Below are 70,983 nucleotides of genomic sequence, written 5' to 3' on the forward strand. Positions count from 1 at the left end.
CAGAAACCCGACAGCTTAAAAACTCCTTGCCAGTTGCTGAATTTTTTTGATTAGAAGAAAATTCTGAAACATAAGTGACCAGGTCACATAGGAATGATCAAGAATGTTCTCTTCAATTTCTGAAGAGGAGCTCCTTAGGGGAGGTTCAGTGATTTTATTTCAGCTAGAATATTTATGCATTGCTGCATCCACGAGGGGTCCACACTGGGGTCCTGCAGCTCTGGGTCGTCCTGAGAGATAGACACTGGGCTGCTGGGAGGGATGGATTTGGGACCAAGGGGACCCAAACGGCCCCATCCTCAGATCCTTCCCTGGCAGCAGGCTCAGGCGTTCCATTCCATGGATGCCCGCCGCCCCCACCTCCTGCTTTCAGTTTTCCCCCCTTGAAACCTGGACTCTTATGGAAAGAAACCAGGTAACTCTACAATGATGTGTCTCTGGAGACGATTTGTAAGGGATGGAAGAAAGGGCAAGCTGTGCTTCCTTGGTGGTTCTGGCCCAGCGGCCTGCTGAATGGGAGGCTCTTTTCCTGATTCAAGATGGGATGAGCCCATGCGAGGCAGGCACAGAGGTCCCTGGGACTCGGGGGGCCCAGGGAAGTCGAGGCAGAGCAGAGGAAGGAGAACCAGCCCACAGCCAAGGTTTTGATTGGGAACGAGGCTGAGATGCACCCATATAGATCCACTAACCTTCAGTTTAAGGTGGCTCTGGTTTAGGACAAATGCAAAGATGACTTCCAGAGTGTTGATTGCTTACTGTGAAAGCATTCACCCCTCGCCGTGGGCCAGGGCACCAGAGAGCTCAGGAATGCAGCAGTCCAGAGCTCAGGGACCCAAACTTCAGCTCTGACCATGATATGACCTTCAGAAGTAGTAATTTTTTTTTTAAGGGCTTGAACTCATGACCCTGAGATCAAGACCTGAGCTGAGATCAAGAATCTGATGCTTAACCACCTAAGCCACCCAGGTGCCCCTAGTAAATGCAATAATTTATCCCTAGAAAGGAGCATTTATGGAATCTGATTAACCTGTAAGAGCCTACTGGTGTCCTGCATTTTCACAAAATTGAAATGAGGGTTTGCAAGGGTTAATGTAGTGGACGCATTTAGTCTTAGTATTTGCTGGGTAAATCCACAAATCAGTTCAGTCCAAATCCAAATCCATACAAATCAGTGCAGTTCAACAAATACTTGCTAGATGGCTAATAAGTGCCTTCATGGGGCCTACAGTTCAGTGTCTTTAACTTTCTCACTGGGACACGGTAAGAAATTTATTTTATGTTGTGATTCCACATATCCCTTTCAATACACAACTGCAACAAAAAAAAATTCTCGATATTGTTCCCGACAGTGATATGCCTTGGTTCTGTGGATGATTCATTATTGGCCCAAGAAAATGATGTGATCCATCTTTCCTTTGCCAGAAACTTGACTTTCTTGCCTCTGTTGCAATTGGAAAGAAGTGTCCTAGTTGGAAAGAAGTGACTAGTTTCGGGCGAAAATATATAGAGGAAGGGTGCTGAGGCACTTCTGGTGAGGATCTTATTTCTCTGATGAAAGAGAAAGATGTGGCTGGTGGCATCCATCCAACCTTGAATGAGGACTGATACTTGGAGACGTGGTCACAGTCCCGGCAAGCACATGATGGGCTGGTATGACGACAACGGCCGACTAAGTACAAGGATAACATGGACTGAGGTCCTTGATGGTCCTTGATTAGCCCCTGAACCAGAGCGAGTAATCCCTGTCCCGATGTTTGTGTTATGCAAACCAAACCAAAACCAAAAATAACTCTTGCTCCCTTCAGTCGGGAAGGGGTGGATATCATGGTACTTAGAGCTAAAAGCTTTCCTAATTTATGTGGCCTATTGATATGAGATACATCAATGGCCAGACCTTTCCAGTCCTATAAAAAAAGAACAAATGGAACACAGTTGTGTTTATTTTAATGAAAGGCTAATGAGGGAATTTTGTTTTACAAAAGTAACATGTTTATGCCTGAAATAAAGATATAGCGCCCAGAGGTCGATCCCAAAATACACACAGCTAAGCCTTTAAGAATCAATGAAACGTACACTGAAAAGAAAAACAAAAAACAAAAGAATCATGGAAAAAGGAATCGGTGTGTGCTGTGTTTGCCACTGGCCTGGCTCTACGCCACATGTCTTCACGTGTAATCCTCACAGATCTCACAAGAGGCATTATTTTTTTCTATGTCATGAATGATAGACCTGAGCTTTAAGGATGTTAAAATAACAGGCCCAAGGTCACACAGAAAATCTTAGAGCCAGGAATTAGGCATAGAGAATTATTTTAATGATCTCCAAATGAGTAAAATTTTATTCATTTTGCACTAAATTGAAGGGATCTGAACTAGGGGAAAAAGTTAAATTAAAAAATATGTAAAGGAAAAAAATATGTAAATAAATAAAAAATATGTAAAGGAGGGCCACCTAGGGGGCTCAGCAGTTGAGCACCTGCCTTCGGCCCAGGGTTGATCCTGGGGTCCTGGGGTCGAGTCCCACGTCGGGCTCCCTACGTGGAGCCTGCTTCTCCCTCTGCCTATCTCTCTCTCTCTCTCTCTCTCGGTCTCTCTCATGAATAAATAAATAAAATCTTCAAATGAACTTCTTAAAAGCAGAGGCTTCATCTTTCATCTCGGTGGCATACTTACACGTATGAATCACATTATGTCCAAGATACGCATTCAAAACCTATTCTTCAAAATCGCTTACTCAACCCAAACGTATGAAGTGATAATATTACAAAGAAACACAGGCTCAAGGCTGACGCAAGAAGACTCTGGGATTTTTGCAAACCTTCTCTGGTAGGGAGCTCCAAGGACAAATTAGCAACAATTGGGGTGGATTACTTGGTGGCAGTTTATCTGTCCTTGGCCATCACTCTCAAGCTGGTAATTTCATGCTGACCCTAAATTTGGGTTCTGAACCCACTGAGGCAGGGTAATAGAATGTGTGGTGGTGGAGACAACAACCAAGACAAGGGCGGGCAAGGACATTCTTCCTGTCTGTCATCACCAATTCAAGTGAGTGACATGTGTATAAATTCCTTCCTTAGTTTCTCTGTGGTTCAGGTCTGTATTTAGGGGACCTGATGCTCGGAAACCTTGCCGGCTGGTTCTAATCCAACTTTATTTGTGGATATTGCAATATGAGTTTCTTATAATTTTTATGAGTCGTAAAATACTCTTTTTTTTTTTTCACTACTTTCACTCTCTGTTTTTCACTATCATGTTCCCTACTCCCCGCCCCCACCTCTGGGAAGGCCAGTCTCTGTTTCTACAGAGTTCAGTGTTTTTCAGGTTCTGCCTAGAAGTGAGAACACACGGTGTTTGTCTTTCTCTGATTTTTTTTACTTAGCACGGCGGCCTTGAGGTCCAACCACATTGTTGCAAATGGCAATGTTTCCTTCTTCCCTCGGATAAATACCCAGATGTGACATTGTTGGATCATTCAGTAGTTCTATTTTTATTTTTCGGAGGAACCTCCCTACTTTCAGAAAGCCCTAAAGTCGAAACTTGGAAGCAGATAAAATTGACGATTCTTCATTTATATTTCCTTTAAACCCACCAATTCCCAACTAACGAATCTTAAAATCTTGGTTTGACAGATTTCCAATGTCTGCACAGCTGTCCAGAAGCCTATACACTGAGCAATGTGAATTTTTCCTCATTTACCCTCCAGCTACAACATCGCTGCTTTTCAAGCCAGGTCTCCTGAACCGTGGTCAACTGGTCGACAGCCACTGGCCAGACTGCAGTAGTAGAAGCACCTTGGGCTGGGCCCACTGTGTTCCGCATCTAGCATGTGGTGCTCATTCTGATTTTTACACATTTTAGGCCGAGGGCGGTGATGCCCGTGTGCAGGGGGGATGTCGGAGAAGCACATCACAAAGGGCTTTGCTAAGATCTTCCAAGAAAGATAAGACTTTTCCATTCAGTACTTTGAATTAGTGTTCTTGAAATATTTTACCAAAGTCGCTATAACTCTAAGCTGCTTTGTCAAATCGTGGCATGGAGACAAAATGTCTCGTACAACAGGTCCTTTGGAGGAAACAGCAAGAAGAGGGAACGGCTACTCCCTAGTTCCAAGCTCTGGCCATTAAATCAGTTCCAAGACGGGCTTCACAAATGCTCAGGGTCGGGTTGGTACTGGGGTGGTTTTGATAGACGGTCTCTTTCATGGCCTTGCATAAACCAAATGCCATGAGTAAAATTCTGCTGAGGGTCCCAGGCCGCCAACTCCTGCAGGACACCATCCTGGGAAGTATTCTTAGAACCTTGGCCGTGTCCAGGTCTGTCCTGCCCGCTATCATCCTCAGTAAAGAGAAGGTCTTGCTTATCATTAAGCGTCGCCCAATTTGAACTGGGTCCCCAGTGATATCCACCAGCAGATGTCATTGTGAAATGTGGTTGCCAGAGAAGTGGCTTGCAGATGTCCGCCCGGGGACTCTCTTCCATGCAGTGAAGGGAAAGCCTATTGTCCTAACACCTTAACCACCACTCCCCACGCCTCCCTACACGTAAATGAAATCAGTGCTAAATGGAAGGTCCATTTACTGAAGCTACTATCACATTTAATTAGTTGCTGGGAAATACAAAAAAAAAGTGCCTTTTTTGTTTTTTAGCAAACTGACTCCTTGTAATTCCTATTTTGCTTCTGGAGAGTCCAGTCGGAGTCCTGTGAATGCCTCAAACCAACGTTTGCTTCTGTTAAAGTGAAGGAAACACTAAAAATGTGCTGAAGGTTGTAAAGGTTCAGGCAAACGGGGACATCGCTGGCTAGGAGCTGAGTGGGGGGCCGAGTGTTTGTGCCCCCACCTCCCAGGCTGGGGCCTTGGGGTGAGGAGGTCCTGAGTGGAGCTCTCAGGGCTGTGAGGGGAGCGGGGGTGGCTCCCTGCCCTGGGCCGGTGAGACGGCGGGCCTGGGAGCCGGCCTCCCCTGGTCCCCTGACCCCGGGCTTGCAGCCTCTGGGCCACCCTGTCCTTGGCACAAGGGATGGGCACCCTCAGTGTGCAAGGCCCCAGCTGGGCGCCCCAGGTCTGGAGGCGCATCCCACAGGAGGGAAGCCGGGCCTGCTGTCCGTCGGCTCACAGCTCAGGGCTGAGGAGGTGCGTCCCCAGGGAGTGACGGGGCCACACACTGGAGGTGGCCGCAGTGGGGCAGAGGACCCAGAGGACCCCCAGCCGAGAGGATCCAGCTGCAGGATCAGAGGAGCAAGCTGGGGGATGTCAATCGGCGGGCATCGGGGGGCCAGGAGCCCCGGGATTCTCGAAGGTGCTGCCTTCGTCGCCCACCTGCACTGCCTGCCCTGACGGGACAGTCCCCTCAACCTGCCCACGGCTCCCCGGCCTCGCCCGAGCTCTGGCCTGGCTGTGCCAAGCAAACCGGGCACATGGGACACAAGAGCGCGTGGCCTGCCAGCTGCGACCTGAGGGCAGGGGTCACACGGTTCGTGTCCGTCCAGTGGCCTTCATGTCACCTGCCCTAGTGCTGGGTGACAGCCTGGCCCTGACGAGACCCTCCAGAGGCGTTCACAGAATGAACGAGAGCTTGTGCAGTGACACAGGCAAGGTGACCAAGGCAAGCGCGGTGACAAAGAAACACTGGAGCTCTGAATAGTCTCCAGAAAGAGATTCAGCAAGGGGCGAGTGGGAGACAAGGCTTTCCCCGGAATAAGCTCAGTATTTAAGACCGTGGCTCAGCGTGTGGAAGCACAAGGACGTGTGTGACTCGTCGTCGGAATACACATGACGTATAATCGGAGTCCAGGCCTTGCCCTGGAGCTGGACCAGGTGCATCACCCGGGACACAAAGCCCCGAAGTAGCAAACTGCTCGGGGCCGTCTGTAGCACTCCCAGTGCTCTCCTCCTACATCCGCTCCTGAAAGGAGATTTTTTTTTTTTTTTTTTAGGAGATTTTTCTTAAGAAAAACAAATAGTTCTCTTTTTCAAGATCTGAAAGCATTGTTAGATTTGGGATTGCGATGTTACTTAATTATATTAAATGTTACTTCTGCTCATCGAATAAAAAATCTTCCTTTTCATCCTTTTGTGTGGGGGGTGGGATGATGTATGTGCAGCCTAAATCAATATTCATTTGTGAGGAGTAAATTTTTTTTTATTTTTATTTATTTATTTATTTATTTATTGAGTAAATTCTTTTTTTTTAATTTTTTTTTAAATTTTTATTTATTTATGATAGTCACAGAGAGAGAGAGAGGCAGAGACATAGGCAGAGGGAGAAGCAGGCTCCATGCACCGGGAGCCCGATGTGGGATTCGATCCCAGGTCTCCAGGATCGTGCCCTGGGCCAAAGGCAGGCGCCAAAGCGCTGTGCCACCCAGGGATCCCGTAAATTCTTAACATAAGATTTGTGACAGTGAATTCAGCTTTACTGTTACTCTAATAGGTTTAAAATTTCAGGGACAAATAGAAAGCTGGAATTCCCTTTTCACTAGGGATCCAAAGCAAAAAGAAAAAGACACCTGATCTCATTATTCTCCACCGTCTTAGCACCATATGAGGAAGGAAGGACACGATGAGTAGCTTTCTAACAGGTCCCTGGGTTTCTAATGATGGGCAACTCTGGAGGCACTGAGTTTCACTCAACTAGACCTGAATCCATAAAAGAAGGTGAGATTCATGATACTCTTGTTCTGTGATATCAGTGGTCTAACAGACACAAATTTCCAACAAGAATTGAAAGGTGGAAGTGCCCTTAAAAGGCAAGGGCACAGAGAGGGCTCTGTGTCCCTGCTTCCCCACCAGCCTTGCTACTTCCCCTCCTCAGCCCTTTGCTATAAATAAATAAAACCAAAAAATAAAAATAAAATAAAAAGCAAATACAAAAAAAAAACCACCACCCCACAAACAAACAGAAAAACCCCAAACAAACAAAAAGCAAGAAACTGCAGTTTATTTTTCTAATATATTCTGTTGGGGGATGTGCACAGCAATTTAAATTTAAAAACACTTCTTAAAATAAAATATGATAAAAACAGAGAGGAGGCAAACCATAGAGACTCTTTTTTTTTTTTAATTTTTTATTAATTTATGATAGTCACAGAGAGAGAGCGAGCGAGAGAGAGAGAGGCAGAGAGAGAAGCAGGCTCCATGCACCGGGAGCCCGACGTGGGATTCGATCCCGGGTCTCCAGGATCGCGCCCTGGGCCAAAGGCAGGCGCCAAACCGCTGCGCCACCCAGGGATCCCGCCATAGAGACTCTTAAACATAGAAAACAAACAGGGCTGTTGGAGGGCTAAGGAGGGCACTTGTTGGGATGAGCACTGGGTGTTGCACGGAAATTATGAATCACTAAATTCTGCTCCTGGAACCAGTACTACACCATATGTTAACTAATTTGAATCTAAAAAAACAAAAAGTTAAAACCCCTCACATTTCTTAGATTTTTTTTTTGTGCTTAAAAATGCAAGAAAAAAAAGATAATTTTCTATTCTGATTATCCCTGCTGATTTTTTATTTATTTATTTTTATTTTAAAAAATATTTTATTTATTTATTCATGAGAGACACAGGGAGAGCGAGAGGCAGAGACACAGGCAGAGGGAGAAGCAGACTTCATGCAGGGAGCCCGACGCGGGACTCGATCTCGGGTCTCCAGGATCACGCCCTGGGCTGAAGGCGGCGTTAAACCGCTGAGCCACCCGGGGGGCCCACCCTGCTGATTTTTTAAACTGAAAGTAATAAGTACTTTTGGTAAGAAAATTCAAACAATGCAGAAAAGTATATATTTGAACCAACAGCTTTCTTTCTTGCCCAGTTATTCTCCTCCTAGAAGACTCCTGTTAATAATGTCTTGAATATCTTTCTCAAAAGAGAAAAATGTCAAAAGACATTCAAAAACTTGCTGATATAGCCAATTTTTTCTTAAAATATATTCACATACATTGATTTATTAATATTCTCCTCTGCATCTTGCTTTTTTCACTTCATAATTTACCTCAAATATCTTTTTGTATCAGCAAACGTAGGTCTACTCTATTCTTTTTATATTGCTCCCCAGTATTCCATTGTATAAAGGTCCCTTAATATATTTATTTAATCTGTCCCCTGCTGATGGACATTTGCAACAATTTTTTTTGCTATTACAAATCACGTTTCTATAAATATGTATTTACATATATATTGATGTCACCCTTCATATGTATTCATCAGGTACCTGGGGCGAACATATACAGTTGTATTGGTTGTACACTGCACGAAGCACTTCACCTATGTGGGCAACAGTCACCGTGTAGGTATCATAACTTTAAATACTTATTATGAAAAATCTCTGGCACCGTACAAAATGTCTTAAGGAAGGGGGTCCTTTTTCTCACTTGCGTGAAATCACCATGGTCCCCAAGCTAAATGACTACCAACAGAATTACTATGGCAGAGGGCGTAGGCACAAGGACTTTGGGTAGGTATCATCAACTTTCCCTCCACAATGGGTGTACTAATAGGCATCAGTTTGGGCAGAGACAGCAGTGAACTCTAAGGTCAAAAACTTGTGCTGTTTTAAGCCATGGTCAACGTCTGTTTGCCTGAAATTATAAGAAAGAGTAAGAACAGGAACACGTAAAAGTTACCAAAAAAAAAAAAAAAAATCCCAGTGGATAAGATTAGGTGATTTGGAGGCACCGGGTGGCTCAGCGGTTGAGCGTCTGTCTGCCTGTGGCCCAGGGTGTGATCCCGGTGTCCTGGGATCGAGTCCCACCGCAGGCTCTCCACAGGGCGCCTGCTTCTCCCTCTGCCTGTGTCTCTGCCTCTCTCTGTGTCTCTCATGAATAAGTAAATAAAATCTTAAAAAAATGATTAGATGATTTCCTTATTACCTACTTTCCTTTCTGGGGGACAATCGAATGTATAGTCTCTTAGAGGAGCGAGAGGAGGCTGCTCGGGACCTAAGGCTCACAGAGCTGATTCCTGAACATGCATGCGTTGGTCAAACTGTCTCCTCTTGTTCTTGTCCGGAGGAATTGAATGAGCAATATTGGGAAAGGCACAGTCAGCTGCAATCGACTTGTGGGGAGAGTCTGGGATTATAGGATCCAAGACGGGATCATTGAAATACACCTGTTGTGGGTTATGGAATAGACATCCTGATAGGATAGCCTCCTGCAATCCGTCTGGGAAGAGTCAGCTGCCCCAATAATAGGATTTTTAAGGACAGAGCACACATTTCAAAGCACTTTGGGACATGGGTGTATTGTTCTATTGGTAAAGTGGTGCCTGAGACTGTGTCATAAGGTGCCTACACGTTTGCCGCTCGGTGGGGTCCTACTGTAAATGGAATATTGAAGAAAGAGTAGATGCAATCCCCAGACTTTTTAGTGGAAGAAGGAATATGCTAAGCAACATCCACAGCACACAGCATAAGGCCACAGGGGAGGAGGAAGAGAGGGTGGAGAAGAAAGGGATGGGAGGGAGCACAGCCACGGAGGGGAAGAGAGGCCTGGAGAGGCGAGTGCCCGGGGCCTCAGAACAGCTAGCCGGAGACGACTCAGGGAGGACAGGGAGCCCGACATGGAGCCTCTGGTCCCACCGGGCGGCCTTGGGACATCGGTGACCCCCCTCCCCATGCCTGGCTCTCAGCTTCCCTCCTATCCAGGAGGCCTGAGGATGACCCCACCCAGGATGGGGAGGACGGCATGGCCAGTGGCTTAGCAGACTTGGGGGCAGAGGGCAGGGACCGGGATGACCCCGCCCGGGATGGGGAGGACGGTGTGGTCAGTGGCTTACAAGGCTTGGGGGCCAGAAGAGCAGGGGTCTGAGGATGACCCTGCCTGGGACGGGGAGGATGGTGCGGCCAGTGGCTTAGCAGGCTTGGGGGCAGAGGGCAGGGACCTGGGATGACCCCCGCCCAGGATGAGGAGGACGGCGTGGCCAGTGGCTTATAAGGCTTGGGGGCCAGAGAGCAGGGGTCTGAGGATGACCCTGCCTGGGACAGGGAGGATGGTGTGGCTGGTGGCTTGGCAGGCTTGGGGGCAGAGGGCAGGGACTGGGATGACCCCGCCCGGGACGGGGAGGACGGTGTGGCCGGTGGCTTGGCAGGCTCGGGGGCAGAGGGCAGGGCCGAGCGGCACCGTCCGGCAGGGGCTTCACTTGGCTGGTCCCCAGCGGGCCGACCCCAGCTGTGCGGAGCCTTTCCCTGGCCCTGGGGTCCTCAGGCCCGGCAACCGCGGCCCCCAGCGGGCCTGGGAGTGTCAGGGCCTCGTCACGTCTCTGCGTCTCGTGATAAAGGTGGAAGGCGCCCAGTGTTTCACATTCAAGGACACGCTCGCTCACAGGCGGCGGCTCCGGCGGCCACGGCCCCCAGGACGTCCAGGCCCAGGCCCCGCGGCGGGCACAGGTAGGAGGCGAGGCCCAGGCACCTGTGGGAGGCTGGGCGTGGGGCTGCGGGGCTGAGGCCTCGGGTGGGAATGTGGCTGAGCTTCAGCCCCCCCAAGCCTCGCTTGGCATCTGTTCGGCGTTGGCTTCCTCCGGGCCGTGCTCCTTGCTCGGGCTCCTGCAGGGCAACCGGCTGCGCTTTCCCAGGGGGTCCTCCAGTGCGGCCGGGGTGGGGTTGGGGGGCTGCGTCGGGGCTAATGCCGCCCTGAGTCCCTGGATCCCGAGCTGCGTCCCTGGGGCTTGTTCCCCTAGAGGAGCCCAGTGACCAATGGCTCGAAGTCTGAATTGTTTTTTAAAAAAAGATTTTAGTCGGAAAAAAAAAAAAAGATTTTAGTTGATTGAGAGAGAGAGAGAGAGAGAGAGAGAGGACGGCAGGGGGAGGGCAGGGCTGCAGGGAGCCAGTCCTGGGCTCAGTCCCAGGACCCTGAGGTCACGCTGAGGCGGGGGCCTGAGTCCCCAGGCGCCCCTCGATATCCAAATCCTTGGACCCAGCATTACTCTCCTCATTTCTAAGCTGCGCGGTGGAAACTCAGCGGCTTTTTGGGGCCGCAGCCCTGAGTCCAGTGGTGGGGGGGGTGGGGAGGGTGGGGGGTGGGGGGGTAGGGGGGCAGGGGGGCCACGCCAGCCTAAGGATGGAGCAAGCAGCCTTCTGCAAAGGGACACCTTTCCGACACCCGGTGGCTTTTCCCTGTGGATGCCTTGGATCCTCTGGGCTGTTTCTGGGCGTTCTCAAGGGAAACAGCTTTGAGCCTCCTGATCCACAGGCCTGGCCGGGTCCGGGTCACATGGGTAGAGACGCATTTTGGGAGATCCTGTCCCACCAGGTGAGCCAGGCTTGGAACTGGTTCTGGCATCAGGGACGTGGTGGCGGTGGGGGGGGGGGGCTTGGCGGGGCGGCCCAGGCCATGACCCTGGGGTCCCGGGATCGGGCCCACATCGGGCCTCCGTGGGGAGCCTGCTTCTCCCTCTGCCTGGGCCTGTCTCTCTCTCTCTCTCTCTCTCTCTCTCAGGAAGAAATAAGCAAACTCTTTACAAAAAAAGACTGTCAGGTAACAAAGCCAAGAAAACAAGGGGCAGGACAGCCTGAGGGCGGTTAGAGACAGGCACTTTCTGTCCCTCCGCTGCCCTCCCTGTGGCCCTGCTCCCCTGGGCCAGGCTGTACCGAGGCTGAGGCCCAGGAGCAGGACCCGCGCTTCCCCAACGCCGCCCACTTCCCTCAAAGATGTGAGAGCAAAAGAGCCCGGCTCCACGGCTCTACGTGAGAACAAAGCGGACAGAGCAGAGCGGGGAGAGGGCCCCCCCAGGCCCGCAGCTCCGGGTCACTGTCCCCGCAGGTGGCCTGGGAACACCCTGGCAGGTGGGCCCTCGCACTGCCACGCGCACCTGCGTCTCGGCCCCCTCCCTCGCTGGGGACTCCAGGGACTGGCCCTTGGGCCCACGCTCCTTGTCAAGTCCTGCTGGGGCGCTTGCGGATGCCTGGGGTCGCTCCCCACACCGAGTCCCCCCCGCATTGGTCGGCCGGAAGGCAGGAGCTCCGTGAGCCTGGAAGGAGGAACTGGGCAGGTGCCTGGTGCTCTCGGGGAGGACGGCTCCCTGCCGGAGGGAAGGTGGAGCAAGGTCCCCTCAAAGACAACGAGGTGGAGGAGGTGGGAAACCCGATGAGACCCCCCCGCGCTGTCACCGGAGGGGGGCTCTGAAGACGCTCCTGCGGACAAAAGCCATCTGATGGGGGAGCGTCCTCCTCCGCAAGGCCAGTGGGCAGGTGCACTGGGCCCGCCGCCCTTGCCATCGGCAGCGGCGACTGAGAGCTTGTCCTCCTCGCTGCTCAGTCCCTGGCCCCAGGCCTTCTCCTTGGCAGATGCGGAGGTGGTCGCGGGGAATGAAATGGAGCTGCTCAACCACAGGCCGAATGGACGGCGCGACGGGCCTCATGTCACCAGCATATCCATATGTCACCATCCAATTGTCAGAGACTTCCGCCTTAACTCCCAGAAGAACGCTGCTGTGTCCCCAGCCACGTGAGCACGTCCCGAGCCCGTGCTGGTCTGGAGCTCTCGGGGGCTCCCAGCGCACTGGGGGCCTTGCTGGGACGCGTCCAGGGGCTGGACTTGACGCCGACGTGTCCTGGGCACCAGTTCTGCTCTGCCCGTGGCCTTCTCTGTGGCTTTAAGCCAAAGGGGGCCGACTTGTCTGCCCTTTAACTTTCCCATTTGGCAAGTAAGGAAGACAATGTCTATCTGTCCACTGTTTTAAAACCTGAATACAAAAAAAACTCCTTTAAACCCAAAGGGTCGCGCATCAGCTGTGCTCGCGTCCACGCCGCGGGCACGTGGCAGGCCTGGGTCTGCGCTGAGGTCCTGCAGGGAACCTCACACTTGCAGCGTCTGCTTTCCTCCCCCAGCCTCCTCTGCTGCCTCACGTAATTTCGTCTGCTTTGCGGTCACTCTAAGTACGAAATGGATCAGTTCACAGGAAGAAAGTGTCCCCAGGTCTTGTTCCCACGCCTCTGCTTTTACCAAGGAGAGGAAGGCTGATTTGAAGACTTCAACTTGCACAGGGTTCCATCCGGGTATGGCCTTCTGGTCTCAGGCTGAAGGGGCCTCTCTCCCTCCTCCCCACAGCTCCCCCGGCTCCCCGGGGCCTGGACCCTCCTGGACCCGCCAGGACCGGCCTCTCCTCTCTTGTTTCTGTCTCTGCCTCTCCCTCTCGCGCTTCCCACTACGTGCACCACTCCACGCTCCCCAAGGCTCTCTTCTGTTCCACAAGCGCACAGGAAAACTGGGGCGCCTTTGCTCCACCTTGCTGTCTCTTCTCGCCATTTAGGGCCTCCTTTTTCGAGCAAGACGTCGCAGTTTCCTCCTCCTACACGGCCCCTCAGCTCTGCGGCCTGTCACTGTCGGAATTGGTGTGCGGTGGGCCCAGTCCAGAGAGGGTTCTGTGTTGGCCTCGGCCCCCTTGTTTTATCAGAGGCATCGCCGTCCTTTCCCTGTCCTTTTTCCTTGAACCTTCCGCTCTGACACACTTCTCTGGTTACAGTGTCCATCCACGTACGTCCTAATCATGTTTTCCAAAGTTGCCCACAACCCAGCATCGTGGCCAAGCCTGAGCCCTGACGCTAGCCCGCCTAGGGTTGAATTCTGAGTCCGCCACCAGCTAACTGCATGGTATTTGGCAAGCTCTGGATTTGGCAAGCGCATCGCCCCCTGCCTCAGTTTCCCCACCCTTACTATGGGGGTCATAATAAAAGCACTTATCCTTAGGTTTGTTGTAAGAATCCAATGAGATAGTTGTGTAATATTCACCTGGATGTTTGGCAGGTGGAAATATCCAACACACATTTACTAGCATAACAATAAACTGCTAGAGCTTAAAATGAAACTTCTTTTCTTTTAGGACATTTGCCCACCTTGCCAAACACAAGGCCAGGCAAGAAATAACTACTGATAGACTTCTGGGGAGTCTGGGGAGGGAGGAGTGAGAGGAGGGAGGGAGGCCACCAAATGTGCAAGTACAATTATTCCCGGTTTTTTGCTTTGTTGTGTTTCACCAAAACATCAACAGTTTTGTTCAGTTTAAACCGGTTCTTTCAGGACCCATGGTGTTTGTTTTTTGAGCAGAAAGGGGCCTTGGGGTTAAAGCTGCAGCTGCGGGCGCAAGGGTCACAGGGGGGCTGTCCCGGTGGGTGGGATGGGACAGGATGGGGAGGGATGGGGCGGGATGGGGGGAGGCCCTGCAGCTGCACCTGTGCTGGGGGGCGGGTGCCCCGGACCCATCTGTTGGGTGACGCTGCCCTCTAGGGGCGTCCCAGGGACCACGCGGGGCCTCAGAATCGCGGTGCTTTGTCTATGGAGTGCGGGTGACCCGTGACACTCAGAGTGAGGGAAGAATGGGGGGACTCAGCGGGGGGGGGGGGGGGGGGGAGGGGGGGAGGGGACCAGCATCATCAATTTCTATACTGATTAAATGTGACGGTTACGATAACAAGTACAGGTGTCCGAAACTGGTTCTTGGTCAGGACAGAAGGAGCAGGGCAGCAGGAGTTAGGAGGGCAGCGTCAGCCCCACGCAGGGCTTAGTGCAGTTCTCAGGGGGCCTGCAGCGCTGCTTGCTCTGGAAGTTGGCTCAGCGGAGGTCAGCGGACCAGCTTCCCCTCCTGCTTGGTGCACAAAGTGCTAAATGGGGTCCCTGGCATACACAGTGCCCGGTAATTGGTAGCTATTAGTAGTATTATCAAAGGTCAGGGTAGGGAGGAATTTTAGAAATAGAACAGTTCTGGGACACCTGGGTGACTCAGTCCATTAAGCATCCACGCTTGATTTCGGCTCAGGTCATGATTTCAGGATCCTGGGATCCAACCCTGTGTCAGGCTCAGCGCTAGGCATGCAGCCTGCTTTAGGTTCTTTCTCTCCCCGTCCCTTGCCCTTTCCCCCTAAAAAAAAAAAAAAAAAAAGAAAAAGAAAAAAAAAAAGAAATCTAACAGTTTCTTCCCCTTATTTTAAAGAAACGATGAAAGTGTTTTGTAATTTTGGCATTCATCATATACCTTTCAGCTTCACTAAAAGGATTGTTAACCATGGACCTAATATTTTGAGTCAGAGGGATTTAAATTTCCAGAGGCATCTGGGTGTCAGCCTAAAGCACAAAGCAGTTTTCTATGTCACCCTAAACCCACGTCTGTTCGGGAAGACTGAGTAGAATCACAACATGGTGATGAAGACAGGCTCCAGTCTCAGAAATGGTGAAAAGCAGGGGCCAGGGCATTAGCACACCCATTAGCACACCCAGACAGGACTTCCCAGGGGAAGAAGAACACGTCAAAGAATGCACCCAGGCGGGACTGAAGCCATAAGCAGAGCCATGCCTTTGGCTCCAAAGTGGCCGGGTGGTCCCCCAGACTCAGGCGCACCCGTCGGGGCACCTTTGATGACCGGAGCAACCCACCAGAAAAACCCTAATCCCCTATAGCAAAGTGTGGAGGCGCGTGGGCTTGCAGCTGGGGTTAGAACACCTAAAAATCTTTGGGTCCCTATACTGTGGTTATTTGTAATTTGTTTAAAATGTTCCTGAGATCCCGTACGGCAACAGGGGGAAATCATCCTTTTGTTTGGTTAGATTGGGTCTGCAGGACTCCAGTGTGGGCAAGGAGAAGGGAGGACCTGCAGGGGGAAGGGGTGCAGGTGGGTGGTGGGAGCCACAAGCTCATGGGCCACAAAGCTCCAGGTGAGGGGCTTTGGGACCCCAAAGCAACTTTTATGCTTGTTTTCTTTTTTAAGGAAACTTTAAAAAAAATTTTAAGGTTTTATTTATTTGATAGAGAGAGAGAGAGAGAGCGTACAAGCAGGGGGAGCAGCGGATGGAGAGGGAGAAGCAGACACCCCGCTGAGCAGGGAGCCAGATGTGGGGCTGGATCCCAGGACCCTGGGACCATGACCTGAGTCGAAGGCAGATGCTGAACCACCCTGGGGCCCCTTAATGGAACTTTTTATTTAAGACTAGTATCCAAGAAGAGTGTACAGATCATAGCCTGTTCAGTGTGATTTTTTATTGTGAAAGAAATTCAGGGGCACCTGGGTGGCTCAGTGGTTGAGTGTCTGCCTTTGGCTCAGGTCATGACCCCGGGGTCCCAGGATCGAGTCCCACATCAGACTTCCCGCAGGGAGCCCGCTTCTCCCTCTGCCTGTGTCTCTGCCTCTCTCTGTGTCTCTAATGCAGAGAAGCCTCTGGTGTGATTTTCATGTCGCAGAACAGAGATTCCAGATGTTTTGTAATGAGGCTTTGTGCCTCCCTAGTGAGCAGCCCTCAGCTTGAGGCATTTAGCTTCTTCGAGTGTCTCCTACCTGCAGCCAGGTGCTCGTCAACTCTGATCCAGAGCATTCAACCCAACGAGAGGCAGGTCCTACTGAAGATCCTACTGAAGGTTGTGTGCAGAAAACCCCAAAAGAAGCAACCAAGTGTGTTTTGCTTCAGTGTGAATTTGAAAATCCCTTCATTCCGGAGAAGACTGGCGTAGTAATGCTGTGGCTTCTTTCCCCTAATGCGGTGGTTCTCTAAGTGTCTCCCCAGACCAGCAGCACCCCAGTATTACCTGGGAGCTTGTTAGAAATATCGATTTGGGGCCCTGCTTCAGACGTACGGATTCAGAAACTCTGCGGACCAGGGCTGGGAATCTGTGTTTTAACAAGTCTCCCAGGTGATTCCAGTGTAGGCTCAGGGTGAGAACCGTTGGCTTAATGTAATGTAAAACTTATGGGAATGCCTTTACTCAAACAAAGAAAATATTGCTAATTGGTGGGGTGATTTTTTTTCCTGGGCTTTTATTTGAGGTAGTGAGGGGAGGTGTGCTGGCCAGAGATGAAGAAATGGAGACTAGGGGCTGGAGACGAGGAGGTGTTTTCATGGATCTATCCAGTGTCTTCTGACCAAGAGAGCATTACAGAAACCACGAGGGGTGGGGGCGCGAAGACAGTGGAGAAACCAGCTCCCAACACACCTCCAGGTCAGGGCCAAATGTTCTAAAGCTCAGCCGTGTAACAGGACGGGGTTTGCTCAGCCACCTGTGTTTAAATACGTTTGCAACTCAAGTACAGTAACTAGGGTGGCCAACATGCCCAGGCCTGCCTGGGGCCTTCCTGATCTTAGCACTCAAAATCCCAAGTCCCAGAAAGCCCCTGTGTGTTCTTCCCAAAGCGCCAATCAATTCTCCAGTTCTCGACAGATACTGAGTGGGCGTCCTACAATTCCACAGGTGAAAGGCTCAGTCCTACAAGGCAATGACCTCTCCCTTTATTTCAGATGCCAGTTGCAAGTCTGGGTTGTCATCTGTGCCTGTAACCAACCAGCTATGGATGGGATGTTCCCACATTCTCCTCCTTGGGTTTGATGAATTTGCCAGAACAACTCATAGAAATCAGAGAAACGTTTACCGAGTCACTAGTTTGTTATAAAAGGATATAACTCAGGAAAAGCCATATGGGGGACACATAGGGTGAGGTATGGGGACAGGGCATAGAGCTTCTATGCCCTGAGTGTGCTATGCCCCCCAGATCTCCCCATGTTCAACAACCCAGAAGCCCTCCGAGCCTCATCCTTTTGGGGTTTTGTTAAGGCTTCATTTGACCTAGGCACTCTGGATTCAATCATTGACCATTGGCTGTTGAGCTCAATCTCCAGCCCCTCTGGCCTAATAAGACTACAGGATGGGACTGGAGTTTCTGGCTCTCCAACCATGGGGTTTATTCCCCAGGCAACCAGCTTCATCCTTTGGTGAGAAAGGGCTTTCTGCAAGTCACCTCATTAACATGACAAAAGACGCCTTGGTCATTATCATCACTTGGGAAATTCTAAGGGGTTTAAGAGCTCTGTGCCAGGAAGAGGGACAGAGGCCAATGGTATATTTATTATAAATCACTGCATTGTGGGGCAAACCAAGGCGATTGGTCAGTACTCACCCTAGTCCAGTGACCGCTCATTGGAATTACTGGGTGAGCTTTACAATTACGGATGCCCGGGCTTCCCTCCAGAGATGGTGATGGACTTGGTCTCAGGCTCAGCCTGGGCACTAGGAGGTAGAAAGTTCCTCCGGTGACTTTATTGTGGCTAGCCACGGAGAACCCCTGCAGTCGGCTGCCTGAATAGCATTTCTCCTGGTAAAAAAAAAAAAAAAAAAAAAAAAAGAAAAAAGAAAAAAAAATTTAACCAAAACAAAAGTTAGTGGTTCTGATGAAGTTAGACTCCTACTATGTACCACATACAAAAATGGACTCAGATTGGATCAACAGTCTAAATATTACCAATTGCATTGTGGTCATCTGTAGCTGTATAGTTGTAATATATATGTATAACTTATTTATATTAAATAATTAGTTACAACTATTAAAGGACGTTATGTTGTTCATTACAAAGTGATAGTACGTATCCTATATGATGGTCTTGGAGCATATGATGTAGCAGTGTGTCTGTGGGATGCAAGAATTGCTGAGAGATATGCACATTTCAAAATTGTAAGAAATAATATTGAGGCCCCCTCTAAAATGCAGTATCAGTTTACATTATTGGGAAACTAAAAAAACATGAAGTTTCAGGCTACTTTCTTACTTTGACTCTTGAGAATCTGTGTGGGTGGGGCCCAGAAACTTTATTTTCTTTCTTTGGTGATTCTGGTACAAGAAGGCTCTAGGATGGGATGGGAACCACGCGACACACCGTCTGGGTGCCCCTGCTGCATTGCCTCCTGCTCTTTATCTTTAGACGAGACTGTCCCATCTCCTCACCAAGGTGACAGGTTCCAAAAGGTCAGGCCTCAGGGAGGTTGCTTCTTCATGTTGTTACCCTGGCACAGTGCCTTGTAGGACACTGCTTGTGGATGACAAGGCTTGGAAGAGTATTTGCAGCTCATATGACGATTTGTTTTCTTTTAGTTCCATGGACCAAATGGAGAAAGGAACCCTGGGCCAGCTGCTGCCGATGGCCACCACCCAGCCTGAGAGGAAACGGACATCAGTGATGTCTTTCCTTTCCAAGGTCTGTCACAAAGTATTGGAAGCAGAGGTCCCTCCCCACCAGCCACTTGTAACGTGCGCTTGCCTGGCCTGCATTGGTTCTGTGGCTCCGTGGAGGCGTCCTCTGAAAAAAGCTTGATGACACTTCTCCTAACACGGGCAGAAAGTTTACAGGATAACAGGATGAGCCGGGAAGACTTTAGCTTGCTGCAAGCTTAATAATAAAAGTATAGAATGAACTACAATGAATACTGAGAAATAATGAGGAGACTTGGTAATCACTCAAACACCGAACAGGACTGTGGTCCCGTCTGTAGCCCCACACTACGCAGGAGGGTGGGGAGGTGGCTTTTTCTTGACCCTGCCTGGATCTTGCATGTCTTGGTTCTGACGCCAGCAGATTATTTATACATTTTTCCCCCTAATCTTAATGGCGCAGATGTATGCATTCTGGGGTGGGACATCCGTTAGGTGCCCTGAAATGCTTGTGGACGTGCTTTGCTAGTTGAGTCAAATGTTGTTGAGAGGTTGAGGAAGAGGAGAACTGACAATCAACCCTGGATTTAGCCCCACTAGGGAGGCATCGACCCCCCTGCAGAAGGGTCAAGAGATCATGGAGAGAAGAACTGGAGAAAACAAGTATAGACACGTCTTTCAAGGTGTTTAACCACAAAGTAGAGCAGAAAATATGGGAGGAGCTGGAGGAGTAAGAGAGGTTGGGGAAATGCCTTGAGATGGAAGCAGGCATTTCTTGTCCATGAAGGATCCCTGTTCTCAGCCATATCAGCTGTCTAAAGCCCCCTTTCTTCTGAGCTCTAGCATACCCTCAGTGGTCCTAGAGCACCCGTCCCTCTGCTTCCCCCAACCTACCTCAACCAACCTTCCCCTGGCCCTACATTATTTTTTTCTACCTCTTTCCTTTTCCATCTGTTTTCTTCATTATGTAGATCAAGCTAATGATTTCCCAGCAAAAATCATGTGTCTTTAGGTAGAGAAAGAAGGGCTAAGTTGAGCAGGCAACACAGGATTTTCTTTAGAGAGAGGGATTGGGCTTGGGATGGGTATGACTCTGAACGCTCCCATCTCTTGGCTTACTGCCCAGGTCTCTTGGAAACTGAAGTTCCAGAAGCGGGAGTCTCTGAAGAATGCGTTTTCCATCTTGGCAGAAAAAGCCCGGGACCCCAACGATAAAAAGCGTCACATGGCAATGAGAGGCCTGGGCACCATGGCCTGTGAGACCCCCGACAAGGTAGGAGGGGAAGGTGGCACGTCATCCGCCCTCATGGCTTGGTGTCCCAGGGCTGAAAGATGGCGCCTCATGTACTGGTTATCTGTCGCTTGTGACAGATCACCACAGGCCCAGCACTCATCCTCTAGCAGTTTCCTTGAGCCGGGAGCTTATCTGGCTTGGCTGGGTCCTCTGCTCAGGGTCTCACAAGGCTACAATCAAGGTGCAGGTCAGACTGCATTCCTTTCTGAAGCCTGGCCTCCTCTTCCAAGCTTCTGTGGCCATTGATGGAAGGCGGCTCCTTCTGGTTGTAGGACTGAGGTTCCTGCTTTCTTGCTGGCTGGCCCTCAGCGTCTTGAAGCTGTCCTCTCATAGCATGCGAGCTTACTTCTTCAGGGCCAGCAGGAGAGCCTCCATCACTCATGCCTGCTACGATGGACTCTTACGTAATGTAATGTAACCACGGGAATGGTGTCCCGTCACTGTTGTCATAATCTGTGGGCTAGAAGCAAGTCACTGGTCCCTTCCACATTCAAGGGAAGGAGATTGTACAAAGCATGGCTCATTTGGGGTTATTTGAGGGTCATCACATCTCAGTATTATCAGCCTTGGGAAGCAGAGCTGCAGATGCGATTAATGCACACCTGGACATCACCCTCTGCAGTGCTTTTAATTTATTTTTTAATAGTCTATCCCTGTTTAGTAAAAGATGTTTCCCCCACCTCTGCTTTTATCATCTGTCCACTTCAGTGACCATTTTGTCTCATCCCCTATAAAAGTACCACTGTGCCTCAGATGCCTAGGTCATCCGGCCTACCACACTCCTTGATGTGCCCTTTCGGCCTCATATGCTCATAGGCCAAGCTGAAGATGGCTTTTTCTGTTCTTTTTTTCAAGACAGATCTGGCTCTTGGGTCAGGTTAATGGAAACATTTGTATTTCAATGAGAGGTGTTACAGCAATTCCTGAGGAAAGTCACACTCTCGGGCCAAGTCCTAGGTTATTGAAAGATTAGAGGTAGGATCGCTTTTCAGCTCATGGGAGCAATTTCTGGGCTACTCATGCTTTTCAAACCTTGTTCACAGGTGCGAAAGTATAAGAAAGTTGTCCTAGACCTGCTGGTGCATGGACTCTACGACCCTGTGAGTACTGAAGTCATCCACGAGAGCATGAAGACTCTGACCATCATCTTGGGCAAGATCCAGGGGAAAAGTTTGGGCTCTTTCTTCGTAGACATCACTCTTCAGACCAGGACTTTATTAGATGACGTAAGTGAGAAAATTCAGAAGAATTTTGGGTTATTAAAGTGGAGGTGGGATTAGCAATGGGAGCTCTGGGTGGTGTGTTGCTCAGAGAACCTGGTCTGTATTATTAACTTATTTACTAAGAGATGGTCGAGAGACAAGTATTATACTGGGGGTTTGGAAAACATATAAAGAAGGAGGAGTTTTTGTTGTTATAGAGAAGTGAATATATGTACCCTGACGATGAAGATGGTGATGGAGATGATGGTGAAGGTGTGATAACAGTGCCAACATGTATTCAGTGCTCTGTTACGAATGTGATGTAACAGTAGTTAGCATTTAGTGAACCCTACTGTGTGCCAGGCCCGGTGCTAGGCAGCTTTCCTAGATTATCCCATAGACTCTTCTCAATAACCCTATGAGTTGGGCACTATTTATCTTCACTTTATAAATGAGGAAACCAAGGCACAAATAGGTTAGGTGACTTGCCCGAGATTCACAGAGCCAGTAAGTGGATATGAACCCAGGTCCTCTGACCACAGGATCTGCACTCTTCACTGCCAGGTGACAAGGCAAGCTAAGCAGAGGGGCACCAATGCATCGTTTACTCTGAAACTGTGGGGACTCTGGGATCCTGTCCTTTCAAGTTAATCGGCTTGCCTGCTGCAGTTACACACACGCCACACACACACACACACACACACACTCACACATGCTCACACACACACACATACCCTCTAACGGGGAGATGATACCTCTAGAACAGGAAACCGACATCTTACTCACAAAGCACCTTGTGTGAGTTCCTCACACCTAATTCCCCAGGTGGAGCTGCGCCACACAAGAGGAAGAGAAATCTTGAAATTATGGAACTTGGCATTTCTATAGGAGCTTCTGGCCCGTTTGCCTCTCCTCCCACTTGGAGAGACAGGGAGAACTTGGCTCTGGAACGCAAGCCTGTCATGTCTGTGGTCGTGGGGAGAAAAGTGTCTACTCTACCTCCCTGGAATGGAAACAGATATCTCCAAGATGTCTAAATCTCTCTGCAGGTGCCGTCTTAGTTTCCAGGACTGGTGTGCTATGCAGTCACTTTTCAAATAGCCAGATTGACTATAGTTTTTTTTTATTAGGAAGCCCTGGTTGTATAGTAACCTGGAAATACTCGTGGAGAGTTGTTTCCTGACAGTTTATCTCTATTACAGCACTCGTGACCACCTGTCTTGTGCTGTTGCTCACTTGTGCATGCGTTCCCTGTCGGATGATTGTCAGGTCCCTAGCAGGCTAGGGTCTTGTATGTCTTACTGCATTAGGGTAGGATTGAATTGAATTATACAAGGGCACCTGGGTGGCTCAGTGGTTGAGAGTCTGCCGTCAGCCCAGGAAGTGATCCCAGTCGGAGGATCAATTCCCATGTCGGACTCCCTGCATGGAGTCTGCTCCTCCCTCTGCCTGTGTCTCTGTCTCTCTCTCTGTGTCTCTCGTGAATAAATAAATAAATAAAATCCATAAAAAATGAACTATACACGTGAGTGCATGTGCGTGCACATACCCACACATATAGGTGGAACAGAGGACAGTGAAACACTAAAGCAATTTGTCGAAGTGTCCTATGTGCTAAAAAATATTTTTATTATTTTTATTTTTTAAAGACTTTAGTCATCTATTCACAAAAGACACACAGAGAGAGAGAGGCAGAAACACAGAGGAGAGGCAGCCCAGGTGGCTCAGTGGTTTAGCGCCGCTTTCAACCCAGAGTGTGACTCCAGGGTCCTGAGATTGAGTCCCACATTGGGTCCCCACAGGGAGCCTGCTTCTCCCTCTGCCTCTGCTTCTCCCCCCACTAGTGTGCATGCTCTCTCTCTCTCTCAAATAAGTACATAAAATATTTAATTTTTATTTTTTAAAATTTATTTATTTATTAATGAGAGACAGAGAGACAGAGAGGCAGAGACACAGGCAGAGGGAGAAGCAGACTCCCTGCAGGGAGCCTGACTTGGGACTCGATCCTGGGACTCCAGGATCACATCCTGGGCTGAAGGTGGTGCTAAACTGCTGAGCCACCCGAGCTGCCCCATAAAATCTTTTAAAAAAATAAATACTTCACAAAATGATGAGTGTCTGCCCCCCACCCCCTGACCATTCTAGTTGCTTCTCACTCCTGAAGATGCCGAGTCCAGCTTGGTTCTCTCTGGTTTGCCTGGAGCTTTCATGGGACCAGGAAACATTGATATAAAATCCCTTCACCAATGGTCAGGAGACTGGGTACTACCCTGGCTCCTTGTCACCTGACAGTGCGGCTCCAAGCAAGTCACTGAAATGCCCTGAGCCTTGGTCTCCTCATCAGGAAAGGGAGATACTTGGACCAGACTGCTCACAGTGGAGAACAAGAAAGGACTGAACCCAGTGACACACGATCAGGGACAAATTAGCCAATAGTACTAAAAGCAGGGAGAGTTGGCAGGGTGTCAGGGAAGAAATACAATTGTTATTTCTGCTGCAGAAGGGAGAAACGGAGACCACAGGTGTAGAGAGATGTCCTTCCAGAAACACTGAGAATGATCAACAGGAGATGGCTTGAATAAATTACAATGCGGCCACCCCAAATTCCTTTAGGTATCAACATGCAAAGAGCTCCCAGATAGGTGGTTGGGTGAACAATCAAGGTCGTGAACACACTAGCATGGTGTGCTGCCACTGTGTAAAAATGTGAGAAAAGACTGTGTGATATACATTTTATTCTTTTTCTCCTTAATTTTTTTGGAAGGACAAAAAAAAAAAAACCTGCACACACAGTTTACAACCTTGTTCATTCATGGGAGGGAAATCAGTGGCAGGCAGAAAGGGGTAGAAAGGAGACTTACTTTTGTTAATAAAATGATTTGATTATTTTGAATTTTGACCCATACAAACCCAAATGTTTGTATCTCTACCTCCAAAATTCTCCAAAAACAGAGCTGTGAAGCCGGATTATTAGCACAGCGATCCCCAGTCTGATAGTCTTGTCTGCTGGGGAAGACGCTTATTGAAGACCCAGCCTGCCTCCTCTCTGGCCCCCACCTCGGCTGGCTCAGAGCTTTAGACTGGGTCTGACCCACCCCCGACCAAGCGACAAAGAGCGATGGATGGCGCAAATGCATCTGGTGCCGTAATGACCTGGGTTCTGTCCTTTTGTTCCCTGGGGAACCACAGGAGAATGACCACCTGAGATACTCAGCCTTCATCTTGTTCGGGCAACTGGCGGCTTTTGCTGGGCGGAAATGGAAGAAATTCTTCACCAGTCAGGTTAAGCAGACTCAAGATTCCCTCCTGATACATCTACAGGACAGAGATCCCCAGGTTGCCACGGTGAGTCTGTGACTGTCTCACTGAGTGCATGAGAGCTTGGTGCCATTCCTCAAGTGAGCTGTGGTGCTGCCCTGTTGTGCTGCAATGCTTGACCCTCTCCGTTCCCGCCAGCTCTGCTGTGGACACTCAGCAGTGTGGTCACATGAATCCTTGGAGATGCCTGCCCAGTGTGTCATCTCTGAGCAAGCGTGTACATTTCCATTTGCTCCTGCCCCACCTGCCCCATCCAGCACCTGCTGCTGGAGAGTGGGGGCCGAGAGGCACGCGGTTAAGCTGTGGGGCAGTAGCCCACCTAATGAGAACATTAATTCATGCCCATTAGCTTCTTTCACTGTAGATTTCCCACTCACGGCCTCTCAATCCCCTAGAGAGGTTTTGTCTTATTCTTAGAGGAAATATGTCCTAACAGGGTTGGATCAACATCAGGCCTGCTTGGGAGTGGGTGACTATTTTTCAAAACCACTGGGAGCAAAAGGTGCTACCAAACCACTTGTCTTCTTTAGGTTACTACACACAAGAGAGAGAAAGAGACAGGGGGAGAGAGAGAGAATTTAGGAATTAAAGAATCCAGAACTTCTTTGATGGGACAATAACCGGGTAAACTCTAAAGTGATTCTCTCCCCTTCAGCCCCAAGTTAGAGATGTGGTCATTTTAGGGGTAACATCCTTTAAGTTTGAGGTCTTCAAACTTCCTGGAAGTTACTTTCATACCCTCAGTGGCCCCCAGACCACAGATTGGGTGCCTTGCCCTTCCGTGCTTGGATTATAGAACTCGCTAATGCCTTTGACAATCGAATGGTCATACTGTTTTTCTCAGGCTTGCAAAACAACATTTCGAGCCTGTTCTCCGTATCTGAAAGAAAGAAAGGAAAACAGCTTCCAGAGTGAGGAAGAACAACGGAACCTTAAACTCTGCCGGCAGCTGGTGAGTGAGAGGGCAGGAGAGAATGCTCCCAGAGATCCCTGCCCTCCTGGTGTCATAAAATGACTCAGGCCAATTATGTGCCGATCGTAACTGACCCGTCTTGCAATGTAAATGACAAAACGCCCGGAGGATTATGCACAAAATCTATTGGCACATGCAGTGTAGATCGTTAGAGGAACGCAGACCCTGATCTCCACCTCTGAGAATCTGAAGATCCAGCGTCCTCACGCTCTGCGTTGACAACTATCTACTCATTGTAGAGTCAAGGAGGTTTATTGAATCCTCCCCTCACGTGCACTTTTGCTGATTTCTTTCAGAGCCACTATCATCCAGAGCTCCTGCAGTTCCTCTATGCAAATAAGATTCTGTAAACACAGAGCAGCAGGGAAATTGTTCCAGTGAGAGCAGCTTGCTGGGGGGCTGGTATTTCCCCCCCTTTTAACTCTTCGGATGCTTCTGCTTGCTTCTCATGATTGTAATAGAAAACGGGATGCTGGGAGAACAATTGATGGCAATTGCATGGAATTGTATGATTCTCTCCTAAGTAAATTCTAAATTGCTTTCATGTATCTCATTTCCTCCCCAGAAGAATTTGATGCGAAGGTACATGCTTTGTTTAAAACATTTAAAGGATATGTAGATTCAGGGCTTATTTCTCAACTTTTCCTTCGTAAGTTCATCTTTGTCACCTATCTTCTATTTTTTATTTTATTTTTAACTTCTGAGGCTCAGGAGAATATTACCTTAAGTGATTTTTTTAATCTGCTATTGATCCTTTGCAATTTGTTATTGATACCTTTTATTGGCAAGATCTATTTAGAGTTGGCCAAGGGACCAAGAAGGTGGTTTGGAGGATGTCTTTAGCTTCTTGGAACCCTCAACAGTCATTGCTTCCAAGATCATAATGCAAATTAAAAAAGAGAAAAAAATCTGTAAAGCATGTGTTGAAAAACCTCAGGCTAATAGTAGCGTGTGGAATAAGAAGTAACGTTTATGGAGAATGTTTATTGGACACTGAGTATTACCTGATACTTACTGCAACCCTGTGAGAAGTGCTTTGCAAGTATTCTTTAACACTTACAATAACCCTCCGAGAAAGGCACTATTATTACTCTCATATTCTGGGTGAGAAAACTCAGCCACAGGGAACTAAGTAGCTTACCCAGATGCCCTGGTGAATGACGGTAGCCAGAAGTCAAGACCTGACAACCTGCCTTCTGGAGCCTGTATTCAATCACCACGTGATTCTGCCTCAATGTGGAATAATTGACAGATGGCTAGCAATGTAAAAAAAAAAAAACAACAACCAAAAAACCCCAAAACTAAACAAATTTAAAAGCCCCCTCAGCTCCAGCTCTATTTAACCCAGGGAAGTTTTGCTTTTATATGCAGTAAGTACACATTTTTATTAATGTAGTTTATGATCTAAGTATATATTTTTACTTGTCACCTCTTGGCTAATTATGACAATTTTTTTGGAGCTCAATTCCAGTTCTATGAGGAGTCACGTGGCTCTTGCAAAAAGTTTCAAGAAAAACCTCTTTGACCCTCCCCCCTTCCCTCCAACCGGTGTGCCTCCCCAGCTTCTCCTATGGACATTCTCGTATTATCACCAGACTTGGCGTTCAAGCCCTACTGGAAGACTGTGTCCAGGTTGGGAAATGGAGAACACGGAGGGTCATAAAAGCTGCAGAGAGATCTTAGTGTCCTTCTGAACACCAGGAGCTCAGTCTTCTGGTCTAGCGCTCCAGAGATAGGACCATGCAACACGGATGGGGACCCAGGTGTCTCCTAGGGGAGAAGAGCATATGGCAGATGGTGGGAGGGGGGCAGGAGCCAGGCGTGAGTGGGGTTTCTTTCTTCCTATTTTTGAAGCTGGGGTACATGACCCAGGGGTTCTTGGGAGTGACACAGGCTCTGGAGCAGGTGGGACGGCTCTGAGCTGAGACCTCTTTCCCTTCCCAGTAGTTGGTCTGTTTGAAACTATGCTACAAGGTCCGTTTAGAATCTGATGCAGTTCTCTTAAGCGAGTGGCCTGGGAGACAACTGCATTTTGCTAGCATTCAAAAAGGCGGGGGTAGAGTGGGGCAGGCCGGTGTGTGCTCTAGAATAGGGACATCCGTGTACTTAAAACCCCTTCAGGGATCCCTGGGTGGCGCAGCGGTTTGGCGCCTGCCTTTGGCCCAGGGCGTGATCCTGGAGACCCGGGATCGAATCCCACGTCGGGCTCCCGGTGCATGGAGCCTGCTTCTCCCTCTGCCTGTGTCTCTGGCTCTCTCTCTTTCTCTCTGTATGACTATCATAAATAAATAAAAAATTAAAAAAAATTATTAAAAAAAAAAAAAAAAAAACCCCTTCATTGGTTAAAATTGTGGAAGATGCCGTTGAATTGACTTTAGGGTTAGTGGTAGACTGTTCCTCGGTGGCCTCCAGTGAATCATGCCTCCTGACACCCATGCCCCCGCATAGACATCTCCACTGGAATCTGGGCTGGCTTAGTGATCCACTTTAACTACTAGAATGTGCTGAAAATACCACTGTGTCAATTTTAGGCTAAGCTTTAAGAGCCTGGCAACTTCCTTTTTTGTGCCCCGGGTGAAGCCAGCTGCCATGTAAGACGTCAGATTCCCAGGAGCAAAGAATGTCTGAGATCACCGTTTTGGAGGGAAGACCAAGCTCACTGCATGGAATGCCATGTGGAGGACAGCTGAGGAGCCCAATCCGCCACGGAGTTGGAGGTCCGGACCTGTGACACCGGTTGGCCGATCCAGCCAGCCCCCGAGGGCAAGCCACCCCAGCTGACACCACGTGGAAGAGAGACGGGCTCCCTCTGCGCAGCCCACCCCAAATTGCAAAATTGTAAGCAATCTGATCAAATGACTGCGGTTTTAAATCACTCCTTTTTGGGATAGTTTGTCCCTCAGCATTAAGTAACCTAAAGAGATTCCTTATCATTAATTTTGTCGTTTGGCCAGGTTGGTTTTGCTCTCACTAAGTCCTCTTTGAGTTTAAACTCTATTTCTAGAAACGCATGTTATCACGGCATTGTGTGCCAGGAGCCAGGGAAGCCTTGCTTTTGTACCACACAATGCCTTGTTCTCCTTTTTGTATCTCACCTTGTGCATCACCCTGCCCAGCAGGTAGCAGATGATGGAGAGACATTTGCTGAATGACGAAATAGTCGCAAATTGTAGGGAGAACAGAGTCCAAACCAGTTTGTTACCCTGGGCTCTCAGCCATGGGCTCCCACTCTTCCTTCCCAGCTTTCTTCTGTTCCTCTTTTTGCTTTAGCCAAGCTTGGCTCTTCTCTTCATTCAACACTTCTTGGTCTCTTATGCTCCTTTGCCTTTGCTCAGACTGTTCCCTCTGCTTTGAATTCCCTCCCCTGCCTGGCCATGCACACTCACAGGCACACACGCACGTTTCTCGGGTATATCTGACCTGTGCTCTAAGACTGATCGATGCTCGTATCTCTGAGTTCCCAGAACATTCTAACGGTCTTATGCCACTTACCATGTTTTATCTCATTTGAAAGTTTTACCTACGTGTCTCTCCCACTCTGGTTCGAGTGAAGCTGCTGGAGAAGGATCCTATCTTCTATAGTTTGTATCTGTCACATGACCTCACAGGTACTTGGGAGGTGCTTGGTAAATAAATGTGGATTGGGAGAAAAAAGTCAGGAAGTCCTCTGAAGCTACTTCTCCTTGGGAGAAGCCCATTTTGTCAAATGAGGGCCATCATTTCTCTCCTTATGACCAATCTGCTGGTGACTTTTATGCTTGTGGACCTAAAGCATCCCTTTCTCCATAAGACGCCGGTTAACTTGCCAATCTTGAGGTAACGCTTCGACATCTCTTACTTTTAAACACTAGACATGCAACAGGTGAGTGAATTTATATGTCGGCAAATTGAACACCAATAAAAAATAAATTTATAAAAAAAAGAACTGGTGTAAAACAGGAGATTTAAGTGCCATAAGCATCAAAGGAATGTGGAAAATTGAATCCAGTATGGACAAACTGATTGCTAGAGAAATCTGAATTAAAATGGAGTATTAGATGATACATTAAATTTGCTAGATATAATATCACAGAAAGTATGTTTAAAAACAAAAGGTCTTATCACTCATACATATATAATAAAATAAAAATAAATAAATAAATAAATAGTCATAAGTAAAATGACTTTCTTCAAAAGAGAAGGGGGAAAAGTAGAGGCAGGGAAGGAGATGCCTAAAGCAAGATCAAAAGGGGTTTCTGAAACTGGGTGAGGAGGTAATGAATACTCTCTCCTTTTGTGTTTTAGAAGTACTAATATAGACCCCCCAAAAAAATCTTATGCCCAATGTACAGGTGAACAAAACAATTGGAAAGAATTGGGAAACGAAGAAATTGCTAAGGCTAATCAAAAATGCACATTTAGAATATATCTAGAGATCTAGAGCAAATATATATTGATATCCTAAATGAAGGTCACTTCTGCCTTTTGTATGCAAAATGAGGAGCTCTGCTGGAAAATGTGAAGTTTCTTCCACTCTAACATTCTCAATAAATGCTTTAAATAAATGAAAAAAGAAAGAAAAAGAAAGAAGGAAAGAAGAAAGAAAGAAAGAAAGAAAGAAAGAAAGAAAGAAAAAGAAAGAAAGAAGAAAGAAAAAAAGAAAAAAGAAAGTAAGAAAAAGAAAGAAAGAAAGAAAGAAAGAAAGAAAGAAAGAAAGAAAGAAAGGAAGGAAGGAAAAGGTATGTTCAGGTGCTACCTTGCTAAGTGATCAGGGTGGAGATCTGCACATACCTTAGTCTCTGCTTTCCAGTCGCCCACAGGATGGGCTTTTTTTAAAAAAATGTTTTTTTAAGGTTTTGTTTATTTATTTGAGAGAGCGAGAGCGAGAGTGCACAAGTGGAGAGGAGGGGCAGAGGGAGAGGGAGAAGCAGCCTCCCTGCACTGAGCAGGGAGCCCAACACGCAGGATCCCAGGACCCTGGGGTCATGACCTGAGCTGAAGACAGACGCCCCGCCGACTGAGCCACCCAGGGACCCAAGGTTGGCCTTTCTTAAAGGAAAGGAGAAAGGAGAGAAGACAAAGAAGGAAGTTGAGACTCTTAACAGGTAACCAGTGCTGCTACTCCCTGTCAGCAGCAGCCAGTGGAATTCCAGTTCCTGGAGCAATTAATCGAGGGAGGGCTTCACAACTTACAAAAAGCACCAGAGTGTTTTACAGAGAAATAGCAGCCGCGTAGGACAGCCAGCAGATAGTGCTAGAAATAAGGCCAACGTATATTTGTGTTTTTCTGCATTTTCCCGGTTTTCTGCAATAAGTATGTATTACTTTTGTAATCATAGAACACACGCAAAAATGCTCTTTAAAATAAAAATGAAATGCTTATTGGCGTGTGAAGTGGTAATGCTTTGGAAAGCCTGGGGGTGATTACTGCTCACTCCCGCTAGTCTGTATGTGCCTTTGTCCTTCTGTGACATTCTTTTAGCCTATTGATGACAAATAAAATGACTTATGGCTGATTGTCAGTGGATATGTTACTGAATTTACATTCTTTCCGTATAACCATAGCAGAAAAAGCGTTTCGTTCCTGTGTTTACTTATGTGTTAAATGCTCTCAGAAAAACCGTGGTTTCTAGAGAAACGCGATGCATCCCCGTTTACTGGTTTGATATTGCAAACGCCCCTTTAAATGATCAAGTGAAGCAGACCCCCAAGCCTGACATACAAGATCCTTCCTAATGGACACCAGCTTATGATTTCCCTCGGCTCTTCCTAAATTTCTACTACCTGGAATGCTTCATCCTCCATTTGCTTGTTTCTATCCACTATTCATTCTCTGGGGTGATTCCAAATGCCCCTCTTTTCCAGAGGTAGAGGTAAAGCAGAGCAGTTGGGAGGATTGGGCCTGCAGTCAGGCCCTCCTCATTGTGAATCTGGCTTCGCCACTTACTAGTATGACCTTGGGGAAGTCAGCCTACCAAGCCTCAGTCTGCTGATCCGTGAAATGGGCATAATAACCCCACCCATAGGGTTGCTGTGCTACAAAGATTCAGTTATATAGCATCGAAGGCTTTGCACAGTGCTTGGCACAGAGAGACGCTCAGGAAATGTTCATTTTGCCCCTCACCCCCAATCAGCGATCCAGGTCCTGTTTCTTCTCTTCTTGGTGCTGCCCAGGTCCTCAGCGAGGTCCGTTCTGGCTTTCGGAGTGGGGTTTGAGTGTCACCTTGATCCTCCCAATGAATGATTGCAGTCCTAGGGGCAGCTCTGCCTCTTGTTCATCAGCAGGTCTCCAGAACCGCAGCTTTGAGCCTTGCCCACCATGGGTGCTCAATAAAGAATGATCGAATTTGGGGCGCCCGGGTGGCTCAGTCGGTTACGCATCTGCCTTTGGCTCAGATCAGGATCCTGGGGTCCTGGGATCGAGCCTCGTGTTGGGCGCCCGGATCGCCTGGAGCCTGCTTCTCCCTCTCCTTGCCGCCTGTGCTCTCCATCATCATCCTTGTTTCTCAAATAAATAAATAAAATGTCTAAAAAAATACTTAAAAAAAAAAAAAGAATGATTGAATCTATGGAGTCGGAAACACTGGTGCCCTGACCAAGCGCGAAACGGGCACTTGGCGGTAGGCTTTGGAATGGCCTGATGCATTTTAAGAAGGATGAGAGTCATGACTGAATGAGAATAGCAATTGTTCTTCCGTGAGCTCCGTGGGGCGGCCGAGTGCTCAGGGCTGCGTCCGTGGGCTCGGCTTGTCCCTCTGGGCGGCCCTGGGACGCTGGTAGCAAGTCTGCGTCAGATGTTTGGGCGACCTCTTGTTAGGAATTAGCACCCCACCTGTGCTGTGGCGCGACTGCTGTGATCCAGCGCCTCTCACGCTGATACATCCCCCACAGCCCGTGCACGTGTTACCCAGGTGATGGCCCAAAGGTGTCCCCGCAGGACGAGAATGTTTTTCAGAGACATAGATCAGAGAGTTGAAATGTCATTTCCCGAGCCATGCTGCTAGAGGCACCTGCCCCTGCCGGGCAAAAATGCCACAGGAAGGCCGATGCTTTTCGCGATGCTCACCGGGACCGCGTCGGCAGGTGCAGCTTCCTTAGAGAAGGAGACAAGTTCAGTCCCAAAGGTGACGGCCCGCGTGCTGGAAGGACTTGTGAACTGGTGTCAGAAGACCTTGCTTCGTGCCAGTTATCCTCATCGAGTCACATGACCTCTCGGAGCCTCAGGGTTTTCCTTGGTCCAAACGGAGGAGGACACTGCGATGGTCAGGTGAGAGCAGCCGGCGTGGGCCTGCACAGCGCTCCCCGCGACAGGTGGGCTTACCTGCACGGGGGCGGGGCCCATAGCCGACACAGGGGAAGGAGGCGATGGTGTTAACACAGTGTGGACATGGACCCCAACCTAAAAGTGACAGACAATCGATATTAAAAATCTTAGAATAATAAAAACGGTAGAATTAGGTATGATGCATTGCTCTGTGTCAGGATGCTTCTCCGGGTAACAAGTAGCCCCGTTACAATGTGAGGCAGGAGCAGGGTGCGAGTTTGCCTTGTATCTGTTCTGTATGGTTTAGCCACATCTAAACTTTTTTGATAAGATATGATGAGTAACATTCAGAAGTTGTGGGAGACGTGGCTCTCTTTCTTTGGACTATTCTAATGCTGGGATCAAATTTGACTCAAAATACTTAGGACTCTCTTAGGGGAGAGTGAAAATTTTGGTCTGTTTGGATTTAAAACTGCCTGAGTGACAATTTATTCACCAGCCCCTTAGAAGCCCGAGGAAAGCAAACCCAGGGATCTGAGATTTTTCTGAGCAGCAAGACCATCTACACAATGTGCAGGGTCCTGGATTAAATGAACTCAAAGCTAACGAGCTCGTTTTATGATGTAGGTTATACGCCGTTCAATCAGCACATTAAATCCCATAAACAAAAACTGTATGACTTAGAGAACAAACACCGTTTCCTGTCTTAAGCAGGCGTTTCCTGTGTAGATGGCTGAGTTATTTTATTTGGAAGCGTCACTTCTCGGTAACTCTCAGTAAGGAAACGATTCTGTCATGAAGATAAAGGAATGGGCACGGATAAGTCCGTTTAATCTTAGGGGCCTTTGCCCCGCAGGTCTGGGCTCAACGTACCTCTTGGTTAGCCTCCTTGCTTCACCTTCCCCCAAGAAAACCTCAGGCAGGCCCAGCATCTTGGACTGCACCTGACTTTTTATTAAATGTGATTTAAACGTGTTTGTCAGTAAACGAGGTCCGCCCGAGTGTCGAGGCCTGGTCACCCCTGGTTTCCCGGTGTTGGCGGGATCGTCGGGGGCAGGCTTGGGGAGGGCACTGCTCGAGGGGAGTGCGGGGCTCCAGGGGGGACGGGCATGCTCCCTCCGAGGGCAGCCGAATCTTCCCGTCTGTACTTCTGGACGCTTCCAGTGCTGGAGCCCGGGGCTGGCCGGCGGCCCGGGCGAGGGCTCTGCTTCGGGCTTCTCTCCCTCCCAGGCCTCTGTAGTAAGAGGCCGTCAGTGGGGCTCCCTCGGCGCGGGAGAGTGGCCATCCGTGGATTTGATCTCACGCTTGGGCATAAAACAGTCCTTAAAAGTGCCCCTGGCGGGCACCCCTCGCCTCGTTCCCAGCCCAGCGAGCGGCTTGGGCACTGGACAGAAACGTGGGGTGTCCGGAAAGACCTGGGGCCACGACCCCCTTGCAGGGTGTGCGGGGCAGGGTGGGGTACCCTGCTGGATGGGGGAGGATGTCGGGGCTCAGCTGTGAGCCGGGAACAGGCCACCCCGGGGCCCACCAGGCATGTTCCTCGTCCTTGGAAGCGCAGCCCTGGCCCCTGAAGTCGGCTGCCCCTGGGCCGCTGTCGTGCAGCCCGCGGTCCCGCAGGTTGTTGGCCCTTAGCCCGTCACTGTCACCGTCGGCGCTGAGGAGGAGTCTGGGCCCAGGACCCGCATGATCCCGCTCGGGGATCCCGCTCCCGGTCCCCTGAAGCCAGCACACCGTCCACCATCGTTCCTAACCAGATCTAAGCGTGTTGCTTTGCTTGACGTCTTTGACACCTCAACTCTGCCAAAGGCCATTGATCCCAAGGACCCGTGGAGTGCATGTGCGTGTGCGTGCGCGTGCGCGTGTGCAGAGTATGCTCGGGTGGCTGCAGACAGGAAGACCTCCAGGCACACACCACTTATCAAGGAGCCTGCACTTCAGGGAAAACTCAGCGGAACTGTTTTTGAACCATCTCCAACCCATGGCAACAGCCCAACATAGCCAATGGTTCTTTTTTTTCCCCTTTTTTCCTCTTTTTTTTTTTTTCCCCCTCGAGGCACCCGAGATTTGACAAGTAACCTCTGGGCTCCGGGGGTGCCGCATCACTACGGTGTCAGGAATCCAGGGCCCTTAGGCCAAGCGGGCCCTGCGCATTCCCTTGATGTCTTCAAGGAGCTGTGCTCTTCCTGGGACCGCTGCCCGGAGAGCTGCACTGGGCCTGGGTGCCCTGCTAGCCGTGCATGTCCCCGGAGGAGGGGACTGTGGCCGCGGGCGCCAGCAGGTGGCTCAGCCGAGTGGGGGACGCGGGTGTGAAGCACCCTCCCTTCCCTGCAGGGCTCCATTGGAAGCCGGGGAAGGTGTTAACACGGCACGGCCTTGGGTCCCGCACCCATCGGTCTCTGGCCTGTCACAGGCGCACCACCTCGGTGGTGTCCCTTCCAGGCAGAGTGACTGATCACCCCGCTTTGCCTGCCCACAGGACTGTCAGGGCTGACTGGGGCTCCAGGGGCTGAGCTGGGACTAGAAGGTGAATAGCTGCTAAATGGCCAGGGTGGGGGGCAGGGCGCCCGGGGGCTCAGGGCTGGAGCACCTGCCCTCGGCCCAGGTGGTGACCCTGGCCCAGATCGAGTCCCCTTGGGGTCCCTGCAGGGAGCCTGCTTCTCCCTCCGCCTGTGTCCCTGCCTCTGTCTCTCTGGGTCACCCATGAATAGATAAATAAGATCTTGATTAAAAAAAAAAAAAAAAAAGGCCCCTTCTGGGGAGGCGGGCAGGGGCTGTGCCTGTTGGCAGGAGGCGGCGGGCGCACAACAGCCCGGCTCCGTCCCCCAACGCCAGCCACCCTGGAGCAGCGGCGCCCTGGAAGGCCCAGTGGCCGAGGCTGCGGGGACCAAGTCACCGGGAAGGGGCCTGCCCTCCACGCGGGCGACCTACCTCCGCAGACGGCTCCCTCGGGGACCTCGGCGACCTCGGCCCGGGCACAAAGGGCCACCCTCCTTGTGAACAGTGGGGCCTGGCTCCGCAGTCCCCGCGGGGACAGCCCCCACCCGGGGTCCCTGCAGCTGGGGACAGGCTGCCCGCGGGGTTCCCGGCCTCCCCGGCCGCCTGGGGCCCCTCGGGGTGTCGGGGGAGCGGCATGTTCCGGGGCCTGAGCGGGTGGGCCCCACATGGGGCCTGAAAGTCCGGAGCATCCGGGCCGGTCCCCTGGGGCCTACGGAATCAGACCTCACAGGAGCGGGACCCGCGCGTCCGAATTTTCAAGAAGCTCTTCTGGCTTTTAAAGATGTGAGAAAGGGGGATCCCTGGGTGGCGCAGCGGTTTGGCGCCTGCCTTTGGCCCAGGGCGCGATCCTGGAGACTCGGGATCGAATCCCACATCGGGCTTCCGGCGCATGGAGCCTGCTTCTCCCTCTGCCTATGTCTCTGCCTCTCTCTTTCTCTCTCTGTGACTATCATAAATAAATAAATAAAAAAAATTAAAAAAAAAATAAAGATGTGAGAAGGTGCACAGAAGCGTCTCACCGAGGGACCTGAGGCGGGAGCAAAGCAGCACTGGGACAGCTGCGCTGCTGGGAGGGGCTGCAGGGCCGGGCGCCGGGCTCATGGGCACAGAACCCGGGCGGGGGGTGCAAGTGCAAGAGTCTTGGGGGCGGCTGGCACGGACGTTGCTCCACGACAGGGATGCACTAAGTGCCACTGGACTCAATGCTTAAAATGGGACGTTTTTTATTATGTGCATTTTACCACAGGTTAGAAAAGGGAGCGTCGAGGAAAATGTGCCTTTTGCCCCTTATCCCCTTGCTCTCTTTCCCACGAAGATCATACCAGCAGGTCGTTGCGCGCCCTCCCAGGCACCGTCCTGCACCTGCGAGCACGGATGAATGTCCGCCTCCGGGTCTCTGTCCTCCGTTCAAGGGGAAGCGCCCCACTCACCGTAGGACACGCACCTTTTTTTTTTTACTTACAGTAAACCTTGAAGGTATTTCCCCATCAGATCTGGTCAACGGCCCCATTAGCGGAGAACTCCATGGTGTTCCGGTGGCTGTGCTGGGATCTAGGCAGCCCCCCGAGGCCGGACCCTGGGGGCTGCCCCCCTGCTCCTCCCGGCTCTGCGGCCCTGCGTGGCCTCGGCGTTTCCTCCACGTGCACGTGCATCCAGAATCAACACCTGGAAGGTGAATTGTTGGTTGAAAGCCTCCGTGCGTTCAAATCCTGGTGGGCACGGCCGGGCGGCTCCTGGCATGGGGGGCCCACTCGGGCGGTGGACCCCCAAGTGTCCACGTGTGTCCCTTGCTCACTGGCGTGCTGAACCTCTGCCAGCCTCGTGGTATGGAAATGACACCTCGGGCAGCCCGGGTGGCCCAGGGTGTGACCCCGGGGTTCTGGGATCGAGTCCCGCGTTGGGCTCCCCACGTGCAGCCTGCTTCTCCCTCTGCCTGTGTCTCTGCCTCTCTCTCTCTCTCTCTCTGTCATGAATAAATAAACAAAATCTTTAAAAAAAATGACACCTCCGTGCAGCTTTGCTTTGCATTTCTCTCAGCTGTGAGACGGAGCATGCTCCCAGTGGTTCTGGGCCACATGGGCTGGCCCAGGGCACATCTCTGGGCACCGGGGGTCGAGAATGCCGCAGGCTCCCGGGCAGGGAAGCGTTACTTGTGCTCCCATGGATGAGACTGGAGCGCGCAGACAAGGGACACCTGTTGGCCCTGCCATCCTTGTCCGTGGCCTGGGAGGAGGCCTGCCTGCCCCCGCGGTGGTAGGACTGGGTGGTGGCACGTTCTCGCCCCGGGCTGAGAGCTGGGCCCTGCACCCTCGCGGCCCCCGGGCTCTCCCTGGGGTCAGCAGTGTGTGGGGAGAGGCCGTGAGCAGCGGGGTGGGGTGTCTGTGGGGACCCGGGGGGCAGGAGGGCAGGCTGAGGTCCCTGGGGCAGCTCCGGCCACCGGGTGCAGGTTGTCCCCTTGGGCCAAGTGCATGACCAAAGCTGCTCATGACCAGAGGAAGGCTACGGCGTCCTGCCCTTGACCCCCTAACAGTGTGGACAGCGGCCTGTCGCCCACAGCACAGGCAGGAAATGTCCTTTGCGCCCGCAGACTTTCAAGAAGGCTGTGTTGAAACTGCTTGATATCTTAGCTGGTAACTGCAGGTCGCTCTGCCCCGTTGTGGGAGCCGCAGGTGCACCTCTGGGCTGTCGCAGTGCCCCTGCCCTGTGGACCGCCCCCTGCCCCCCCAGGCCTGGGCTGCCCCACGGAAAGCCCCTCTCCCCGTTCCCTGAGGCTGGCTCCCTCCCTCCCTCCACAGAGCCCCCCTTCCCTTTGTTTGTGGGTTTTTTAGTGGAAATGCCCATATAGCAGAAGACTTGCCGTTGAGATCATTTCAGGCTACAATCCAGCAGCATTCAGCACACCCTGCACATCATGTGATCACCAGCACCCCCCAGCTCCAGAACTCTGATCCTCAGGACCGAAATCATATATATATACATCGTCTTCTGCGTCTGGCTTCTTTTGCTCAGCGCAGTGTTGCTGAGGTTCCTCGATGTCGTAGCATCGTTATGACTGTGAAATAGCATTTGTTGTGTAGAGCCCAGGGAGCCAGGGGTGAGCCCCAGTCCGACAGACCACGGGAGAAATTGAAACAGAGTCGTGTATTTTCCCGGGTCCCAGAGGAGCCACAGCACAGCCCCAGGGGCCACCTGCGGAGATCAAGGCGGCATGCACAGGACACGACCTGAGCCACAGGCCTCTAGTAGGGTCTGTGGGTGCAGTGCTTTGGGGTTCCCGAGCTAAGGCTGATGGCTGAATTTAAACCCCCAAAGCATGGTGTTGGTAAGTCCCACCTAAGGTCTGCGTGAGGCGCACAGACATGGGGAGGCAGGACTGCTGACCCCGAAGGCTCTTGCGGGAGTCTTATCAGGAACTTAGGTTTGCCTGTGACTCCATGGGCTGCTGTCAAGTGTGTGCGCTTGCGTGAGGAGGCTAGTGTCGGTCTGAGGTCCCCAAAGGGTGCCTGGCCACACAAAGTGTATGCCAAGGCTGCAAAACCACGGCACAGTGCAGCTAAGCACCCGACACGTGTGCGGGAGGACTTCGTTCCTCGTCCACCGCGTGGGCGCTCTGCAACTGGTCCATCCATCCATCTGTCGATGACTCTTTAGGTTGTTTCCATCTTTTGGCCACTGTGAGTAATGCTGCGATGAACACCAGGGTACAAGTACCTGAGGCCCTGCTTTCCGTCTTTTGGACGCATACCTAGGAGTGCAGTTGCTGCGTCACCTGGCAATCCTCCGTTGAACTGTGTGAGGAATGGCCCGGCCGTCCTTTGTAGAGGCTTGGCATTTTACATTCTTACCAACAACGTATGGGAGTCCTAATCTCTCCACGTCTTCATCAACATGTGTCCTTTTTTGTATTATTGCCATTACCAGTAGCATTAGTTTTCTATCTGTTCTACTGGGGCTGAAGTGGTGACTCTTGAGGCCCTGATTACACTTCCCCAATGATGCCTGGTGCTGAGCATTGTTTCGCCTGCTGGTTTCGTCAGTGTGTCTTCTTTAGAGAACTGCCTGTTCAAGGTTTTTGCCCATTTTTAAAATATTGGGCTGGTTGTGTTTTTGTTTTTGAATTTTCAGAGTTGTTCAGGTAGGTATTCTAGAGAGTAGAACCTCACTTATTTTCTCCTGTTCTGTGGGTCGCCTTTTCACTTCCTGGCTAGAAGCACAGAAGTTTTTGATTTTCATGATACCCGATTTATTTTTTTCTTCTGTTGCTGGTGTTCCGTGTCACATCTAAGAAAACTTTGCTAAATTCACAGTAATGAAAGCATGAGCCCTTATGTTTTCTTCTAAGAGTTTTATAGTCTAAGTGGCTATAGTCACGCCTTTGATCCATTTTTTTAAAAAGTGTTATCCCAAGAGCATCTGGGTGGCTCAGGCAATAAAGTGTCTCACTCTTGATTTCAGCTCAGGTCACGATCTCAGGGTTGTGAGGTGGAGCCCTGAGTCGGGCTCCGTGCTGAACGTGGAGCCTGCTTAAGATTTTCTCTCCCCCGGGACGCCTGGGTGGCTCAGCGGTTGGGCAACTGCTGTCAGCCCAGGGCGTGACCCTGGGGTCCTGGGATCGAGTCCCGCGTCGGGCTCCCTGCGTGGAGCCTGCTTCTCCCTCTGCCTGGGTCTCTGCCTCTCTCTCTGTGTCTCTCATGAATAAATAAGTAAAATCTTTAAAAAAATTTTTTTTCTCTCCCCCTCCCCCTCTACCCTACTCTTAGGCTCTCTTTCTCAAAAATGAATGAATGAATGAATGAGTGAATAAATAAATAAATAAATCTGTTATCCCTGCTGGATTTTTTTAATTGAGGTATAATTGGCATGTCAATTATGTTAATTTCAGATATATAACATGATGACTCACTGTTTGTACTTTTGATCCATTTTAAGTTACCTTTTGTATGTGGTGTGAGTTAAGTGTCCAACTTTATTCTTTTTTTTTCCAACTTTATTCTTTTGTATGCGGATGCCAAGTTGTCGCAGCACCATCTGTTTTTTTTTTTTCATAATAAATTTATTTTTTATTGGTGTTCAATTTACCAACATACAGAATAACACCCAGTGCTCATCCCGTCAAGTGCCCCCAGCACCATCTGTTGAAGAGACTGGTCTTTCCCCCATTGAATGGTTTGGCATCTTTGTTGACAATCAGCTGACTGTTAATTCTGTCCCATTCTCTTTGTTTTTAAGCCTGCCCGGACTATTTGAGAATAAGGTGCTTTTCTTCTATTCTCCACCCCCTTGGCACGCTTCTTCGTTTCCATTCCTGGTACTTCCTTTCAATTCACCATGTGATCTCCTCCATATCTTAGCCTGAAATTCTGCAATGTCAATGTTTATTTATTTATTTATTTATTTATTTATTTTTAATGTCAATGTTTATGTAGACATTTCTCTTTCTGACTTGATCTCTCCGTTCCCAAGCCTCCTCTTCTGCGGCAATCTTCTCCCACCCTACCACAGCCACCTGTCTCTGCTGGTATTCCCTTGACCTTGACCTCACTAATAACTCCACTCTCCATAATCACAGTTTCAGGAATCCCAGGCTCCAACCACCACCTCATATTTATTAGAGAATTGTAAATTAAAGTAGTGAGGCACCACTACACACCTATTACAAAATCCCAGACACTGACACCACCAAATACCAACGAGGCTGTGGCAACTGGAGCTTTCAATCATTGATGATGGAAGCGTGAAATGGTACGGCCACTTTGGAAGACAGTTTTGCAGTTTCTTACAAAATTAAACATAGTCTTATCATATGACTAGTAATCACACTCTTAGGTATTTATCCAAATAAGTTGAAAACTATGTCCACCCAGAAACATGCACACCAATGTTTATAGAAGTTTTACTCATGATCGCCAAAAATTGGAAGGAAGCAAGATGTGTTTTAATAAATAAGTGAATGAATAAACAGACTGTGTTGCCTTCAGACGATGGACTGTTACTCAGCAATTAAAGGAAATGAGCTCTGAAGCCACAGAAAGACAAAGAGGAATCTTAAATGCATATTATTAGGTTAAAGCAGCCAGTCTGAAAAGCCACATACTGCAGGATTCCAAATATAGGACGTTCTGGAAAAGGCAAAACTTTGGATCCAAAACTTGAGGGGAGGACGGGAGAGAGGAGTAGGTGAACATGGGGGATTTTGAGGGCAGCGGAGCGATTCTGTACGATACTGTAATGGTGGACACTTGTCATCCGTTGGTCCAAACCCACAGAGCAGAACCAAACAAAGAATGAATCTAAGGTAAATTATGGATCTCAGTTAATAATAATTATCAGTATTGGTTTTCACCGACTTTAACAAATGTGACACATCAATGTAAGATTTTAATAATAGGAGAGACCGAAGGGGAGAAAGGGGGAGTATGTGGGGACCTCAGTTCCTCTATAAACTTAAAAATGCTCTAAGAAATAGTTCATCAATTAAAAAAAATTAAAAATCTCAACAGCAGGTGCACCTGGGGGGCTCAGTTGGTTAAGCGTCAGACTTTCGATCTCAGCTCAGGTTTTGATCTCAGGGTTGTGAGTTCAAGCTCTGTGTTGGGTTCCACGCTGGGCATGGAGTCTACTTAAAAAACAAAATCTCGGGGCACCTCAGTTGCTTGGTGGTTGAGGGTCTGGCTTTGGCTGGGGTCGTGACTCCGGGGTCCCGGGATTGAGCCCCACATCAGGCTCCCTGCATGGAGCCTGCTTCTCCCTCTGTCTGTGTCTCGGCCTCTCTCTGTCTCTCTCTGTGTCTCTCATGAATAAATAAATAACATCCTTAAAAAGAAATCAACAGAAAGAAAATTTCGTCTGAAGATGCTATAAGATTAGCCCTGAAACTGCCTCATCTCCAGAATTCTTGTTGTAAGAAAACAAATTGTTGTTAATTACTTTTAATTGGTCTTCACTTTCCTGCAGTTGAGAACACCCTAATTCATGTATGAATGTAATCAGCGCACTTTATACATAGACAAACGGAGGTGAGAAGAGATCAACTACTTGTCCAAGGGCACACAGCTAGGAAGTGCACGGCTGGGTCTCACACCTGGTTTTCTTTTCTTTTTCTTTCTTTCTTTCTTTCTTTCTTTCTTTCTTTCTTTCTTTCTTTCTTTTTTTTTTTTTTAAGATTTTATTTATTTATTCATAGACACAGAGAGAGAGAGAGAGAGAGGCAGAGACACAGGCAGAGGGAGAAGCAGGCTCCATGCAGGGAGCCCGACATGGGATTCGATCTCGGGACTCCAGGATCACACCCCGGGCTGCAGACAGCACCAAACCCCACACCTGGTTTTCCTGACTCCTAATGCTTCACAGTCTTCCAGTCTAATGTGTGCTTTCCTTGAGTGTGGGTAGGACATGTGATTTCCTTTTGGCCAGTAGAAGGTGGCAAAGATGTTAGAGAGACTCTCGTTGCTGGCCTGACGAAGTCTGTGGCCACGGAGGAGAGACACGGGCTTGCAGAGGGCCTCTGGAACGTGAGGGTGGCCTCCAGCAGCCGCAAGCAAAAACCTGGGACCTCGGTCCCATAGCTCAACAGCAGAATGAGCGTGGAAACAAATTCTTTCCCAGTTCCGCCTTGATGAGAATGCAGCCCAGTTACCGCACTGACTCCAGCTCTGTGACCCCAAGCAGAGGAGCTCACTACGCTGTGTCTACACTCCTGACCCACAGAAACTGGGAGGTGATAAGTGGGTGATGTTTTAAGTTATTAAGTTTGTGGTGTATTTGTCGTGCAGCTCCAGGAAACATGAACACTTCTCCTTGTGCGAGCTGTATTTTGATTCTCTGCAATTATCCAAATTGTGTTTCACAAATCCTGACATTGATGCAAATATTAGGCTTATGCTTCGGATGGGGGAACAGTGATCCTGGAATCAAACGACTTGCCAGCCACAGTTCGTCTCTTTCTGTTTTGAATTGCAGGAAAACACAAAAAAGTGGTGTGTGTCATTTGAACAGAGCATAATTCAATTGTCTTTCTTGAGACCTTATGTCCATCTGATTAGCAAGTAAATTGTTGTTTCTTCTGGCTCCCTGGGCTGTAAATATTCTCTATCTTCTAATTCGTTTTTCCAGGAGGGATTTATTACATGAACTAACAAAGTACTTTAGGATTCAAATGATGTGTTTCACAGTTTCTCTTTTAATGAAAAGCTTATCGCATTTTAAAGATCCCCATGTGTCCGATTTTATATTCCTCTTTCTAAAATAGAGACTTATTTGTGCTAATTCCCTAGACTTCCTATAGGCAGCTCCTACACTGGACACAAGGCAAAGTCTCCTTTTTTTTTTTTCTTGTATTTTTTTTAATAATAAATTTATTTTTTATTGGTGTTCGATTTGCCAACATACAGAATAACACCAGGGCTCATCCCGTCAAAGTCTCCTTTATCATGAAAATGTAAGCTGAGATGCGGTTTGGAGGGAAGAATGAGAATTTCCTGGCCTGGTTGCCCCAGCTTACAGGTTTGACTCACAGAATTGGACTGCTCTTATTTTTATCATTTTATTTGTTTGTTTGTATTGAAGTAGAGTTGACATGCGATGTCACACTTGTTTCTGGAAAGGTGGGCTCTCTTTAAACCTGGGCCGGGGGGTGGGGGAACAGAACTCCCAGGCCAACTCCAGGCCCAATTCTAGATCATAGCAGTAAAACTAGCCAAGAACCCTGGTTTTGAGTTATAAGCATGAGAGATTGACTAGAAACGGGCCAGAGGCTTATTATATTTTAAGGAAGCTTTATTACCAAATAATCCCAAAGCTGGCAGACAATCGCTCGGTCAGTTGTGAAGTTGCTCACAGACAATAGGCTGCTGAGCCTGTAGGGTCCTCAGAAAGGACCTTCTTTTCAACGCCCACCTGAGAAGTGGCCGTGGAAGACAAGCTTCAAGGGAAATCTTCCGGAAGCTGAACCAAGGGCAGCCAGATGGTGCCGATGCCAGTGTAGGGAGTCCCTCCTACCTCTATCCCATGGCCCCCATGTGGGGTTTACCTTTCTCCCTTTTTCCAAATGGGAGTTTGCATGGCAGTTATCCTGTTCTCATTCAGCACTGGGTTTTGGCCATGCTGGGGTAGGTTGCTTATTCTTTAGCCTTTGGTCACTGACCTGCTCCCCAAGGTCTCCCAGAGGACTGTTCATCTCTCAGAGATCCTGGGCTTGGGGGTGGATGAAGCAACTGGCTCGTTCTGTTCGGGAGAGACCAAGCATACAGCTTACGACCCGAGCTTATTGGAAAGTATACATAGGAGAAGAAAAACATAATAGGAGATCAGGTCGCACAGGGGTCAGCTATACTGGAAACTTTCCGGTTTTGTCTCTGGCTTCTAGATCCTCCTTCACTCTTCCCCCAGTCTCAATTTTCACTGAGGATCCAGATGGTTCTGGGCTGAGCTTTTCTGAATGTTCCTTCCCACGGGCAGAGGAATTGGCTTTGACTGGCTAAGTCACTCTAATCAGAATGAGTCTCAGGACTTCTGTGGAGCGTCTGGACTTACATGTTTTTTTTTGCTTGGCCCCATGTGGTAAACAGATATGAAGCCCCAAAGGGCGGCTGCCATCTTATTCTCAAGACAAGCCGGTCTGCAATGAAACTGATGCATAAGAGGAGCGTGGTTAAGAGAGTAACAGATAACTAGAGCCTAATCCTGATCAAACCATGCCTGAAATCCCTGCTACCTTGGGGTGTCCAAGTTATAGAAGCTTATAGATGCCCCTAGAGTTTGAGAGTGTGCGCTGCATTTTTATTTATTTGTAACAAAAACATCCTGATTGCCAGGAGAGATCTGGCTGCTACCACAGCTCTGGGAGGAAAGTCCAGGATTTCAGAAAACCTGCAACCTGGAAGGGCAACGTGAGTGGTTCCATAGGCAACAGGCAAGTGTAAGGAAGTTAGCCGAAGCGGGCAGGGGATTGATTGCTCAGAACTCCACGACAGAGAAGATAGGAAAGGTGGAATTGGCTCTTTCTGGAGACATAGTCAGGTTCTACTTTTCTTTTTTAAAGATTTATTTATTTATTTTAGAGAGGGTGGGCGAGCACGAGTGGGGGAAGGGGCAGAGGGAGAAGGCGAGGCTCTCAAGCAGACTGCCCGCTGAGTACAGAGCCCAGGGCTCCACCCCTCGATCCTGGGATCATGACCTGAGCCAAAACCAAGAGTCAGACGCTTGATGGGCTGAGCCAGCCAAGCGCCCCTAGTCAGGCTCTACTTGAAGTGAGAAGAAGCCGATGGGGTCCGAGTGAGGTCACACCCATGGCCGAGGGGATGGAGCCCTCACGGTTGCTGGAGATCGTGAGAACAAGTGCCGCCCATCTCCAAACGTCTCACAGCCTTGTTTTCACAGCGCTTCTTCCGAATTCTCTACAACCTAGTCTTCACAGGTGCCATGTCAACGCTCCACCCCCACTGTCCCCAATTCTTCTCTTACCCCATCCTCCCCTCCCCCCCAGGATGGTCTCTTTGGACTGAGAGGTGAGTTAATGGGAATCAAGGAATCATCTTGCACCATCTTTTAGAGGCTGAAAGTGTTCACGACTCTTACAACTAGAACCTGGTTCCTTCCAGCCACAGATAATTTGGATGTCTGTCCAGAACCTGGAACACATCACTGGGCTGGTAGACCCACTGCGTGTCCTTGAACACTTAGCACACTGGCACCTTGGGGCTTGTGTACTTGCTGTCCCCTCGGCCTGGAGACTGTGCTCCATCTGCCCTCAGGGCCGTGCCTTCTCTTCCTCAAGATGACCTGATGAGGAAGACCAATTACAATAAAATAGCACCTCCCATCTCCAGTTGCCAGCACTTTCCAGACTCACTGCCTTCTTTGTTTTTGTCTAACATCTGCCCCCTTCCGCATACTACATTGTTTATTGTCTATCTCCCCTCATTAGAATGGAGGGCAGAGGTTTTGTCACCTTTTTTCTTTTTTTTTTAATAAATTTATTTTTTATTGGTGTTCAATTTGCCAACATACAGAATAACACCCAGTGCTCATCCCGTCAAGTGCCCCCCTCAGTGCCCATCACCCATTCACCCCCACCCCCGGCCCACCTCCCTGTCACCTTTTTTCTTTGCTGTATCTTGCATACTCAACGAGGGCCTGATGTTCAATAAATACTTGAACGATGTTATCTGCTGATAGGAAAATTGGATTTTTTAAAAGTTTTATTTATTTAAGTAATCTCTACTGTCAACATGAGGCTTGAACTCAGGACCCTGAGATCAAGAGTCACATGCTCTTCTGATAGAGCTGTGGAGACACCCCGGGAATGCTGAAGTTTTTCAAGACGCACAAGGAAAGAAAAAGGATGTGTATTTTAATTAATTAATAAATTAATTAATTTAAATTTTTAAGAAATATTTATTTATTTATTCATGAGAGACACAGAGAGAGAAGCAGAGACACAGGCAGAGGGAGAAGCAGGCTCCTCCCGGGGAGCCGGAGGTGGGACTCGATCCTGGATCCTGGGATCATGCCGCAAGCAAGCTGAAGGCAGGTGCTCCACTGCTGAGCCCCCAGGCATCCCTCCCTGAATATTCATTTTAAATCCCAAAGCAGCTCCTGAATATTCTTTTCTATACAAAAAAGCTGTTCCTAAAGACTAAAAAAATTTATAACTATGTCCTCCAATGCTCTGGAAATCATTTTTCTCCTATCCTGTTCGTCTGAAGAATGAGTGCTTTTGGAGTGGGATAAACACAAGATATCCGTTTAATTTGCAACTTCAGTTTTGTGTGGTTTGGGGTTCTCAGGCCGCAGACAAGGGAAATCAGTTTCGGCAAAGCAAACGGAATTCCCTGAAGGGTCCTGGTGGCTCAGAGAATTCACGAGAAGGCTGAGGTCCCGCCTCTGGGGCCGAGATGCCGGGTCAGGCCGGGGCGAGCAGGGTGTGCGGCCTCGGCAGGTGTCGCAGGCCCTAGTCCTGGGGGTCGAGTGCTTGCCGGGCCCCTGGGGGGTGGGGGATTAGGGGGTGGGAGGGGATTAGGGGTTGGGGAGGCACAGAGCATCACCCGGGAGGGAGGGTGGGGGCGCAGAGCATCCCCACGGGCCGGCCTCCTCGGGCAGCCCCCATCGCCCCCCCAAGGGCCTGTGGCCCCACGCTGTCCCCCCTCCCCAGCGCCTCCCCAAGTACCGGGGCGTCTAGCGTCAGGGCCACCTCCTCCGGGGGGCCACGCCGGGCCTCTGGCTCGTCCCCTGGGCCAGCACAGCCTCGGTGACAGGGCTCTGCCTCAGTTTCCCTGATGTGTCTCCGGAGGAGCCCGGCGGGCACCTGTTGCAGGGGATTCGGAGGGTCGGGGCTCCGCCGGTGCCGTGGGGCGCAGCTGCCCACTGCTGCAGGGCACCCCGGGGCCCTGGGACTGGAGGGCGGAGCCGGGGAGCACGGGGGGCAAGGGGAGCTCCTGGGTCAGGGCGGGGTCACCGCTGCCACTTCGGGGCAGACACGAGGTGGCGAGTGTCCAGGTGTGCTGCGCTGGGCTCCGAGGCCCTGCAAGCCTCAGCTGGGCTTGCTTCCTTACCCACATGCTCCCCATGGTGCCTGACACATAGCAAGTGCTCAGCCAACAGTCGTGGAATGGACTCGTGCCTGAATGAATGAATGGGTGAATGAATGAATTTGCTCCCATGCTCACGTGAAAGCACCTGGTGCGGCCCAGCCAGGCCTCCAGTCAGGAAGGGCTGTTCACAGCATCACCGGGCAGGCTCTGAGCTAATGGGGCCTCTGCCCACCCCAGGCTCTGGCTCCAGGGCCTGGTCACCACCGCCCCTTCCTTCCTCCAAGGGCTCTGCATCCCCTCGTCACTCCCCAGTAGCAGTCGGTGCTCCTCAGGCTCCAGCTCACTGAGCAAGCGGAGGAAAGCAAGTGTGAGCAGGCAGAGGGGCGAGGCTCAACACGTCATCCAGAAAGGCTCGGGTCAGCCCCCCTTCCTCCTGGGCCTGACGGGGCCTTCGCAGCAACATGGGCTCTTCCTGCCTGGAGGAAGCACGTGGCCCTCCCACCTTCCCCCAGCACCCAACACCCAGCGCCCAGCGCCAAGGCGCTCCCACCTTTCCGGGTAGGGCTCTAGCGGCCCCGCACGTCCTGGACCGGTTTCTGTCCAGGCTGCTCTAACCGGCAAGGGGGCTTGTGAACCACAGACGTTTATTTCCCACAGTCCTGGCTACGAGGTCCAAGATCGGGGCCAGGAGATTCAGTGCGTGGGGAGAACCGGCTCCTCATGGACGCTGTCCTCCCCTTGCGTCCTCCCACGGCAGAAAGGGTGCGGGAGCTCCGTGAGATCTCTCCAAAAGCACGGAGTCCCTGCACCCCCTGAAGAGCACTGGTCCCATACCTGCGGGCTCCGTCTTCATGACCTAATCACCTTCAAAGGCCTCACGTCCCAACACCATGACCTTGGGAGTTAGGATTTCAGTGTATGAATTTGGGGGGGCACAAACATCCAGGCTTTGGTACTCGCCCCCCACCTCGGCCTCCCCATCCGTTAGCCCTGAAGCTCTGGGCACCTGACCTGAAGGCCTGGTTCCACAGTCTAGTCCAGCCGTAGGTCACGGACAGGGCACTGAAGCTCCCCTCCCTCGGTGTTCCCATCTGGAACCTTCCTGCCTCCTTCTGGGGGTGGATTGAGGTCATAAACGGACGCCTCTCTGCAGGCTCTGAGGTCTTCTCACGGGGACGGAGTGCACGTGCTTTTGGTCATTCAAGGGCCGTGGCATTTATCTGTTTTCCCAGCCCTTGTCCCAGTCCTTGGGATATAGTAGATCCTCACCCCATACATGTTCATGGAGGGAAAGATCGAAGTAATCATTTACTTATGTATTCACTTATTCATTCATTCCTTTGTCTGTGCATTTAGTTATCTGAGAGGCAGAGGGGGCTCGAGTGAGGGAGCAGGAGCAGGAGGACGGGGAGGAGGAGCGGGGGGAGACGCACACTCCCCAAGGAGCAGGGCCTGCCTGGACTTGGGGCTCAGTGGCAGGACCCCGGGGCCACGACCCAAGCAGGAGGCAGATGCTTAGCCGACGGAGCGCCCCAGGTGGCCCCCAAGTGCAGTTTACTTGTCCTGGTTTTGCAGGTCAGGAGACAGGCTCAGAGGGACGACCTGAGCTGCGTGGCAGGAAGACTTTCAGACGGGCCCTGGCCGAATTACTGGCGTGGCCGCAGGTGGCACTTCTCCGTGCCCGCGGCCTCCCAAGGAGCCGGGCCCAGGGGCAGATGCTCAGCAAGGCCGCGCTCCGTGGCCCCCGCTCAGCTCGTGGGTCCCCGCGTGCCTAGGGATGGCGGAGGCTGGGCTCCAGGCGCTGGGCCTGCGGGCCTGGCCCGATGGGGGGTGGGGGGGCTCTTGGGCCTATGGGCGCGGGGGGCGCAGAGCCGGGTGGTTCCAAGGCCGATGCTCGCTCCGCCAGGTGCCCTGGGTGCCGTCCTCCCGCCCGCTGGGCGCAGGGCAGGGGGTCCCCATAGGCTGTGGCCTCGGGGGCAGGTGCGAGGCGGGGGCTGCGGACAGACGATCCTCGGCCCAGGTGCTCGTGGCGGTGGATCCACCGGAACCGAACCGGGTGCCATTCCAGTTCCCTGGGAGACGAGGCTCCGGGCAGCTGTGTGGGGTCCGCGGAGCAGTGGACGTCACTGTCAGGCGGGGTCCCTGCGGTGCCCCTCTCTGGGTCTCTGGGTCTCTGCTTGCATCCCAGGGTTAGCCCCCTGGTGCGTGGGGCACCTTCCGGAGCCCCTGCGACCACATCCAAGCAGGCTACCCCCGGGCTTTTAAGAGAAACCCGCCAACAGTGAGGTGCGGACCCCGGAGGAGGCACCAGATCCCTTGGTTTCCGAGGGCACGGGCTTGGCCTTTGGGCGGGTGACAAGCCTCTCAAATGGGTGGGATGGGTGGGACACCCAGGGGGCTCAGCGGTTGAGCCTCCGCCTTCAGCTCGGGGCCTGATCCCAGGGTCCTGAGATCGAGTCTTGCACCGGGGTCCCTGCGGGGCTCGCTGATCCGAGGGGACCCCGCCTCTCCCTCTGTCTCCCTCTCTGTCTCTCATGAATAACTAAATACAATCATTAAAAGAAAAAGCCCCTTCCCCCAGGGAGAAGGGCTCTCCAACGGTGGGGCTTCCTTCCTGCCCTATGAGTGACCGTGAGGTCTGGGGGCCCCATTCTGGACTCCCTGAAAGCATATCCTGGAGCTGAACCACGAGGCTGGCAAACTCCAAACGCCACTGCATAGAAGCATGTGGGGAGGGGGGAAAGAGGGACAGTCAGTGTGGCCCCCCCGAGCGGGCCTGTGCGCCCTGCCCCTGGCCCTGGCCCCTTCCGGCGGGAGCAGGTGCTCTGCACACGGGGGCAGGTGCTCTGCACACGCGGGCAGGCTGCTTTGTCCCCTTCCGGCTGGTCCAGTCCTCCACTCTCACAGCAGCTGGGGCTGCTCTCCCCACTCCCCCGCCTGCTGCCCGCCCCTCTGCTTCTCCCTGCACCCCAATCGCTACTCTGCACTTCCTGGCAATTCCATCATCAGGCATTTGACCTAATTTGGGGGCACAGCTTCCCACGCATGGCAGTCAGAAGACATCAGAATCCCCAGCTGACGGGCTGGCCGGGGCCACTCCTGAGTCAGGCGGGTGACGCTCGGAGCACCGGGGTGGCCAAGCTGGACGGTTCCAACTCCCCTTGCCTTGCTGTGAGCTCCTTTGGGGCCGAGGAGGGTCGGCCTCGCTCATGCTGCGTCCCCAGGGGGCACCATGCCCTGTGGGCGCTTTACCCGAGGGGCGTCACCACCTCCGGCCTTCTCTGGGGTTCCTGTTGCCCTAGACACTTGCTCAGAAGAAACCTCTTGCCGTTGCCAGGGTTGCCTGTCCAGGTGTGTGTCCACCTAAAAAATCCCTCCTTTTTAAGTAGTCCTTCCCATTAATCGGTGATACACGTGACAGGACCCCGAGCATGTTGCACCTCTCAGCCCATCCTCTCATGGGGTCATCTCCACTATGTCATGGGGACAGCAAGGTCCACATTCCCCATGATGCAGACAGGCGGCAGAAGGACCCCGAACTCCTGTCTCCTGGCTGGAAGTCTGGCCCAACCACACCCCCAGGCCTGGCTCCGAACCTCAAAGGATGGGGACTCATGAGCGACACCATAAAGGTCGGCCGACCTGCTGGGTCGAAACAGTGCCATTTGGACCAGGGGCAGAGAGGGGGAGCCTGAGACCGACGAAGGGCTCCTGGGGCCCAGGCCAGGGCGCCCCTGACTCAGCTGCGCCTCGCCCTCCACCCTGCTCCCCGGAAGGTCTCCACCATGGAGGTGGGAAGGACCTGCCAAGCTGCGGGGCCTCAACCAAACCCTAGTCTGGGTTCTGAGCTGAACCAGCTCCAGGGCCTGGCTCTAAACCCCGAGGGATTGAGGACACGGGATGGACACCAGAGAGCTCGGCCGCCCACCCAGATTGACACGGAGCCCTTTGGGAAAGTAGCTCAGAGAGAGGCCGAACAACCTGGAGGGCTCGATGAGGCCAGGCCCCAGGTCAGCGGCCCCCGCCCCCGAGCCCTGCACCCGGGCACCTGAGCCTCCGCTGAGCCTTGCCCTCAGCTCCGCCCTGCCCGATGCTGGCAGATTGCAGCCTCCCAGCTCCTGGGCCCTAAACCTAACCCTACATTGGATTCTGTCCCAACCCAGGCCTGGAGCCTGGCTCTGAATTCTAAAGCACTGAAGACCCTGAGTGACACCAGAAAGGTCGTCCATGCACCCAGATGAAATAGTGCCGTTCGGAATTCCAGCAGATGATTCCAGCCTGAAAAACCCAAAGGGCCTCCTAGGCCCAATCAACATGTTCCCGGGGCCCTGAACGGCAGTTCCACCCCTGAGCCCCTCAGCGCAGGCCTCCGGGAGGTCTCCACCACGAGGGCAGAGAGCACTGTCAGAGCACCTGGGCCCTAAACCTGGATTGGGTTCAGACCCCAATCCGCCCCAAAGCCTTGCCTTGAACCCCAAGGGACTATTGAAACATGAGCCACAACTGAAAGCTCGGGAAACCCCCCAGGATAAAAAATTTCCATCTGTATGAGGGGCAGATACAAGACCTGAGAAATCTGCAGGACCTCCTGAGCCCAGGCCCACAGTCAGCAGCCCCTTGCACACAAGCCTTGCACCTGAGCCGCACACTAACCCTGGCCTTCACTCCACCCTCCGGGGACGTCTCCCCCACGACAGCAGAGGGGACCCTCCAAGCTCCAGACCCTCACCCTCAGCCTCACCCTCACCCCGAACCCCTAACCCTAACCCTAACCCCTAACCAAACCCTAACCCTCACCCTAACCCCTAACTCTAATCCCTAACCTGAACCCGAACCCGAACCCAAACCCTAACACTAACCCTAACCCTAACCGGAACCCGAACCCTAACCCTAACCCTAACCCTAACCCTAACCCTAACCCTAACCCTAACTCTAACCCTAACCCTAACCCTAACCCTAACCCTAACTCTAACCCTAACCTTAATCCTAACCCAAACTTCAGCTCTCAATTGAGGTGTCCTCACTGCTGGCAGATAGGCCCCTCCAAATTCTTGGTCTCTAACCCTAACCTTAGCTTTGCATCCAGATTTCATAACATATCTTTTCTTTCTGATCAACCAGTCTTACTTTTTTTCCACAATTTTCTTCATTACCTTCAACAAAGTGCTTTTCCATTCCTTATTACTTTGTAACACATCTCCATGTTTTCTGCATGCAGAACTTTTACCTCATTCCTATCAGTCTGTATACATTTAACAGAATTTTAACTTTTATTTTTTATTTTTTTTAAAGATTTTATTTATTTATTCATGCGAGACACACAGAGAGAGGCAGAGACACAGGCAGAGGGAGAAGCAGGCTCCCTGCAGGGAGCCTGACGTGGGACACAATCCCGGGTCCCCAGGATCATGCCCTGGGCCGAAGGCAGATGCTCAACCGCTGAACCACCCAGGGATCCCATAGAATTTTAACTTTTAGAAACCTTAGTCTCCCTTGAAGACAATGTAGTAAGCAAGTGTGAACACTTCTATAAGAATTGCTTAGAAATAAATTTATGAGTCAATAAATTACAAAACATTTGTACCAACAGACTCAAAAATCCTTCTTTGCAACAAGAAACAAACACCCTAAATCTATGTTTCGTATGCAATGCTTTAGTACTTTATCCGAACTCAAACCCAAACTCTAGCCTGAATGTTAACACTAACCCCTAATGTGAACCCTACCCCTAATCCTAACCCCTGAATCAGCCTAACCCCGAACCTAACCCCGACTGTCCAAGCTCCTGGGTCGAAAGCCTAATCCAAAATTGGGTTCTGACATGACCCAGCTCCACGGCCTGTCCCCGAAGCGGGGGGGGGACTGACGATGCATAAGCGACATGGGAAGGCTCAGCCACCCCCCCAGGAGGAAATGTGGCCTTTTGGAAGGCCGGCAGACAGCTGAGCTGGAGCCTGAACAACCGGAAGGGCCTCCTGAGCCCAGTCCCACATTTGACGTACCCACCCCACCCCGCTCCCCGCACATCAGCCACAAGCATGAGCCTCATGGTGAGCCTTGCCTTCACCTCAGCCCTCTGGGTAGATCAGGACTCGATCCCGGAATCCCGGGATCACGCCCTGGGCCAGAGGCAGATGCTCAACCGCTGAGCCCCCCCCCCCCCCCCCCGGCGTCCCTGCTGTGCATCATACAGAGTTTGAAGACCTTCATTCAGCAAATGTACTGAGGGGCTACTCCTGGCGAGTCACTGCCAGGTAGAAGGTCAGCGGTGACATAGGCCCAGTCCCGGGCCCCACGAAGCCTACATTCTAATACGGAGAAAAGACACTTCAACGGATGAGGGACATAGCATGCTGCGGGGTGCTCGGCACCACAGGAGAAAAGAAAACAGGGTAAGGAAATTGGAGTTGACGAGGAAGGTCAGAGAGGGGGTCCAGACGGGTGAGGGGACTTTTATTAAAACCTGAAAAAAGTGCAGGGGCGAGGCGTGAGGCCATCGGGCATCAGTGCGCTGGGCGGGGGTCAGAGTGGGCACAGCCCCTGAGGCCGGGGCCCTGGCACGTCGTGGGGACAGCGGGGGAGGGGGGTGAGGATGGAGAAGGAAGGAGCACGGGATCGGGTTATTCAGCCCCTTGTGGGCCGTTAGAAGCATTTTGATACTTTCAGTCTGAACGAGGTGGAAAACGCGTGGAGGGTTCTGAGCTAAGGAGTGACAATATCTGACTTCTCTAACCGTGGGTGGGGAATAGGCCAGGGGGGAGCGTGGAGGTGTGGAGGTCGCTGGGGGGGTCGTGTAGCGAGCATCCAGGCAGGAGGAGCATCCGAGCATCCGCTTGACCACGGCAGCAGCAGTGGCCATACTGAGACAGTACAGGGTCCGGTTATATTGCCCGGGACAGACCTCAGGATTTGCTTAGGGATTGCTGTGCACGTGTGTGTGTGTGTGTGTGTGCGTGTGCGTGTGTGTGTGTGTGTGTTGGGGGGTGTAGTTAGGAATCTCGACGGTTTTTGCTTTAAGCAGCTGGAGAATGGACTTGTCTTTTCTCGGTGGAGAGCCCTGAGCATCAAGCAGGCTTCCTCGAGGGGGTTGGAATGAGACGGCACCAAAATTCAGGTTCAGGTCCCTGTTAGATATCTACGTGGAAATGTCTAGTAGGTAGTCGCACATCGGAGGTTCCGGGGAGAGGCCCAGGCTGGAGATAGAAATTTCCGATTTAAAACTCTGAAGCTGGGCAGCCCGGGTAGCTCAGTGGTTGAGCATCTGCTTCGGCCCAGGGTGTGATCCTGGAGTCCCGGGATCGAGTCCCGCGTCGGGCTCCCTCTGCCTGTGTCTCTGCCTCTCTCCCTCTCTCTGGGTCTCTCATGAATAAATAAATAAAATATTAAAAAAATAAAATAAAAATAAGACTCTGACGCTGAGGGCAGTCAGCCAGAGAGGCGGGGTGGGTGGGAGGGAGCCAGGAGCCCCCGCCGAGGCCCTCACCGAGTGGAGGCCCGGGAGACGAGGGACCGGCCGAGGAGAAGGAGGAGCAGCAGCTGGAGACGTTGGAGGACCCAGGCCGCCAGCTGTGTCTTGGAAACGAGTGAAGAAAGTAGCTCTTCGAGGCCGGAGTACAAACCCCACAGTGTTAGGTCGAAGAAAAGGAGACTGAAAATTGGGAGATGACGGGGTGGCCACAGGGAGCTCAGCGGCGATGGTGACGAGCGTTTTGATGGGGTGGTGGGACAGTGGGTCCGGGAGGGGCCCGGGGTGGGATTCGATGCCTTACTGATCCCGTTTGGAGGGGTATGTGGTAAAGGGAGCGCAGAGAGGATGAGGGACAGGGTATGAGACAAGGGGGGAGGCTTTCTAAAAGGCGAGGAACTAACCACCTGCAGCTGGGAGCGGCTGCCCCGGGATTAGGAGGAGGGCCTGGCGCTGGAGCGGATGTCACTGCACGGTGACAGGGCTGGGATCGAGTGGAGACGTGAGCTTCCCACAGGAGTACTTCCCACAGTACTGATCCACTGGGATCGAGTGGATACGTGAGCTTCCCCGTGTCACACGTTCTGCTCTGTGGAGTGATTAGGGCAGCCCAGTTCCCCCCAAACCTATACTGCGGGCATCTGTCACCGGCCCCAGCACAGTCGTCGTGGTCTATCTCACCAGCTGTGGCAGCTCTTAGAGGACCCTTCCGGGTGTCAGGCCCTCTCCCTTCTCCGCCCGGATCGGCCCTTGCTGGCCACGGAGCACGGCCCGCACCTGATACGCCTCTGAGGCTCTTGAGAGTCAGACTCCACCGTGTCGTTCACCGTGTTATTTTCACGCCCCAACACGTTGCCAGAACACGCTGGAGCACCTGGCTACTGCACCGCACACTCAGTGCTTAGAGTGGGTTTTGGAGTCAGAGCTGGGCTTGGATTTTACCAATTGTGCCATGTTGGGTAAGTTTAGCTAATTTAGTCCTCTTCTTTGTTTCTTTTGTAAAATGGGATAAATGGGTTAAGGTAGTGGGAATGCGATAAATCTTGATTCTCTTCGAATCTCCTCCACCCTTGCTCATGTTTACTTATCGTTGAAAGCCCCCCGATGCCATACTTGGCCTATAAAAGTTCTCATTTTTCAAGGCACAGGGCCAATACTCTTATTTATTGAGACTTTTGTGATTAAATCCTTTTTTAAATTTTTTTTTTGTGTGATTTTTTTTTTGTGTGTGATTAAATCTTTGTCACTGAATTCCATAGAGCCCTTCCATGGTCAACGCTCTGAAATATTTCAGAGATGACATCTCCTAAGTACTGTGATCAGGGTTAAGTAGAAGCAGTGTGGGCCGGAGGGTCTCTCAGTAATACAGACTCGGCGCCAGGGTTTTCCAGAGTCAGTCCTTTGTGTACCACGTTGGCCGTTTTTGCCTTGTCTATGTGCCAGCTATACTTAAAATTTTTTTAAAAATTTTTTAAGATTTATTTTTATTTTTTTAAAATTTATTTTATTTTTTTTTGTGCCAGCTATACTTTAATTAACTTTTCCGTCAGTGGACCTCCTTTGTAAACTAACATTTACTGGTCCTTACCAATAATTTCTGAAATCAGGGGCTACATTTTGCTGGTTCATTTTTTTTTCTATTCCATGTTAGAATAAATACCTAACTCCTCCTACGTAGCCTTTTAAGTGCATCCTGAAACCATCTGTATGTTCCTCTTGGGTCTTTGTTTCTTTACTACATAAACGTGGCAATTGCTGTTCTTTACTAGAGCAAACCCAGAGTAAATTAGGCTGTGTTGCATTATATTTTGTTATTATGTTTAATTATAAATAGTTTGACATTTGGTCTCAGCTATGAAGTAGCAAAGTATTCTGAAAATTTATCTCCCATGGCTTGCTGATTTTACCCTCTTTGTGCTGTTCCAAAAAATGATTTTTTCCCTGAGAAAAAATTTATGATTATTAGTTTTATAAGATTAGTTTTATAAGATTTATAAGATTTTGAGATTAAGTTTTATAAGTTTTATGAGATTTTTAGTTTTATAAGATTTATGAGATTTTTAATATTTGAAAAAGTTTTGTAGTAATATTTTTTTTTAAAAGAAAACTTACTATTGCAGTGGGATGCAAACTTACTATAGCAAAGATGGAAAATTTTCGAGGAATAGCTCAAGAGTCATTTCCAAGCTTTTTAACCAATTCGTTACTTGGAAATAGTGAAATTTTGGAAAATGTCACTCCTTGTACACGTCTTGGCTTGCTGGCTGCTATTTCAACACTTGCTAGAAATAGATCCAGTACTGACAACAGGTAAGAATTGCTTGAACAGATGATTTTTGGGTAAGATCTAGAAAGCCTGCAGTACACTGATACTTCAGTAAAAATTTCTCGGGCAAGTGGCACGTGGGTGGCTGGATTGGTTAAGTGTCCAACTTTTGGTTCCAGTTCAGGTCATGATCTCAGGATCCTGGGATTGAGCCCCGCATTGGGCTCCACACTCAGCTGGGCATCAGCTTGGAGATTCTCTGCGTCTCCCCCTCACCCCTGCTCATTTGCACAGGTACACGTGTGTGTGTTCTCTCTCTCAAATAGATGAATCTAAAAAATCTGTCAGCCAAGCTTGAGTTTTTGCTTTATGTATATTGTAGATATAAACACATGATCTTTATGTATATGTAGATGATTATATATTCATATATATAATTATCATAAAAGATTTACATGCTTCCCTATTACATTGGCCTTAATCAGTAGTGGGTGGGTGGATTTGGAACTGAGTACCAGTGACCCTTTGGTCTGCTAATTGTTTTCTCTATTCATAGTGTTTGGATTTGTATTAGTTCAGTCTTACTGGTAACTAGTAATTTGAGCTTCATCTCCTATGTGATGTGTACAGTTCATCCATCTTGTATGATGTGTAGAGTTTGCCCGTTCTTAAACATCTGACTCCTTTCCTGTCTTCCTCCCAACCTAAACACTTGGTGAGAAGCTTTACCTTTATCTTTGGAATGAAGTTCACTCCAAAAACTTTCACCTTTAAGATTCCTGCGACTTTTGTTTACTATGTGTACACTTCATTCCTGATACATGGATTTTTCAGTGCTTTGCGCATGAGATGGTGGTTTTGAACATTGGGGGCCCTATTTGTTTCTGTCCCCTAGCAGTTGGTTTTAGAGTCGTGTGGCCCTAATGTCATGGTGAATTTTAAATATGCATAATTTAATTATTAACACAACAAATTTTTTTTGTTTAGTATCCTCATATCGAGCCTTCTTACTTAGTAGAAGGGAGGTTTTCCGTTCCATCTGTGTCATCTCCCACTAGCCAGAGTGAGGCTGAACCAAGAGAGAAGTTACAACTTAGCTTTCAGGATGATGAGTAAGTGCGTGCATATCTTTGTTTTGGTTTTGCCAAGTTAAAAACAGGTCGTACTCAGTCTTGTAGGAAATAAAAATGTGACTGTGTCTTCGAATAATTCTGATTATGAGAATCTTGAAGCGTTTTCTTTATATGATCTTAGTCACGAACATTCTTAGTTTTTCAAAATATTTTTTCTCATTCCAAAAGTTATATAAAACTCATTTTAAAAAGTAGGAACTAAAAAGTAGGAATTCTAGTAGGAACTAGAATTATAAGGAAGACCATAAGTCTGTGATCTTACTAACTAGAGAATAGTCTTTGGGCACCTGGCTGGCTTAGTCTGTAGTGCATGCAACTCTTGATCTCAGGGTTTGAAGTTTGAGCCCCATGTTGGGTGTAGAGAGTACTTAAACATAAGATCTTAAAAAAAAAAAAGAATAGTCATTGATGATCTATTTATAGTCTTCCAGACTGCTTTCTTTCTTTTCTTTTTAAGATTTTATTTGAGAGAGAGAGAGATTGAGAGAACAAACAGGAGCAGGGGAGGGGCAGAGACAAGAAGCAGATGCCCTGCTGAGCACCACGCCTGAGGTGGGGCTCTATCTCTGGCTCAGGTCATGATCCCAGGGTCCTAAGTTAGACCTTATGCAAGTGAGTCACCCAGGCACCCCTTCCAGACGGCTTTGTTTGCACCTATACATGTACATATTAATTTTTTTGCAAATATAGGATTGAACTGTATATATTTATAGCTTTAAAAATTAGTATATCATGTTCATTTTTCAATTATAATTAATGTAGGTATGTGTCATGTTAATGGCTGCATTATGTCAGGCATTTAGATTATTGGAATTTTGTTATTATAAATGTGCTGAATTTTATTTATACATTTGCACACCTAGCAGATTACTGTATTCAGATAAGTTCCTAGGATTAAAATTGCTGAGTTAATATTTAGACTGTTACAAATCACCACGTTGCTCTTTAGAAGATTTGTACCACCTTATGCTCCCACTAGAAGGTGTACCTGAGAATGCCTACTTCTCTGACCTTTCCTAGCATTTGGTGGTATTTTTAGTCCTTGATTTTATTTTTTTTAATATTTTATTTATTTATCCATTTGAGACTGACAGAGAGAAAGAGAGAGAGAGAGAGAGGCAGAGACACAGGCAGAGGGAGAAGCAGGCTCCATGCAGGGAGCCCGACGCGGGACTTGATCTCGGGTCTCCAGGATCACGCCCTGGGCTGAAGGCGGCGTTAAACTGCTGAGCCACCCGGGCTGCCCCTAGTCCTTGATTTTAGAAGTAAAAATATCTGCACATGCATAAATGCATAGAAGAAAATCTGGAAGGCTATAAACCAAAATGTAAATGGTAGTTATCTCTTGACAGTGGTGTTACAGACATTCTTAAAGTTTTCTGTTTGAATTCATAATGGAGCATTTATGGAATTGAACATACTTTAATGTTTATTCATTACTTATATTTTTGTTGTAAATTTGCTTTTTGGTAACATTTGGATATAAGTGCTTTCTATATATTAAAGATGTTAACTCTTTGGATACTCATTCATTCCATGTGTATTTTTGACCGAGTGTCTACTGTGAGCCAGGTGCTTCTCTAAGTACTTGGGAAATACCAGAACAGGCATTAAACAAAAAGACATTAAAAATGTACCAGTTTTATAATCTATTTGAAGGGAAAATGCTAGAAAAAAATAGAACATGATAAGGAGGATAATTGGGTGAGCTGAAGGGAGTGGTCAGCATGGGCCTCATCGAGGAGGTGTAAATATGGGCAAACTTGAAGGAGGCATATAGGACTCCTGGGTGGATTAGTCGGTTAAGCCTCTGCCTTGGCTCAGGTCATGATCCCAAGGTCCTGGGATCGAGTCCTGCATAGGCTCCCTGCTCCACAGGGGACCTGCTTCTCCCTCTTCCCCTGCTGCTACCCCTGCCTGTAGGCTTCTTCTTCTCTCCCTCTCCCTCAAAAAAAAAGACTTGAAGGAGGTTGATAGCCAGTTAGACATTAGGAGGAAGAGGATTTTAGGTGGCAGCCTCTCTAAGGTAGATGCCTCCTTGTGTTCAAACAGCAGGATGGAGGCCACCTGGGGTGAGCAAGGATTTTGAGAGTTGGAAACCATTAGAGGGCTATAGCTTCAAAGGTTCGGTCTGGCTAAGGTGGAGGCAAGTCTGGAAGCAGGACGACCACTTAGGAGGGTGGATCATCAGAGGGTGGGGTAGGTGGAGAGGAGCACCGGGGCCTCATGGTGGGGCACTTCCATGTTCAGTTGGGAGAGGACGGATGGGCATGGAGACTAAGGATTTGCAGGGCCTGGGGTCAGGAAGAAAACAGTGTCTCAGAAGCCACAGAAAGAATTTACGTAAAAGAAAAGACAGGGATCCAAACGTGTCCAATAAAATGAGGTCTAGGAAGTGACCTTTGGAATTAGCTCCAGTTAGGTCGCTGGTAACCCTGACAAGTGGTTTTGGTGGAAGGAGGAGGCACAGTAGTGCAGGAGGGCGAATGGGGGTGAGTATTCGAGATGGTGAGTTTGCTGCCAAATGTAGTGGGTCTTTTGTGGTGGGAGAAGTTACTGCGCGTTTACGTGGTCATAGGAATGATCTGGAAAAGGGAAATCTGATTCTGTAAAAGAAGGGAATTGGTGGAGCAACGCCTTTACCAAAATAGGAGAAGCTGGGATCTAATGTGCGTGGAAGGAAACGACTGGAAAGGGAGGAGCGTGGATAGCTCCTCTGTGCTAGCAGGTGGGAAGGCAGAGAGTGTGGTGCGTGTGGCGGTAAAAAGCGGGGGAAGGTGTCTGCGCAGTGCTCAGGGGCTCTCAGTGCAGTGGGAGCCGTGACATCCACTCAGGGTAGAGGAGGAGTGGGGGGTGTAGATGGCCATGGGCGTGTGGGCAAGTGAACGGAGAGGGAAATAGTGGCCTGTCAGCATCACGAGTCCCCCTCGAAGGTCGTGTCATGGATCTAGTGTGATTGTGATGTTTTCTCCAACCCCACTCAGCTGTAGGGCTGCTGGCAAGGTACGAGGGGAGAGTTGGCTTTAACTAGGCTTGGGGTTTGATGAGAGCAGTGAGATGTGATGATCGGCCATGGGATTTAGTGTGAGGAAGAGACGAGGAGAGCAGAAGGGCGAGGGGGTGTGAGATGTGGTGGCAGGAGTGGACAGGGACTTGGGTTGGTCAAAGGATTACGGAGTTGAGGTATTAAGGCAGATAGTGTGAGGGGTCAAAGGTGACTCCGGGCTATTAGGCTTTATCCATACTCCGCCTCTTGCTGGTCGAAGGCCGGTGAGCTGCATCAGACCCAAGAGCTTTTGCAGAAGATTGGGAGGAACATTGCCTTTAAGGAAAAACATTGTCATCCATACATTAAAACAACAGAGGTACAAAGATGGGGACAAGGCCAGTGGCAGGGACTAAAAAGTAAAACTTTCGAAGCATTTAGTAATTCAGAGAATCAGCTTTTTGGCAAATATCCTCATATCCTTTAAGTCTATTTTGTTTTCAGAAAGCTGGAGCCTTTTCCCGCATATGATAGATTTAGAGATACTTATTTGGGAAAGAAAAAAACCCTTTTTATCACTTGAGAGGCAAAATAACAATGTGATGATGTATTTGGTTTTGGTAGACCGTGTACTCTGCACCCATGGTGTGCACTTCCCAGGGCCCCGGCAGTGGGGCCAGTGTCAGTTTCTGGCTGACCCTAAATGCTTTTCTTTTCACTGTATTGATTTTCCCCCCTTTTTGGGAGATTAAATACATAACTGGTTAATGTTTTATTGATTTACCCAAGGTAACTGACATTTAATCATGATTCTGTCTTCTGATGAAAAGTTCCATCTCTTAAGAAAAAGAATCCTAGAAAGTCAACATTTGTCAGATGCTGGTCTTTTTTTTTTTTAATAATAAATTTATTTTTTATTGGTGTTCAATTTGCCAACATACAGAATAACACCCAGTGCTCATCCCGTCAAGTGCCCCCCTCAGTGCCCGTCACCCATTCACCCCCACCCCCCCGGCCCTCCCCTTCCACCACTCCTAGTTCGTTTCCCAGAGTTAGGAGACTTCCATGTTCTGTCTCCCTTTCTGATATTTCCTACCCATTTCTTCTCCCTTCCCCTCTATTCCCTTTCACTATTATTTATATTCCCCAAATGAATGAGAACATACACTGTTTGTCCTTCTCCAATTGACTTGGAGCATCTTCTTTGCAAAGTGATACAACAAGAACAGGAGAGGAGCAAGCTGCAGCTACAAAACCCTTGCAGAGCCAAGATCCTTTTGATAGGATTTCACCACTGGAACAAGTGCAGGTACTGAACTTTTAGAAATTACCTACTAATGTATATATTTCCATTTCCTTTCTCATTTGTCTATTTTAGGTTTTTATCTTGAGCTACAATATGGTAAACTGAAAATATGGTTTGGCAATTACCTGTTAATATTTTTACAGGAAAACGTCTCTTGGGTTATCTTCTAACTGTCTTCACTGATTAAGCTGAAAGCTGCTTTCCTTTGGAAACCATGCTGTCAGGTGGCCACAGCACACATTACGTTCCAGACATACCTTTCACATCCTCCTCCACCAATCAGCTTATATTACTACCAGTCATTTTTGTTCCTAAATTTATTTTTATATAAATTAGTGAATTATAAATTCTAAAAGATATTCTTGTTTCTAAGAAAACCAAGTTGGACACTTTGGAGTCATTTGAACAATTGCTATCAAATTGGATCTGGCCAAGAAACTATTAAAATAGGGACTGCTGGGTGGCTCAGTGGTTGAGTGTTGGCTTTGGGCTCAGGGCGTGACCCTGGAGTCTCCGGATCGAATCCCACATCGGGCTGCCTATGAGGAGCCTACTTTTCTGCCTCTGTCTCTGCCTCTCTTTCTCTGAGTCTTTCATGAATAAATAAATAAAAATATATTAAAGAAAAAAGAAACTACAAAAATGAGGGGAAATTATAAAAAATGACTTACACCTGTGCTTTCTGATTGCTTCTAAGTACTCTATATTCTCTTTGTCAGAGAAATTAAAGCTAGGTATTTTAAACTATGTATTGTATTTTTATGTAGTGAAGATAGCATGTCATTTCAAACTGTGTGGTTCAGTACTTAAACCCATACATATTATAGGATTATAGGATTGATGAGTGAAGTTCCTCATATGTATATGTTATAAAGCTTAATGGATGTTTTTATTTCTCTTGATGAAAAGTGTCAAATATGTATGAAAATATTAAGAATGGTATTAACTCCTCACACTTAGAAGCAATAAAAGAAAAAGTTGGTAAATTGGACTTCATTGAAATTGAAAACTTTTGTGCCAGACAGTGAAGAGGCAACACAAAGATGGAAGAGCATGTTTGCAAAGCACATACATGGTAAGGGACTGGCATCCAGAATACATGTCTTGCAATTCAGTAAAACAAAGAACTGAAAATCATTACTGTAAAATGGGCAAAGGATTTCAATAGACATTTGTCTAAAGGAGTTGTAAAATGACCAAGAAACACATGAAATGATGTTTGCCATCTTTATTCATCAGGGGAGTACACATCAAAACCATGCGATAATTACTTTGCACCTACTATAATAGCTATACTCAAAAAGTTGGAAAATAGCAAGTGTTGATGAGGATATGGAGAAATTAAAACTCTCATCCGGTGCTGGCGGGCATGTAAAATGATGTAGTTGCTGTGAAAGTAGTTTGACTTTTCTCAAAACGTTAAATGTAGCACTAGTGTATGAGCCGGCAGTTCCAGTCCTAGGTGCATACCCAGGAGAAATGAAAACATATGTCCACCCAAAACCTTGTACGTGAATATTCATAGCAGCAGTAATCACATAGCAAAAGAGTGGAAACAACTCAAATCTCCATCAACTGATGAATGGATGAACAATATATAGTGTGTCCATGGTGGAGTATTACTGAGCCATGAAAAGGAGTGAAGTATTGATATGTACTGTAAAGTGGATGAATTTTGAGAAGGAAGACAGATACAAGAGGTCACGTGTTGTAAGATTCTTTTCATCCACAGACATCTGTAGACCACAAATCAGCAAATCCATAGAGATAGTAGATCAGTGGTTGCCATTGCCAGGGGAAGGGGAGAGTGAGGAGTGACTTTAAAGTTAGCTTTCAAGTCTTGATTAGGGGGCAGCCCGGGTGGCCCAGCAGTTTAGCGCAGCCTTCAGTCCAGGGCGTGATCCCGGGATCCTGGGATCAAGTCCCACATCGGGCTCTCTACGTGGAGCCTGCTTCTCCCTCTGCCTGGGTCTCTGCCTCTCTCTCTCTCTCTCTCTGTGTGTGTCTCTCCTGAATAAATAAATAAAATCTTCATTTTTTAAAAAAAGTCTTGATTAGGTTCATAGTCAAGTTTTTTTTTTTGTCATGTGTATACTTTTTCATACTTCCCCACCCTGACAATTTAACTGACCAGTCATAAGTTCCTATACCATCATTTAAAAGTGCTCTATTCTACATAATGGAAAATATGTTTAGTTCATTAATTTGCTATTTTAGGGATTATTGCATATTTAGTTGATAAAATAATTTGGTCTCAATTATTTTTGTCTTCTCAAACAACCTCACCGTTTGTTTACAATCATGGATAAATAATGAGAACAAGGTAATCTTTCATATGTTATCAATTTCTGGAGTGTTATCGGGAGAGTGCAAGTTCTTATTTCACATGTGCAAGAGTTAAATAGTGTTAATATTAGTTAGAAGTCTTGTACTTTAAATAGCAGAAATCCATGTTACTGCTTCAAGTAACCAGGACGTGAGTAGTCCTGGTCCAGGGCTTCATGTATCACCAGGACTTCTCCACCTTTGCTCTACTTCACCCCTTGCTGGCTGCCTCTAGAATAATGGCTCTGGGAGGGAAAGGGTTTCTTTTTGTTTCGTTTATTGTATCCTGAGTGCCCGGCATCTAGTTGGCAATCAGTAATTGATCGAATGATCAAGAGGCTGTCTTCATTTGCGGGCTACCCAAGCCTACATTCTTAACATTCGTGATCAAAAAGAGAAGACTGTGATCTTCTTTGAGAATAAATTAAAAACAAAAAAAGAAAAAGATGGCAACTTTAATGAGCTCACTAGGGTCATATGTTCTTTCCGATGTAAGTCACTGCGCCAAGGGGTAGGTTGGGATAAAATACTCTGTTTGTTGAGCCTGGACTTATCTCTGCTTCTGTGTGTGTGTGTATGTGTGTGTGTGTGAGTGTGTGTGTGTGTGTGTGTATAGGAGTGCAGGTGACAACCCCACCAGGCCCACATGATGTAAAAAGAGATGGGCTCCTCAAAGGAAAAGATGCTCTAGCAGAGCAGTAGTTCGTGTCCCAACATAAACCGTTAACAGCGATTTCAAGCCTGGAGTCTTATATTTATATTTTATACACAAAAACGCCTAGAGAGTTATTTCTCTGTGCTACAGGTTGGCAATCTGTCCAAATCCAGTCTGCCCATTTCTGTAAAGTTTTGTTGGATCACAGCCATGCCCATTTGTTTCTGTATTGTTTAGGGCTGCTTTGTGCTACCATAGCTGATTTGAGAATTTGGGACAGAGACTGTAAGGCTGACAAAGCTTGAAATATTTTGCTAGCTGACTCTTTACAGAAAATGTTTGTCGACCCCTGCTCTATACACTTGATCTTTGTATGTAACTATTAACAAACATTCAAATTTGAGAGGTACCTTTTAAAGGAAGTTCAGGTCAAATTGAAATGGAGTCAGAAAGCATGATTTCTGGAACATTTAGAAGATATGGTTTCTCAAGGGAGAGAACATAACTTTTCTTCATGGTAGGAAATTTTTTTTTTTTAGGGTGGTTGAAGAATTGACATCCAAAAAGTGTTGGAAGTCATTGAAAGTAAGAGAGGGACCATAACCCTGGAAAGCAGCAAAACAAGTAAAGAAACACGAAATACTTGATAAAAGGGAGATGACAAAGTAAGAGCAAGAGGGAAAGAAATATGCTAGAAAACATTGACCAGAGGGAGCTACTACTGCATTTGACGTGTGTGTGTGTGTGTGTGGGGGGGGAGTGTAAGAATAAACTATTTTTAATTTAATTAATTAAATTTTTAAAAGCTTTTCCATTTTTAGGTAATGTCACAAGAATGCAATTATATGGAGAGTCCATGTTTTTATCTTAAAAATTGTGTATTTTGCAATCTAACTTTAAAGATGGCGATGTCTGATATGTATTTAATATGATTGTGAAATAAAGTTGACACATAGAAGGCAATGTTCAATTTTATTCTGGGCCTTGAATGCCCTTAACGAACTGCTATGTGCCCTTAGAGTTATGTGGTCCCTGGGCTGAGGAGCAGAAAACTCAGCAATGCCAATGTTGGTTGCAGGGTCCAACTTGGCTGTTCCCTTCACTTCCTACCCTGAGCCTTGTATGGTTCAAATTCAGTTGGGTATTAGTATACTAATGTTCACTTTTGAACTAGGTTTTTTGAGCTTGTGCACACAATATGATAAGAAGCTTCTGCACAGCAAAAGAAACAGTCAACAAAACTAAAATACACCCTACAGAATGGGAGAAGATATTTGCAAATGATGTATCAGATAAAGGGCTAGTTTCCAAGATCTATAAAGAACTTATTAAACTCAACAGCAAAGAAACAAACAACCCAATCATGAAATGGGCAAAAGGCATGAAGAGAAATCTCACAGAGGAAGACATAGACATGGCCAACACGCACACGAGAACATGCCCCGCATCACTGGCCATCAGGGAAATACAAATCAGAACCACAATGAGATACCAACCTCACACCAGTGAGAATGGGGAACATTAACAAGACAGGAAACATCAAATTTGGAGAGGATGTGAGAAGTGTGAACCCTCTTGCACTGTTGGTGGGAATGTGAACTGGTGCAGCCACTCTGGAAAACTGTGTGGAGGTTCCTCAAAGAGTTAAAAATAGACCTGCCCTACGACCCAGCAATTGCACTGCTGGGGATTTACCCCAAAGATACAGATGTAGTGAAACGCCGGGACACCTGCACTCCGATGTTCACAGCAGCAATGTCCACAATAGCCACACTGTGGAAGGAGCCTCGGTGTCCATCGAAAGACGAATGGATAAAGAAGATGTGGTCTATGTATACAATGGAATATTCCTCAGCCATCAGAAACGACAAATACCCACCATTTGCTTCAACGTGGATGGAACTGGAGGGTATTATGCTGAGTGAAATAAGTCAATTGGAGAAGGACAAACATTATACGGTCTCATTCATTTGAGGAATATAAAAAATAGTGAAAGGGAATAGAGGGGAGGGGAGAAGAAATGAGTGGGAAATATCAGAAAGGGAGACAGAACGTGAGAGATTCCTAACTCTGGGAAACGAACTAGGGGTGGTGGAAAGGGAGGTGGGTGGGGGGTGGGGGTGACTGGGTGACGGGCACTGAGGGGGCACTTGACGGGATGAGCACTGGGTGTTATTCTATATGTTGGCAAATTGAACTCTAATAAAAAATATTGGGGGGAACAGTGAAATACTTAGCCTCTGAAAGTTCTGCCAAGTAAGAAAAGAGATGCACAGCTAAGCCTCTGACTACATCAGGTGTATCTCCACAGTGCACATTGTGCAGGAATCATAGGAGGGTGACAAGTTAGTTTTGATTGCAGAAGATATCTGTGAAGCTTTATTAAAAGGGGATGCAATTTTTCCTTTTTTCTTGGAAAGACCCATGATAGGCCTTAACATATATTTAGGAAGAGAAGTGTATTTCAGGACTTCTGTAAAGGCTCTGGGGTGGAGGCATTTGAGGCCATGATTGGAGGATAGCCAAACTCTTGTGGTTTTGTGGGGCATGTTTACAGCACCTGTGGGAGGCTATTTTGGGAAATAAACTCAGAAAGTAGGGGGGACCAAATTAGTTACAGCTTTGAAGGCCAGGCTGATGAGCTGAGTGGGATAAATAAAAATTATAAATTCAGGATGGGTTTTGCTGCCAAAATTTGGAGTTATGTTTGGATTATGGAATTTTGAATAAGGAAACAGTGAATTCATACAGCTCTTTGTTTTAGTAGGCTAGGTTATTAGAGGTGAAATACCTAAGTAAAAATTATGAGCATTTTTTTGGGAAATTTTCTTTTTTTAAATTTTTAAAAAATATTTTATTTATGAGAGAGAGAGAGAGAGAGAGAGAGAGAGAGAGAGAGGCAGAGACACAGGCAGAGGGAGAAGCAGGCTCCATGCAGGGAGCCCGACGTGGGACTCGATCCCAGGTCTCCAGGATCACACCCTGGACCGAAGGCAGGCACTAAACAGCTGAGCCACCTGGGCTGCCCAATTATGAGCATTTTTAAGGCTCTTAATGCCGACTGCAAAATTATCTTCTTGAAAAGGCAGTGACAAGTTACATTACTGTTCCTAGAGATTGAGTTCTGGTTTTATCCTGGCTTTGCTCGGCTGGGTGTTAGAACATTAAAAACCACTGCTAGGTTTTGTTTATTATTTGGTTTTGATGGGAGTTGAATAATTTTTATTCGTATCTATTGGTATTCAACTTGCTATATATTTTTTCCCTTAGTTGCTTAGTTGCTTTCTTTCTTTGAAGTTTCATTTTATGCTTAATCATTAATTCACCAAGAATATATTTTTAATTCTCCTGTGACAGGCTTATCTGTCTGTTTTGGATAGTTACCCATTGCACACTATTTTCTGAAGAACCTACAGTTTTCCCACTGATCTTTGATGCCACATTTATTCTAACTTTTGCCATGTGCCAGTATTTTTTTCTGTGCTATGCTCTCGAAGAAGATTAGTTTGTATTAGAAGGCCCGTAATGATTTATAGACTGAAATTATAGTTTTTTCATTACAGATATTAAAATTACATGAACCCTTGACTCATGTTTTATCAATCATTTAAAAAAAATTTAATTCCAGTATAGTTAACGTCCAGTGTTATATTAGTTTCAGGTGCGCAATAGACTGATTCATCAGTTTTGTACCTTACTCCGTGTTTATCAGGTGAAGTTTATCACCTCTTTCACCCATTTCCACCACCCTTCCCTCTGGTAACCATCAGTCTGTTCCCTGTAGTTAAAAGTCTGTTTCTCAATTTGTCACCCTTTCTCTTTGTTTTTTTTTTTTTTTTTTTTTTTCCCTCTTAGCTTGTTTGTTTTGCTTTTTAAGTTTCACATAGAAGTTGAATCATATGGTAGTTCTGTCTTTGACTGCCTTATTTCACTTAGCATAATAGTTTCTAGCTCCATCGATGTTGTTCCAAATGGCAACATTTTATTTTATTTTTTTTACATTTTTAAAACTTTTTAAAAGATTTTCATTATTCTTAGCTCGTATGTTGAAGATTAATCGACCATATAATTATGGGTTTGTTTCTGGGCTTTCAATTATGTTCTCTTGATCTATTTTTGTGCCAGTACCATATTATTTTGATCACTACAGCTTTGTTTTACATCTTGAAATATGGTTGTGATATCTCTGGTTTTGTTATTCTTTTTCAAGATTGCTTTCGCTATTGGGGACTTTTGTGGTTCCTTACAAATTTTAGGATTGTTTGTCCTTACCTCTGTGAAAAATATTGTTGGTATTTTGATTTTGATAGGGATGGCATTAAATCTATACATTACTTTTGCTCATATGCACATAGTAACGATTTGTTCTTCCAGTACATGAGCATGATTATCTTTCTATTTGCTTGTGTTGTCTTCAATAGTGTCTTACAGTTTTCAGAGTACAAGTCATTCACCTCCTTGGCTAAGTTATTCCCTGGTATTTTACTATTTTTGGTGCAATTGTAAGTGGGATTTTTAATTTTTCTTTGTGCTACTTCATTATTAGTGTATAGATATGCAGTGGATTTCTGTATATTGATTTTGTATTCTGTAGTCTTATTTATCAATTCTGTAGGTTTTTAAAATTTTTGTAGAATCTTTAGGATAGTCTATATATGGTATCCAGTCATCTGCAAATAGTAAAAGTTTTACTTCTTCCTTACCAATTTGGATTCCTTTTATTTCTTTTTGTTGTCTGATTGCAGTGAATAGGACTTGTCTTGTTCCTGAACTTGGGGGAGAGCTCTTATTAGTTTTCCCCCATTGAATATGATGTTTGCTGTGGGCTTTTCATATATGGCCTTTATTATGTCGAGGTAGGTTCCCTCTAAACTTACTTTGTGGAGGGTTTTTTACCATGAATGGATG

The 70,983-nt window shown here is 48.7% G+C and overlaps 1 protein-coding gene across 2 annotated transcripts; it reads left to right on the forward strand.

Moving 5' to 3' along the window:
- Positions 1-10,125: 10,125 nt before the first annotated feature.
- On the forward strand, positions 10,126-31,171 carry MRO (maestro). Of its 2 annotated transcripts, none has more exons than XM_077892935.1 (7): positions 10,126-10,372; positions 18,827-18,929; positions 20,010-20,156; positions 21,221-21,403; positions 24,569-24,724; positions 25,542-25,649; positions 25,967-27,002. In XM_077892935.1, exons 2-7 carry the CDS (start codon positions 18,831-18,833, stop codon positions 26,018-26,020), a joined length of 747 nt encoding a protein of 248 aa, XP_077749061.1. In that variant the 5' UTR covers positions 10,126-10,372; positions 18,827-18,830; the 3' UTR covers positions 26,021-27,002. The 2 variants fall into 2 exon arrangements, with proteins under 2 accessions (XP_077749061.1, XP_077749070.1); XM_077892944.1 differs by lacking the exon at positions 25,967-27,002 and adding an exon at positions 28,202-31,171 and having other exon boundaries at positions 10,128-10,372.
- The last annotated feature ends 39,812 nt before the right edge of the window (positions 31,172-70,983 follow it).

Source organism: Canis aureus, chromosome 1 (assembly GCF_053574225.1).
Source record: "Canis aureus isolate CA01 chromosome 1, VMU_Caureus_v.1.0, whole genome shotgun sequence".
NCBI lineage: Eukaryota > Metazoa > Chordata > Mammalia > Carnivora > Canidae > Canis > Canis aureus.

Coding starts and splice junctions, on each gene's coding strand:
- MRO (XM_077892935.1), top strand. CDS start 18,831: ATGGACCAAATGGAGAAAGGAACCCTGGGCCAGCTGCTGCCGATGGCC. Junction 20,157..21,220: donor CCTGTGAGACCCCCGACAAG/GTAGGAGGGGAA, acceptor CCTTGTTCACAG/GTGCGAAAGTATAAGAAAGT. Junction 24,725..25,541: donor GAGATCCCCAGGTTGCCACG/GTGAGTCTGTGA, acceptor TGTTTTTCTCAG/GCTTGCAAAACAACATTTCG.